Source organism: Triticum urartu, chromosome 6A, assembly GCF_056163025.1.
Source record: "Triticum urartu cultivar PI428250 chromosome 6A, HENAU_Tu73, whole genome shotgun sequence".
Lineage (NCBI taxonomy): Eukaryota > Viridiplantae > Streptophyta > Magnoliopsida > Poales > Poaceae > Triticum > Triticum urartu.
This window is the reverse complement of record NC_141878.1, coordinates 215561692-215632591: the sequence shown is the minus strand read 5'-3', so window position 1 is coordinate 215632591 and position 70900 is coordinate 215561692. Positions and strand designations below refer to the sequence as shown.

Below are 70900 nucleotides of genomic sequence, written 5' to 3'. Positions count from 1 at the left end.
CCCTATGCTTAAGACATAGGCTCTACAGTATGCTATGCTGTGTACCGCACCTGAAGTGTGCCTTGCCATGAGTCAGTCAAGGGGTACCAGAGTGATCCAAGAATGGATCACGGGACAGCGGTCAAAGTTATCCTTAGTAACTAGTGGACTAAGGAATTTTCTCGATTATGGAGGTGGTAAAAGAGTTCGTCGTAAAGAGTTTCGTCGATGCAAGCTTAACACCTATCCGGATAGCTCTGAGTAGAGATACCGGATACATATAATGGAGCAACAATTTAGAATAGCTCCAAGTAGAACAGTTATTTGGATTAGCTCCAAATAGAGCGTGGTAGCTACATCTAGGAGATGACATAGAGATTTGTAAAGCACACACGGATCTGAAAGGTTCAGACCCGTTGACTAAAACCTCTCTCACAAGCAACATGATCAAACCCAGAACTCTTTGGGTGTTAGTCACATGGCGATGTGACCTGTGAGTGTTAATCACATGGCGATGTGAACTAGATTATTGACTCTAGTGCAAGTGGGAGACTGTTGGAAATATGCCCTAGAGGCAATAATAAATTGGTTATTATTATATTTCCTTGTTCATGATAATCGTTTATTATCCATGCTATAATTGTATTGATAGGAAACTCAGATACATGTGTGGATACATAGACAACACCATGTCCCTAGTAAGCCTCTAGTTGACTAGCTCGTTGATCAATAGATGGTTACGGTTTCCTAACCATGGACATTGGATGTCGTTGATAACGGGATCACATCATTAGGAGAATGATGTGATGGACAAGACCCAATCCTAAGCCTAGCATAAAGATCGTGTAGTTCATATGCCATAGCTTTTCTAATGTCAAGTATCATTTCCTTAGACCATGAGATTGTGCAACTCCCGGATACCGTAGGAATGCTTTGGGTGTATCAAACGTCACAACGTAACTGGGTGACTATAAAGGTGCATTACAGGTATCTCTGAAAGTGTCTGTTGGGTTGGCACGAATCGAGACTGGGATTTGTCACTCCGTGTAAGCGGAGAGGTATCTCTGGGCCCACTCGGTAGGACATCATCATAATGTGCACAATGTGATCAAGGAGTTGATCACGGGATGATGTGTTACGGAACGAGTAAAGAGACTTGCCGGTAACGAGATTGAACAAGGTACAGGGATACCGACGATCGAATCTCGGGCAAGTATAATACCGCTCGACAAAGGGAATTGTATACGGGATTGATTAAGTCCTTGACATCGTGGTTCATCCGATGAGATCATCGTGGAACATGTGGGAGCCAACATGGGTATCCAGATCCCGCTGTTGGTTATTGACCGGAGAACGTCTCGGTCATGTCTGCATGTCTCCCGAACCCGTAGGGTCTACACACTTAAGGTTCGATGACGCTAGGGTTATAAAGGAAGCTTGTATGTGGTTACCGAATGTTGTTCGGAGTCCCGGATGAGATCCCGGACGTCACAGGAGTTCCGGAATGGTCCGGAGGTAAAGATTTATATATAGAAAGTCCTGTTTCGGCCATCGGGACAAGTTTCGGGGTCATCGGTATTGTACCGGGACCACCGGAAGGGTCCCGAGGGCCCACCGGGTGGGGCCACCTGCCCCGGGGGCCACATGGGCTGTAGGGGGTGCGCCTTGGCCTACATGGGCCAAGGGCACCAGCCCCAAGAGGCCCATGCGCCTGGGGAAACCCTAAAGGAAGAGTCCCAGCAGGGGAAGGCACCTCCTAGGTGCCTTGGGGGGGGACTCCTCCCCTGGCCGCCGCCCCCTTGGAGATTGGATCTCCTAGGGGCTGGCGCACCCCCCCTTGGGATCCCTATATATAGTGGGGGTAGGAGGGCCTCTAAGACAGACCTTTTGCCTTTGGTGCAGCCCCTCCCTCTCTCCCAAGTTCTTCTCCTCTTCTGCGGTGCTTGGCGAAGCCCTGCAGGATTGCCACGCTCCTCCATCACCACCATGCCGTTGTGCTGCTGCTGGATGGAGTCTTCCTCAACCTCTCCCTCTCTCCTTGCTGGATCAAGGCATGGGAGACGTCACCGGGCTGTACGTGTGTTGAACGCGGAGGTGCCGTGCGTTCGGCACTTGGTCATCGGTGATTTGAATCACGACGAGTACGACTCCATCAACCCCATTCTCTTGAACACTTCCGCTTAGCGATCTACAAGGGTATGTAGATGCACTCTCCTTCCCCTCGTTGCTGGTCTCTCCATGGATAGATCTTGGTGACACGTAGGAAAATTTTGAATTTCTGCTACGTTCCCCAACACCTACGTGGGTACGCGCGGGCGTCCTTGGTGGGTCTGGCTCGCGCGCGCAGGGGAAAGCGGCCTAGTGCATGCTGGTTTTGGCGCTCAGCGCGCGGGAAAGGTTCGCGCGCGCGCCGCTGCCGGCGCTCGGCGCTCGTTATAAAGAAGACGCTCCCTCCACACTCTGTCCGCCGCCCACTCTCGCTGCCTCTGCGCCATCATGTCGATCCGCCGCCTGGGCGCTTTGGATTTTCGCGGAGTCCGCGAGCGCCGCTCCGGCGCCTTCTCCTCCAAGATCTGGTTTCGCGAGAAACGTCTCATCCTCGGCACCTTCGACACTTCAGAGGAGGCGGCCCGCGCGCACGACGCGGCGGCGTGACGCCTCCTGAGGCCTCGTCGGGATATGAATTTTTCCAACGTGTCGAGCCAGCGGGCGCAGGATCTGGTGCCTCTCCCGCGGCTTTTCACCGACGAGGATCGTCGTGTCCACCGAAGGCGGTAGCGTCGCCTCGCCATCGCGGAGAAGGACGTGGAAGCCTTGGTGGTGTGGCGCGGAGGCTTCCCGCAGGACATCATCGACGAGCGCCAGTTCTACAAGCAAATGATGTTGGAGAGGGATGCGAGGAGGAGGGAGCGAACCGCCTATCGAGAGGACAAACGTTCGTGGAAGCAGACAGCTCAATTGAAACTGAAGCTACGAGAAACAGCGGGTTGGGACTTTCAAGACGAGGCGTATGCTGACGCCTACATTCAGACGTCGGAGGGGGACATTACCGAGTCGGAGTCAGAAAACGACGAGTAGTGGTCTTTTCTTTTATCTGTGTACGCTAGAACTATCTATGTATCCATTTTTATCTGAAAAATGGCCGGCGACATCGGCGACGTAGCAGGCGGGCGAGGGTGTGAATCCAATGTGCCATCGACCAGCGGGCCCGGTGAGGAAAGAGGGCGAGCGCGCGCGCGTCCGTATTGTGTTCACGCCGACGCAAATCAGGCTAAAAAATGGGTCGAAAATGAGTCGGCAGGCGGACGAAAACAGACGCGCGTCCGTTTGGATCGACGCGTTGGGCCAGCTTTTTTGCCCGCGCCGACCCTAACGGACGGCCGCGGACGAAATGGGTCGCCCCATTGGAGTTGCTCTTACTTTTCACCAATGCCTTCACTCACCATGCCGCTCCTCCTCTTCGTGTTTGCACGCGTTTGGGTTGGTTGTTTTGTGCGTCGGTTCTGACTGTGCGTCTCCTTTACTCCGCGCACCGCTTTGATGCTTATGGTTGCTTTGCTTCTTTCTCTTGCTTGATCGTCCTTCTTAGGCGGTGTTTAGTTCTCTAGTTCTAGGACTTCTTCTAGTCCCAACTAAAAATTCCCTAGTCCCTAAAAAGTCTCTCCCTGTTTGTTTCCAGAGACTAAAAAGTCCCTAGTCCCTTCCTAGAGGTTATTAAATGACCATGTTGCCCCTAGTATATAGAAAAATAACAATGAAACAACATGGGGTGGTGGACCAATGGATGCATGGAGGGGCATTGTTGAAAAAGTCTCAAAAAGTTCCAAAAAGACTCTCCTTGATAGTCTTCTTCATTTAGTCCCAAATGACTAATTTAGTCCCTAAAAAGTCCCTCCCATTTGGTAAAAAAGTCTCCAAAAAAGACTTTTTCTAGTCCCTACACAAAAAGGTCCCTGGAAACAAACACCCATTTACTCACCGTGCTCCTTTTTTCTCTTGTTTTTCTGCACGTGTTTGTGGTTGTCCTTATTCCTAGGCCTCATGTCTTCTGTTTCGGGTTAGTTTTTCCCTCGCTCGATTGCTTGTGCTCATGTTCTCTTCCATTACAGCCCTTTCTTTTTGTCCTAGAATGACAAGGCATGAGACCCTATAATGGGAATTCGGCTATGAGAGTTGAGAGTTGTTGATGTCGTTTCCTCCATCTATTTATTGATGCGCTTTGTATTCTTGTATTGAAAGCTATTAAGTGTTTCACTGCCTGTCTAGGTTACGATCTTGTGAGGTATGGACATTTCTTCCTTGGAGATGACCTTGTGTGTGGGGAAGACTTTGGTCGCTCCCTTTCCATGGCCAAGGCATGTACGATTGCGCGTGTGCTTCGATGGGGGATATGATGTTGGAGGCGGGTGAGAGCGGCCAAAAATGGTTGACAATTGTATGGGCTCTGTAGTTCTTCTCAACCCACGCTGGGGGCTTCCATGGTTTTCGTGATAGCTCTCTTACGTTGTTATTGATAAAGCTATGTATCTAGGGTGGAGTCATGGACCTGTCCCAACTGCTCTATCCAAAGACATTTCTAGAAAAAATCACTTTTCAATCGACTTGGAAATGTTTCACTCGACAGACTTGAAGACACTCGATCAAGAAGCAATCACTCGACCAAGATCCAACCACTCGATGGCCAGGAGACCTAAAGTCACTCCGCACGCTAACGGTCGGCCATTAAGTAACTTTTATGGTCATCATAGCACTTTATTAGGTGCGTTACCAGTAACGCCCGACCTTAATGTATTTAAAACCCTGCATAACTGAGTACCGGAGGGGTCCGGCGAACTCTATATAAGCCACCCCCTCCTCAGTGTAAAGGGTTCTCACCCCTGTAATTCATACACGCATAATCCAGTCGACCGTCTCCGGGCTCCAAGACGTAGGGCTATTACTTCCTCCGAGAAGGGCCTGAACTCGTAAATCTCTTGTGCTTACAACTACTCCATAGCTAAGATCTTGCCTCTCCATATCTACCCCCCTACATTACTGTCAGACTTAGAACCACGACAGTTGGCGCCCACCGTGGGGCAGGTGTTTTAGCGATTTGTTGGAGGAGTTGCGATTTTTTCCGATCCAAATCATCATGGTTTCTGGCGGAGTTTTGGTGGAGGGCCGCGAGATCCGTCTCGGCACGCTCACGTTCATCGCCGACGACTCCGCTTGGCTTCAGGAGGCTCCGCTCGACGTGGACGCACTCCCTGTCCGCGGGGCAACGCACTTTCGCGCGTGCGTCCGCGGCGTCCTCTTGTGGCAACCGTCGACCCATTATCGGTCGGCTCCTGTGTTGTCCTCCCTCCCTGTTTTCCGCCGGCACAAGCGCTCCGGTCGGTCGAGACTTCAGCGGTGGGTGAGACACGCGGTGGCACGTCAGTCGGCCACCCCTCAAGTCACGACGATCGAGCCCGACGAATCCCTCTACGGCCTGTTCGACTGGCTCCGCACAGATCGCATCCGAGTGCGACAGCAGTGATCCGGCGGCGGAGGTTCTGATGGTCGATGGACCGCTCAGTCCTCCCGGTTTCCCCCGCACCGACGGAGGCGCAGGTGGAGGCGACCCGTCGCGTCCCCATGAGGAATATCTCCCCGAGCCTCTCACGTCGCTGCAGAGAGAAGAACTTCGTCGCCGGAACATGGATGCACTGCACACTCCTATCGTTGGAGAAACCCCCGAGGCTCGTGCCTTGGAGGACGCGCACCCGACAAACTTGGCCGAGTGCACTCGACTGGAGAACCTCCAGCGAGCACTCGACGAGCGTGCGCGACAACGGGTTCCAGAATCCAGTCGACGTCAGCTCTTTCCGCCCCCGCAAGTATATCGAACTCCAATTCAGAATTTAGCAGCTGCAGCCCGTATAGCAGAGTCGATTCAGCCTTCCCAGTCAGAGGCTGGCAGAGGCTTGATGCAGATCAAAGCATTACTCCGGGCAGCAGGAGACCAGAATTCCGCTGTTTCTCAGTCGCGGAACAGGATTCATAGCAGATCCATTGCTGTAGACACAGTCCAGTCGGCTCATAGCCCAAGATCGCCCCTGAGGCGTGAGGGACGTGGGGACCGGCGTGATCAGTACGGGAACCGTGAGCAGTATGATCACCGATTCGATCATGACGATCGACGTTGAGTGCCCACCCCTCCCCCGAGGAGTGGATCGTATGTGCCTCGACAGCAGGATGACAGGCGCCCTCATAGTGTTGGGCGAAGGTTTCCAGTCGACCCCAGGGAAGCAGGCTTTGATGCGAGATCCATTCTCGTTCAAGGTTTGGTCGACATGAACAGAGCTCACCGAGAAGGTCATGACAGAGATGCACCTACCAGCAGCAGAGTACATGTTTCGGGGCCAGAGTGCTTTAGTAGAGCCATCAGGGCCGCTGTGATTCCTCCCAACTTCAGGTTGGCGACTAGAGTCAGTAAGTTCACTGGTGAGTCCAAGCCCGATACTTGGCTTGAAGACTACCGAGTGGCTGTCCGGATTGGCGGTGGCAATGATGAAGTGGCCATGAAGCACCTGCCTCTCATGTTGGAGGGTTCGGCCAGAGCGTGGCTGAATCGGTTAGCACCCAGCAGCATTTACACTTGGGAAGATCTCGCCCGAGTGTTTGTCACCACGTTTGAAGGAACATGCAAGCAATCGGCAGGGCTGACGGAACTGCGGTCTTGCGTGCAGAAACCGAATAAAACTTTGAGGGATTACATCCAGAGATGGATCACGTTACATCACACGGTAGAAAATGTACCTGATTACCAAGCAGTCTGTGCCTTCAAAGAAGGCGTCAAGTACAGAGAACTGAATCTGAAATTCGGTCGAACCAGAGACATGTCTCTGAATCGGATGATGGAGATTGCCACCAAGTACGCTAATGGTGAAGATGAGGATCGACTCCGGAGTGGCAAACACAAGTCAGTCGCCCAAGAAACCGGAGGAGGAAATTCCAATCGGAAACAGAAGCGGAAAGCCGAGCCAGCTGCTCCTGGGGAGGCCTTGGCTGTGACTCAAGGAAAGTTTAAGGGGAAACCCAAAGGGCCTTGGAACCCCAAGAAAGTTAAAGACCAAGACGAAAATAATGTGTTGGATTTTCCATGTCACATCCACACCAAGAAAGATGAAGAGGGTAAGTTCATTTACCCGAAACATACCACTCGACAGTGTCGGCTCCTGATCCAGCAGTTCCAGGGCAAACAGCCCAAAGATAAGGAAAATGGGTCGGACAAAGTTGAGGACAAGAAAGACAGTGATGATGGATACCCCCAAGTCAATTCCACCTTGATGATTTTTGCTGATGTTGAAAGCAAAAGTCGACTGAAAGTTATCAACCGTGAGGTGAATATGGTTGCTCCGGCGACACCCAGTTATCTGAAGTGGTCTCAGACTGCCATCACATTCGACCAGTCCGATCACCCAACGCACATTGCCACCCCTGGGAGGCAAGCTTTGGTGGTCGACCCAGTTGTTGAAGGCACTCGACTGACCAAAGTCTTGATGGACGGTGGCAGTGGTTTGAACATACTATATGCCGAGACGCTGAAAGGGATGGGCATTCCGATGTCCAGACTCAGTACCAGCAACATGAGTTTTCATGGAGTCATTCCTGGGAAGAAGGCTGAGTCGCTCGGCCAAATTGCTCTTGATGTGGTTTTCAGTGATTCCAAGAATTACCGCAAAGAAAAGTTGACGTTCGAGGTTGTGGATTTCCAGAGTGCTTATAACGCTATTTTGGGCAGGCCGGCTTATGCATGCTTCATGGCTCGACCATGTTATGTGTATCTCAAATTGAAGATGCCTGGTCCCAAAGGTGTGATCACTGTTACGGGCAATCGGAAGAAAGTAGAAGAGTGTTTTCAGAAAGGTTCAAAGATCGCTGATGCTCAGATGGCAGTGGTGGAGCTGCAGGAATACCAGAAGACTGCAGACTCGAGTGATTTGTTGCGAGCCAAGAAGCCCGCTACAGAATCAGCTTTTCAGTCGTCTGGCGAAACGAAGCCGGCTCACATTCACCCAACCGATCCCAGTGCTGCTTCGACTCATATCTCAACAACACTCGACTCCAAATAGGAAGAAGCGCTCATCCAGTTCCTCCGTGAGAACTGGGACATTTTCGCATGGAAGCCTTCTGACATGCCGGGTGTTCCTAGGGGGCTGGCTGAGCACCGCCTACGAGTCGACTCAAAAGTAAAACCTGTCAAAGAACATCTCCGATGGTCCGCGGTCCAGAAGATAAAGACTATTGGTGAGGAGGTGGCTCGGCTCTTAGCAGCGGAGTTCATCCGAGAGATCTACCACTCCGAGTGGCTCGCCAACATTGTCATGGTCCCCAAGAAGGACAAGTCACTTCGCATGTGCATTGACTTTAAACATATCAATCGGGCCTGCCCGAAAGATCATTTTCCTCTCCCCCTCATCGACCAGATAGTCGACTCGACTGCGGGATGTGAGCGACTGTCTTTTTTAGACGCCTATTCCAAGTACCATCAGATCCGTCTGTATGGACCTGACGAGATCAAAACAGCTTTCATCACTCCATTCGGGTGCTTCTGTTATGTTACCATGTCGTTCGGCCTCAAGAATACCGGAGCCACATTCATGAGGATGATTCAGAAGTGTTTGCTCACTCAAATCAGTCAGAATGTAGAAGCATACATGGATGATATTGTGGTCAAGTCATGGAAAGGTTCCGACCTGCTGATTGACCTTGCTGAAACCTTCACCAACCTCAGGAGGTATGATATCAAGCTTAATCCATCAAAGTGCACATTCGGAGTTCCTGGCGGAAAGTTACTCGGTTTTCTCGTTTCCGAACGGGGAATCGACGCTAATCCAGAAAAAGTCGGTACTATACTCCGAATGAAAAGTCCTGTGCGAGTGCACGACATCCAGAAGCTTACTGGTCGCTTGGCCGCTTTAAGTCGATTCATCTCTCGTCTCGATGAAAAGGCATTACCTCTTTATCGATTGATGAAGAAGTCAGACAAGTTCGAGTGGACTCCTGAAGCTGATCCAGCGTTTGCAGAGCTCAAAGCTCTGCTCTCCACCCAGCCGGTGCTTGCTGCCCCGATCAGCAAAGAGCCTTTGCTGCTTTACATCACAGCCATGGGATAAGTCGTCAGTACAGTACTTACAGTCGAGCGGAAAGAAGAAGGAAAAGTCTTCAAAGTTCAGCGCCCAGTATATTATATTTCTGAAGTCTTGACCCCGTCGAAGCAAAGATATCCTCATTATCAGAAGCTTGTATATGGGATTTATATGACCACGAAGAAGGTTGCACATTACTTCTCTGACCATTCCATTACAGTCGTCAGCGACGCTCCATTGTCAGACATTCTGCACAACAGAGATGCAACTGGTCGAGTGGCAAAATGGGCGATTGAACTCCTTCCTCTAGATATCAAGTTTGAGGCAAAGAAAGCTATCAAGTCCCAAGCAATAGCAGATTTCGTTGCCGAGTGGATTGAACAACAATTGCCGACTCAGGTTTACTCGGCGCATTGGACCATGTTCTTCGACGGTTCCAAAATGCTGAATGGTTCCGGTGCCAGGGTAGTATTGGTCTCCCCCCGAGGAGATAAGCTCAGATATGTTCTTCAAATCCACTTTGATTCCTCCAATAACGAAGCAGAATATGAAGATCTTTTATATGGGTTGCACATGGCCATTTCACTCGGCGTCCGTCGCCTCATGGTCTATGGTGACTCAGATTTGGTGGTTAATCAAGTGATGAAGGAGTGGGACGTCAGAAGTCCGGCCATGACTGGTTATTGCAATGCAGTGAGAAAGCTGGAGAAGAAATTCGAGGGGTTAGAACTTCATCACATACCCTGACTGAAAAATCAAGCAGCTGATGAATTGGCGAAAATAGGTTCCAAAAGAGAAGCCATACCCAGCAATGTGTTTTTGGAACACATCCACACACCATCAGTTCAGGAGGATCCCTTCACTGAAGAAGCCCCACAGCCAAAAAGTGCCACGGATCCGACTGAAGTTGAAGTTCCAGCTGTGGTCGACCTGATCATGGAAGTTTTGGTCATCACTCCCGACTGGACAATACCGTACATCGCGTACATCCTAAAGAAAGAACTCCCAGAGGACGAAGAAGAGGCTCGACAGATCATCCGTCGATCCAAGGCCTTTACAGTCATAAAGGGATAGTTGTATAGAGAAAGCGCGACTGGAGTCAGTCAGAAGTGTATAGCACCAGAAGAAGGTCAGATAATCCTTGATGATATCCACTCGGGGACCTGTGGTCATCATGCGTCCTCTCGGACCATTGTGGCTAAAGCATATCGAGCGGGATTCTACTGGCCAAGGGCGAATGAAATGGCGAAAGAGATAGTCGACAAATGTGAAGGATGTCAGTTTTACTCCAATATGTCGCACAAGCCCGCGTCAGCCCCGAAAACCATTCCACTCATCTGGCCCTTCGCTGTTTAGGGACTGGACATGGTTGGACCACTGAGAACGGGCAGGAGCGGCTTCACTCATGTGCTAGTAGCAGTCGACAAGTTCTCCAAATGGATTGAAGCTAAGCCTATCAAGAATCTTGATGCTTGCACTGCTATCAGTTTCATCAGAGAGTTGATATTCAGATATGGAGTTCCGCATAGCATCATCACTGACAATGGGTCAAACTTCGATTCTTATAAATTCAGAGCCTTTTGCGCCTCTCAGGGCACACGAGTCGACTACGCTTCGGTCGCTCACCCCCAGTCGAATGGACAAGCGGAAAGAGCAAATGGCTTAATTCTCAAAGGACTGAAACCCCGACTGATGGGAGATCTCAAGCACGCAGCAGGTGCATGGGTCGACGAGCTTCCATCAGTTCTTTGGGGATTGAGAACAACCCCGAACCGATCGACCGAAAGAACCCCATTCTTTCTGGTCTATGGAGCCGAAGCAGTTTTGCCGAGTGACCTGCTTCACAACGCACCCCGAGTCGAGCTCTACTCTGAAGATGAAGCAGAACAAGCCCGACAGGACGCAGTCGACCTCCTGGAAGAAGAAAGAGAAATGGCCATGATCCGATCGACCATCTATCAGCAAGACTTGCGTTGATTCCATGCCAGAAATGTGAAGAGTCGAGCCTTCCAAGAAGGAGACTTGGTCCTTCGAGTGGATCAACAGAAACCACACAAACTCGCTCCTACTTGGGAAGGTCCCTTCATAGTCACCAGAGTCCTCCACAATGGAGCGTACCATCTTTATAATGTCGATCACCAGATTGATGAGCCACGGGCCTGGAATGCGGAGCTGCTCTGCCCCTTTTATACTTGAATTCTCACTCGGATGAGATGTAATAAGAAAAACTTCTGTAGTTTATTTATCAAAGACAAGAGCATTATAATTTTCCCAGTGATTGCTATTGTTTTTGTTTGCGTGAGAAATCCCCCAGCGGGTGGCTTAGCTGCGAATCTGTTTCGCCTAAGTTTGTAAAAATAATTTCCTACCGAGTGTTGAGCCAGCCTCCCACTCGGGGGCTTAGCTGCGAACCCGTTTCACCTAAGTATTTGAAAATCCTACCAAGTGGTGAGCCAGCCTCCCACTCGGGGGCTTAGCTGTAGTCCAGTACTCGCCTAAGTATTTAAAAATCCTATCGAGTGGTGAGCGACCCTCCCACTCGGGGGCTTAGCTGCAGTCCAAGTACTCGCCTAAGTTTGAAAATCCTACCGAGTAGTGAGCCAGCCTCCCACTCGGAGGCTTAGCTGGAGTCCAGTACTCGCCTAAGTATTTGAAAATCCTACCGAGTGGTGAGCCAGCCTCCCACTCGGGGGCTTAGCTGCAGTCCAGTACTCGCCTAAGTATTTGAAAATCCTACCGAGTGGTGAGCGACCCTCTCACTCGGGGGCTTAGCTGCAGTCCAGTACTCGCCTAAGTATTTGAAAATCCTACCGAGTGGTGAGCGACCCTCCCACTCGGGGGCTTAGCTGCAGTCCAAGTACTCGCCTAAGTTTGAAAAATCCTACTGAGTGGTGAGCGACCCTCTCACTCAGGGGCTTAGCTGCAATCCAGTACTCGCCTAAGTATTTGAAAATCCTACCGAGTGGTGAGCGACCCTCCCACTCGGGGGCTTAGCTGCAGTCCAAGTACTCGTCTAAGTTTGAAAAATCCTACCGAGTGGAGAGCGACCCTCCCACTCGGGGGCTTAGCTGCAGCCCAGTACTCGCCTAAGTATTTGAAAATCCTACCGAGTGGTGAGCGACCCTCCCACTCGGGGGCTTAGCTGCAGTCCAGTACTCGCCTAAGTTTGAAAATCCTACCGAGTGGTGAGCGACCCTCCCACTCGGGGGCTTAGCTGCAGTCCAGTATTCGCCTAAGTTTGAAAAATCCTACCGAGTGGAGAGCGATCCTCCCACTCGGGGGCTTAGTTGCAGTCCAGTACTCGCCTAAGTATTTGAAAATCCTACCGAGTGGTGAGCCAGCCTCCCACTCGGGGGCTTAGCTGCGGTCCAGTACTCGCCTAAGTTTGAAAAATCCTACCGAGTGGAGAGCGACCCTCCCACTCGGGGGCTTAGCTGCAATCCAGTACTCCCCTAAGTATGAAACACATCCCAATCCACAAGGACGACGAGGTGCAGGTCGACTGCCACCTTCTCCTTGGGAGTTTCGCCACAAATACAACGTGCGCTCCATCTCAATCCGCAAGGACGACGAGGTGCAGGTCGACTGCCACCTTCTCCTTGGGAGCTTCGCCACAAATACAACGTGCGCTCCATCCCACTCCGCAAGGACGACGAGGTGCAGGTCGACTGCCACCTTCTCCTTCGGAGCTTCGCCACAAATACAACGTGCGCTCCATCTCAATCCGCAAGGATGACGAGGTGCAGGTCGAAGGCCACCTTCTCCTTGGGAGCTTTGCCACAAATACAACATGCGCTCCATCCCACTCCACAAGGACAACAAGGTGCAGGTCGACTGCCACCTTCTCCTTCGGAGCTTCGCCACAAACACAACGTGCGCTCCATCACCGACCCGTAAGGACGACGAGGTGCATGTCGACTGCTACCTTCTCCTTCGGAGATGCGTCACAAATACAAAAGTTGTCTCGAGTGAAGAACGAGTTCCACTCGAAGGAGGATTCATGAAGATATTCAACGATAAACCAAGTTCAGATAAATCCTAAAGGTTCCAGACCACAGATCAAAGTGCTCGGGCATTCAGCCCGAAAGAGTTTAACGGTTACAAAAACCACTCGGCATTCCGAGGCAAATTTAAAGTGGGGCATAAAAGTTTGTTCACTCCGCAGGAGGAGGACTGGCAGGCTCGACGAACTCGTCCAGGTCAACGCCGTCGGCGATCCGAGTGGCTGCAGCAATAAAAGTCTCCATAAAAGATCGGAAGTCATGCCTCTGGGTGTTGGCGACCTTGATTGCTACCAGCTTATCTTGTCTCACCTCCTTGCAGTGGACACGAACCAAAGACAGAGCCACATCAGCACCACACCGGGCAGAAGATTTCTTCCACTCCTGCACTCGGTCAGGGATCTCGTTAAGTCGAGTCATCAGGGACTCAAGATCATTCTGGAGTGTGGCCTCTGGCCAAAGTGCCGTGTCGATCCGTGATGTGGCGACCTTCAGTCAAGCCAAGTAGTCCACAACACCGTCGATGCGGGATTCCAATCGGAGCAGATTCATGGCAGTTTCATCTTTCACGGGAGAATTGATTGGGTCCAAACCTGGCTCAATCTGCCCAGTCTCCTCCTCGAAGTTCTGGCAAAACTCTGCATTCACGATCTAAGGATAAGTCAATTTTCGTATGCTGAGTCGACAAAAAGAACATCGGTCGGAACAAAATGTATACCTTCAAGCTTGATGAACAACTTCTTGGCAAGGCTCCTCAGATAGCTCTCCAGATCGTCCCTCCTGCGAGCGATGCCTTCCATCTTCTCGTACAGGTTGAGATTGTCCTTCTTCAAGCACGTGCACTCCTTGTTGGCTTCGTTCAGAGCAGATTTCATCTTGGTGTTCTCTTCTTCCAATTGGCCGACTGAAGCCAGTTTCTGTTCAGCCAAAGCGGTTCTATTGTCAGCTTCCTTTTGAGCAGCAGCCAAATCCTGATCCTTCTTCGCCAGAGCTTCTCTCAGTTTTTCTGCAAAGAAATGGTGCTTGATTCAGAAAGAGCAGAAGGGTACCCAAGCCTAAGACAAACCAATCGACAAGCTCGTCTTACCATTGGCGTTGTCCTTGGCCTTTTGTAGCTCTGTCTTGGCCAATTCCAAGTCAAGGTTTAGTTGGATCCGCTGTTTCTCCAAGTCAGCAAAGCGAGCTCCAAGATCACAAGATTTCTGCAATCAGGGAGGAGAAGTTATTTTACAGCGAAAAACAACAAACATAATAATTACTAAGACTACGGTCGACTGCCCGCAGTCCACCATAGTCTCGGGGACTACACAAGTGGGTGCACTTTGCGTGCCCCCACCGGTTCTGATCCCACTCGACCGGCCCACCGGAGTCGAATGCGGGGAGTAAAAAAAAGAGAGAAAGAAGAACTCAGACCATAGAACTCAGACCACAGTCGACTGCCAGCAGTCGACCGCGGTCTCGGGAACTACACCGAGTGGGTGCACTTGGCGTGCCCCCACCGGTTTTGATCCCACTCGCCCAGACCAAGTGGAAGAGACAAACTACCGGTTCGGTTTACACTCGACGCGGCCAGACCAGATCGAGTGAAAGAATCAAAATACAAAGACTACAGTCGACTGCCAGCAGTCCACCGTAGTCTCGGGGACTACACCCAGTGGGTGCACTCAGCGTGCCCCCACTAGTTCAAAAATTCAATCGACGCACCCAGTGGGTGTACAGATGCAAAGATTTTCGGAAAGAGAGTCTTCAGATAGCATATCCTAACAGAACAAGCGGTGACCAACTAACCCGAATGTTGCTTTGGAGAGCCGAGCTGGCGTCGTAGGCGGCCTGACTGGCGTCCCGCACCGTCTTCATCTTCTCCATCATAATGCCCGCCTGGCGTATGGCTTTCTTGGCAGCATTCACTTCGTCCTCTGGGACATGATGGGTCGCAAAAACTGAAGGTGGGTCGGCAGGGGCCTGAGCAGTCGACGAAGAAGGCAAGGCACTCGACAATGGTACGGCGAAGGTAACAAAACCCCGATTGGCATCACCAGCATCCTGAACGACTGGTTCCACCCTCGGCGTCGACTGTGGCACCTTGCTTGCAGGAGCTTGCCTATTTTTCCTTGTCAAAGGCCTCTCAGGCTCTTCATCATCATCATCATCGGGGAGGTCAATAATGTTAGGAGCTGTTTAAAGATCAATCGCCAAAATCACATCACCCAATGGTACACATTGTAGTTGAGTCGACCAAATAAAGACAGAATGTCAGAAATCATACCCAGATTGGAAGTGACCGCATCCTCCGTTACCTCATCCTCGTCCCTGTAAGCTAAGGTCCCGGAAGTAGCAGCGCTGCCAGTTTCAAAGTTCGTTTGGTTTAATCAAGAAAAAACAAACAGCACGGGGCGTCGAGTGAATACAAAGGGAGGCACTCACGCAGAAGCGACGGGGATGTCAATCTTAATCTTCGGCAACGCCTTCCGAGGCTTCTGCTCTGCAACTTTGGGATGCTTTGACGCTTTTTCAGTTGGGGTTGGTGAAGAGGTCCGAGGACGCTTTGAAGAGTGACCATCCTGAGCAATCGCCTTTTCACGGGCGCTCGGTCGTTCTTGGTCAAGGTTGGATCGCCTCTCCCTGCGAGGAGGCGACTCGACTTCTTCTTTGTCACTTGGGTCATCGCTTTCTTCGTCCCCTTCACCGTCAGAATACCATAAGCCACTGTCACCGCCGCTCGCCTCTCCTTCCAGGTCTTGCTCTTGCTCTCCGTTGGGCATTGAATATATTTCAATAAGGGCCTGAAAGAAAGCAGGAAGAATAAAGTCAGTAGACGCAGTATAGACAGCTGCGCGAGTGAATTCAGATTACAATCAAAAGCTCAGAATCAGACCTTTTCTGGTTCATGGGACTGGTCGAATGGAGGAACTCTCCTGGCTCCCCTGGGGTTGTCCTTGTTTCCGGTGATGCCCGACAACCACTTCTCCAGTGTGTCATCATCGACCTCCTCTGGGTGAATCCGAGTGGTGTCGTCAAGACCCGAATACATCCACATCGGATGGTCTCGGGGTTGAAGAGGTTGGATGCGCCGCCGAAGGAAAACCTCCAGGAGATCCATACCGGTGACCCCGTCACGGATAAGCTGGACCACTCGTTCGACCAGCACCCTAACCTGCGCCTTCTCCTACGAGAGCACCTTCAAAGAGGAGGGTTTCCTCACTCGGTCCATGGTAAAAGGAGGGAGGCCAGTCGACTGCCCTGGCGTCGGCTGGTCTTTGCAGTAAAACCAGGTCGACTGCCATCCGCGAACCGAGTCGGGAAGAATCATGGCTGGAAAGGAACTTTTCCCTCTCATCTGAACACCAAGACGCCCACACATCTGAATTACTTGTGTTCTCTCGTCACTCGTATTGGCCTTTTTCACCGTCTGAGAACGACAGGTGAAAATGTGCTTGAAAAGACCCCAGTGAGGCCGACAACCCAAGAAATTCTCGCACAAAGACACGAAAGCAGCGAGATACACGATTGTGTTGGGAGTGAAGTGGTGGAGTTGTGCCCCAAAGAAATTCAGAAATCCCCGAAAGAAAGGGTGAGGAGGCAAGGAAAATCCACGGTCGACGTGGGTGGCAAGGAGAACGCGCTCACCCTCCCGAGGTTGCGGCTCGGATTCCTTCCCCGGAAGCCGCGCCGATCCATGGGGGATCAGCCCTCCGTCGGCTAGGTCGTCGAGGTCTTCTTGGCGGATCGCCGAGCGGATCCAGTCGCCCTGGATCCAGCCCTTCGGCAGGCCAGCTCGCGAGGAAGATCCACCCCGACTGGTCGCCTTCCCCTTCGCCTTTACCGTCGCCTTCTTCGCCCGCTCCAGAGCCGCCGTCTTCTCCTTCCCCATCATCGCCGGCGAGACGCGTACGGAGCGGCGGCGCTAGGGCGAGAGCGAGCGCGACGAAGAAGCCTGAAGAGGAGAAGAGGAAATGGGAACGCACTGTTCAAGAAACCCCGGTCCGACGCCTTATATGAGGTCGCTTCCGAGTGGCTGACTGGTAGGCCCGGATGGTCCTGTCAAATCCCGTAACAATCGCGCGCGCGATACGTGGAGAAAAAGGTGGCGCGGAAATCGAGGCGGCTCCGCCCTATCCCATTCGATTACTGCGGCCTCCCCCGTCCGCGCGCTTCCCAAAATTCGAATCCCGCGAAATCTGCGGGCAGCAGAACAACTTGTCAGACGGAAGATCTCCTCCACGCCGTCACTCGGAGCTTTTCAAGTAAAGAAACTCACTCGACAAAAAACTAAGAATGGATCAAGGCGACTGAAAAGGAAGTTGCTGTCATCACTCAGGTTCATTGATCCAAAACAAGATATGCCCATGGCATGAAAAATGAGTCGGAGAAGTTCTCAACTCCTTCCCCACTCAAACCTCGATCCATTCGGGGGCTAATGATGAAGCTATGTACTTAAGGTAGGGTCATGGACCTGTCCCAACTGCCCTACCCAAGGACATCTCTAGAAGAAATCACTTTTCAATCGACTTGGAGGTGTTTCACTCGACAGACTCGAAGACACTCGACCAAGAAGCAATCACTCGACCAAGATCCAACCACTCGACGGGCAGGAGACCTAAAGTCACTCCGCACGCTAACGGTCGGTCATTAAGTAGTTTTTATGGTCATCATAGCACTTTATTAGGGGCGTTACCAGTAACGCCCGATCTTAATGTATTTAAAACCCTGCATAACTGAGGGCCGGAGGGGTTTGGCGAACTCTATATAAGCCACCCCTCCTCAGTGTAAAGGGTTCGCACCCCTGTAATTCATACACGCATAATCCAGTCGACCGCCTACGGGCTTCGAGACGTAGGGCTATTACTTCCTCCGAGAAGGGCCTGAACTCGTAAATCTCTTGTGCTTACAACTACTCCATAGCTAAGATCTTGCCTCTCCATACCTACCCCCCTACATTACTGTCAGACTTAGAACCACGACAGTCATCCTTTTCGGTTTCGCTAGGGAAAGGGTGGGAGGGTTCTATGGGGTGACTGCGGCTGTGAGTTTTGCGAGGGCAGCGATGGGTTATATCATGTTGGGATTGCCACCACCGTTGAAGACCGATGGGGAGATGTGGAGGCTGGAACCATAGCGGTGATGGGTTTTGTAATTTCATCTAATGCTCCCTTTGTCGTTTTAAAATGTTGATGACAAACTTGGTTAAGGGACTAATGTGTTTGTGAGTGTACACAGGAGAACACAAAAGTCCGTGGACATTTGGTTCGACCATCGAAGACGCCCCCTAAATTTTTTTTGAAGACTGTTAGAGTTGTGTCGAATATAGTGTACAAGGTAGGTTACAGTTGGACTAGGAGTTGTATTGTGTTTAGATAGGATATGGAGTTGTGTCCAAGTAGGACACTTGTATCCTAGGCCTCTTTTATATAGCGGGGTTAGACACACGATGTAACCTATGCCAACATAATAGCACATGCGCGCAAGGGGGGGCGGCGGGGTGTGCCGCCGCCCGGGTGGCCGGTGTGCGGTATTGTGACGGTGTCACGGGAAGGAGCGCCCGTAGTCAGGCTCAGGGGATGTAGCCATATCGGTGAACCTCGTTAACAAATCTCGGTCTTGTACTTGTGTGATTGCTTGGTCTTCGGATGATCAACGGTATGCCTCAGATTTATTCTAACAAGTGGTATCGTGAGCAAGGTTGCGATGAGGTCGCTGTGCGTTGATATAGAGGATGAAGAAGCAATCGATGCCTAGGCGGTGGTGAGTTGCAGCAGCAGGCCGTTATCGGCGACTCGGCGAGATGCGGCGGCGCGTCGCACGCGGACAAACAGGCAGCAGGTCAGGACGCTGGCCGCGAAGCGCAAGGCGCGTGGCGTGTGCTGCGTCCCAGGAGAACAAGCCGTACGAGTACGAGTGCAGGCAGGCAAGTCACATGCCAAGCGGCCGCTGGTGAGCGTGTACGCGTGCGTACGGAGGCGCGCAAGACCAGGGCCATATACAGCTAGGTACCGATCGAGATTTGTTTGAAGAAAAAAAGGAGACCGAGTCTCCATGTATGGCGCGAATAGGCAGGCAACCAGTCAGCGGAAAGGAAAAATCATCAAGGGATACTCCATCAGGAGCAGTACTTGCGTACGGATTTGACACAAAGAGCAGCACTAGCGTCAGGAGTTGAGGCAAAGGAGCAGATCACGTGAAGGCCACAATTTTGGTGGATTGCTACTAGTACATGGAGGCGAGACCATGCTAGGTTTTGCTAGTGTACTTTGGCATCGCGGGATAGCTCAGGTATTTTTTCATAAAGTCAGTCATACGAAGAATCATGAAGCCAACGGATACCAGGTTTGAGGTGGAGAAGTTTACGGAACTGAAAACCTTGTGTTATGTCAGACACGGATGAAAGGTTTGTTGGCACAATAGGGATGCTTGAAGAGTTGCAGGAAGTCAAATCAGCTAAGATGGAATTATCTTGTGATGGATATGCGAAATTCGTGAAAAACGATTTGGGAGCCTTGAGCGTGTCGTTGCAGTCGAACGAGTTCGGCTGGGTCGGACTAGACAGTCTGACGAATCGACGCAAGTCGGTTGGTACAGAAGACGGTGCGGGATCGGCGGCGGCGACATAGGAGCGTGATGCTGATGGTGACCGACTTCTGGGACGTGGAAACACGTGGCACAAGCCCGAGGCTTGTGTGACTTCGACAAGACTATGACGCGGGGTTGATTCAAGACGGTGCACACGGAGCTTGAAGTCGACGGGGCGCAAGGGGTGGACTGATCATCTACCATGAAGTCATGTTAAAGGTGGAGCTGGATTGAGGGGCTACGATGAAAGGATCTAGTGAATCAAAGCCTATTCAGCAAAGAGAGAAAAGCGAGTGACATGCAGTTCAGACTGGAGCCCAGTGGTCTGATGGAAGCGTGAAACTTGTCATCGGTCGGTGATAATCGATGGTACTCTGCAGTGGGGGTTGAGTGGTGTGGGTCGCGACCCTTGAGACTCAACCGGGACAGCGGAGGCTCGACGTGGTAATAGTGGCGAGGCATGCGGTACGCACGGGACATGGAGACGGGCCAGGGCTCTGGTGGTCATACATGTGATGAGACAACTGCGAATTTGACTCGGGAGGACTACAAGCAATGGTGAAATTCCTTTAAGTTTCAGACAGGCGATCAAGAAAGAGCGGTGATATTGAGTTCATGTAACTCTTATATGTGACACTCAATATGTGAGTTGTTCACTTTCACGCAGGTCAGTGATCGGTGTGTGATGACGTTGAATGGATACTCTGCAAGTTGGGAGCACAAACTAGAGTAATAAAGAACTTAATTTTGCTCGAGTGTTGACTGTGATCAAGAAAATGAGGGACTACAAGTTGCAGGTGGAGGCATATAGAGTCTTTGGAGTAGCAGTCGTACTCATGGGATAAGCTCAAGTCCAATGTACATGAAAGTTTGACGCATTGACGAATTCAAGGTGGTGGAGAATATTCGTCAAGGTGGAGTTTGTTAGAGTTGTGTCGAATATAGTGTACAAGGTAGGTTACAGTTGGACTAGGAGTTGTATTGTGTTTAGATAGGATATGGAGTTGTGTCCAAGTAGGACACTTGTATCCTAGGCCTCTCTTATATAGCGGGGATAGACACACGATGTAACCTATGCCAACATAATAGCACAGGCGCGCAAGGGGGAGCCGGCGGGGTGTGCCGCCGCCCGGGTGGCCGGTATGCGGTATTGTGACGGTGTCACGGGGAGGAGCGCCCGTAGTCAGGCCCCGAGGATGTAGCCATATCGGTGAACCTCGTTAACAAATCTCGGTGTCATGCTCGTGTGATTACTTGGTCCTAGAATGATCAACGATATGTCTCGAATTTATTCTAACAAAGACATTGAAGACTTTCGTATTCTGCGAGGACTTAGATTGAAGACTCGGAACACTCACACACGTTAACAATCGTAGGGAAGTTGTTGAGGATTAACACTAAGTGTTGTATTAGAAAATTCACAACTCTCAACACACCTGACACACATGAACAAAGATCTCATGGAGTTATCCTTAATATTTAAGTTCATACGCTCCAGGTCCCCTGATGGTTACTTTACTTTGGAAGATGGAAAATATATCAAAAATATCGATAACAATCATCTCAATTCTGAACCACAATACTGTTGGGCCAAAGATGAAAAACTTCATGAACTGTGACACTGATTACAAACAACGTTGATCAGAAATGTAACCAATAGCCACATGACACTGACAAAACTTGCCACTTGAGTGAAGTGTGATACCTGATTATAAATAATTGGTCAGAAATATAATCATGATCTACATTAGACTGCAAATCGTTTTGTTATTAACTCCGACAATATGAAAGTGATTGACACAATGTATAATGGAGGACATTCCGCAGGAGCGACGACGACAGTGTTCGATGATTGTTTTTTTATTGTGTGTGATTTCCCTCTTACTAGTTTTGAACATTGTAATAGGAAAGCAAATAAGGTTGCTCACGAATTTGCTAGGTTAGCGAAATTTTCTGTAACAAAGGATTGGTTTGAGGAGTCTATGTTTGAAATTGTATCTTTTCTTATTGATGATGTAACTATTATTTCCAATTAATTAAGTTGACGTTTTATTTTAAAAAATGATCTACATTAGACTGGGAAGCTTCACACTTTAGCATTCATGTGTGCTCCATAATATTAACAAGGGAATAATTACACATTATCATGATAAAATGAGTCAGTACATTCATGTGATTTTCATTCACCTAGCATTCTAGTGTAATCACTGATTCTCCAAATAAAACTACTCGTTGGTTCCATCCTACTCCAAAAATTAATACATTGCCGTTCGAGTGTTAGAAAAGTGAGTATGATATCCCATTTTTAATGAGACATTCCACCCCCCCCCCCCCTCAAAATGTGGTAAACTTGATCACAATTTTGACGAGGTCTCATTATTCACTTCTCTTATGTCTTAAGAGTGCCATATCACATATCATTATCACAAACAATCCATTCATCGAGGACATAAATTTCTGCACCACATGGTAAGGCTAACATCACATGATCGCATCACAATGAACAAAAGAAAAATATATGAATAAACAAAATGTCTTCTAATGCTTTATTCATTATTGTCCTCATAGTAAAATCCTCAAAGCCCATCAATGATTAAGACATCTTGAGACCAAGTACTCCTTGCATATACCACCACAATACTTTAACATAATGGCTCAACATTATTAGACCATGCAGTGCGGTGCAAAGAACCGAACCGCACAGGCACTAACATTTTCCTTAAGGTAACATCAACCCATTAGTGATGATCACATCATTAAGAAATGTCATAATCATAACATCAACATAAAATTCATGCTCAGATAAAAATCTCTGAACAAAAATATTCCAAAATATAAGAAGTGACACATAGTTATGCTAAAAAAATAATATAATCTCATACACTCATAATTCAACACTAAAATATGATAAAGAGAGATTATTACCAAGGGAATACCGTATAAATGACATCATAATTTCATAGCATTATTTCCCCTTAAATTTCGGGCATTTTCCAATTCAAACAATGCATTATTTGAAATTTTCAAATTCCATAAAATGCAAAAAATAAAAGAAATAACTCATCATACATATGGGCCACATCATTCCTAGATGAGACCAGAACAAAACTCCCGAACAGGGGAAACCCTAGCTTATTTCTTTCCTTCCCCCGATTTCTTCGCTCCCGCAATGAGAGAGGCGACCGCACGACGGCGCCGGCCGTCCTGGTTCCATGACGACCGGTGACTGTGTTCGTCAGAGCAGCGTGCAGCGGACCAAGTCCAGCGCGCTCCTCCGTCGAGCATGGCTGCCGGCGTCGACTTCAAGGTGTTCGGCGCCGAGACCGGGAAGGCGAATACCGGCGCCTGAGCTTTAGGGGTTAACGACGATGTGCGCGGCACGAAGGCCAATCAGCGTTCGCGTCCGTAAGGGCGGCGTCGCCGGCTAGTTCCTTTCCACGCGCCGTCCCGTTAAACGACGCCGCGCGGCGTTAGTGCCGGCGCACGATGGCGCCCGCTGCGGGTCCGATGCGGCGTCAACAGGCGAGCCCCCAAATCCTCCCTTTTCCAAAGATTTCGTGATTGGGGATATCATTTCTAGGGCTTACAATTTGGGGAAATTTTCTAGGGTTACATTGGGTTTCGGAATTGGGGAAAAATGGAGTAATTAGACCACATCATTACCCTATCTAATTAGCTCTAACCCGTAGTAAAATATGCCATAACCGAAAGCAATAATTCGAGAAGTTTAGACCTTGAGATAACCTAAAAGACTAGTCACAGTGGGGAGTAACTTAGAGTAGTAACATGCATATGTTACTAGTCTATGTTACTACCTTCACAGTGGGTAATAACATATGTGCCGTGTCATGCATCACTTCATTTATTACGTTATAGAATCATCTTTCTTTTTTGCAGTTGGAAAGGGGTTTTATTAATCAAACAACAAGCTCAACCTTACAGAGTTCAGGAACAATATCCGGCCCCGACCCGAGCCACACCACCGTGCGGCCTTTAGTTCTACCCAAAACTGCTAAAAATGGCTAACACTATTTTGTTCCCTACATACATGATCTAACTTAAACCTCCTTCCTTCATTCAGAAGCCTTTGAACCTAATCAACCAGCATAGAATAATGAGACCTGTCTTTCTCTGAAGCCTTGACCATGTTTAGCGCGATGAGACAGTCCATCTCCACATCTATCGGTTGTTGCATCCATTGCAGCGCGAGGTTAATTCCCTCCATGCAAGCTAGCAATTCGGCCACCAGGGGTTCTGCACACGCCCGCAATTCTCGACAAGAGGAGAAGATGATCTCGTCGATGCTGTTGCGGAGGATCATACCAGTCCCGGCCGTCCCTGTGTTGGCGCAGAAGGATCCATCCACATTCAGCTTAGTACATCCTTCAGCCGGTGGAGTCCCTCTAGGTGCAGGCACACTAGTAGGTCCTGTCGGCGCATGTGCTATTGGTGTCCGAGACCCCACCACGTCCACCACTTGTTTGCCTTTCACCGGATCAGTGGTCGGGTTGTTCTGGATGCCCACAAGTGAGTCAACATAGCTTAGGAGGAATCTCTTCGAGGCTTCGACCGGGGATGCTGGCTTGTTGTGTGTCACTTCGTTAGGAACGTGCCAGCAACGCCAGCTCCATCCTCTCCGTGTCAGGGAGGTCACAGAGAGTTGGGGCGAGCCACTCCGTGCCCGTCCGATGGAAGTTCACTGCATTAGTAATTTTCCAGTGCTCCGCCATCGCTTGCCATAATGCCACCACCCTTGGGCATATGCAAAAAGCATGAAACGTGTCCTTCGGCTTCATTGCACAGAGCGGACACTGGTCAGAGACCTCCAAACCGCGTCGTTTTTTATTAACCTAGGTGGGCAAGCAATCTGTAATCAAACGCCAAATAAAGATGTGAACCTTGGGAGGAGCAGGGCACCTCCAAATAAAAGCCCAGACGGCTCGTCGCCCGTCCGGTGCCCTGCTCGCCGCGACTGAAGAAGATCGAAGATGATCCTCCAAAGCAAGTCGATAAGCACCCCGCACCAAGAATCTTCCATGCCGCTCCGGAGCCCACGCAAGAAGGTCCTCTCCCATGCGTGGTGATGTCCGTATCTTGGCTATCTCCTCTGCATCCACCGGGGAAAAATTGTCACGCAGAACATCCATCCTCCATGCTCCATGATTATCCAGTAGCTCAGACACTCTGCGTAGACGACACCGTCCTTGCGGAGTGATCGGTCTACCTCCCCCTGGACGCGGAATCCAATGATCTCTCCATATTCTGATCAAGTTGCCATTCCCCACACGCCAAATCAGACCAGATTTTAAGAGTTACAACCCATGTTCCACCGCCTGCCAGGTCGCCGATGCTCCCCTTGAGAATACAGTATCCTCCAAGTTCCCATTCGGGTAGTATCTCGCCTTCAGTACACGAGCACACAAGCTCTCCGGAATTATCAGTAGCCGCCATGCTTGACGAGCTAGCAGTGCCTGATTAAATAAGCGCAACTCCCGGAAACAAAGACCCCCTGTGTCTTTGGTTTTATCAAATGTTTCCATGCACACCAATGCATTTTCCTCTTCCCCTTTTCCACGCCCCAGAAAAAATTCCGAATCATCCTCATAAGATCCTCGCAAGTGGAGGCAGGGAGTTTGAACACGCTCATTACATATGTTGGACTCGCTTGAGCAATCGATTTTATGAGTGTTTCCCTTCCACTTTGAGCCATCTGTGAGCCGTCCCACTCAATCATCCTTTTCATGTATTTTTGTTGCAGATTTTGGAACCTGCCCTTCGATATGAGGCCACTTGGAGTAGGTAGTCCCAAGTACTTCTCCTCAAACCTTGCTGATGTACCTCTAGTACTCGAACCACAGCATCACGATCATCTTTGTGACACTGTTCACCAAAAAAATAGAGCACTTTTGTGGATTGATTAATTGTCCTGTGGCTCGTGCATATTTTGCTAGTGCATCCTTGATGCTCAATGCCTCCTGTTCTGTGGCCCGAAAAAATAGCAGGGTGTCGTCTGCAAACAAAAGATGTGATATTCCCGATGCCCGAGGACATACTCGCACCGGCGTTGCCCTTTGCTCAATAACACCCTGTTTTAGAATAGCAGCTAGACCGTCAGTCACAAAAAGGAATAAGAACGGGGAAAGAGGATCTCCCTGCCGAAGCCCGCGCGACGGTGCAAATGAATCTGAGAGGGCTCCATTCAGATTAACACAGTAACGAATCAAAGTGACACATGTCATGATCCACCTCACCCATCGGTTCGCAAAGCTCATCTTTTGCATCACTTGCTCCAGGAATCTCCAATCAACTCGGTCATACGCCTTGGAAAGGTCTAGCTTGTAAGCACAAAAACTCTTGTCCGGGTCTTTCTCTTGTTTGATATAATGCGTGCACTCGAAGGCGATGAAAGCATTGTCCGTGATGAGCCTTCCTGGGACGAACGCACTTTGCTCCTCTGAAATAATATCCCCCAGGATAGGCCGTAACCGGTTGACCAAACACTTCGCAATGATCTTGTACACCATATTGCAAAGGCTTATGGGACGAAACTCGGTTAACTTCTGTGGATTGTCCAACTTGGGGATCAACACAATAGTAGTATTGTTCACGCCCTCTGGCATAATACCAGAAGAGAAGCAATTTCGGACCGCCTCAATAATATCTTCCTTCACAGTAGCCCAATGGCGTTGGAAGGGAACCCGTCCGGCCCCGGAGCCTTCAAGGGCCCAATCTGAAACAGTGTGTCGCTTATCTCCTTGTTAGTGAAGGACTCGCAGAGTTTCTCATTCATCGCATCCGTGATCACATGGTTAAATAAACTCACCACTGTGTCCGGCACCAAACTAGTATCAGCCTCAAAAAGATTTTGAAAGTATGCCCTGGCCATACCTGACATAGCTGAATGTACTGTTTGGAGAACCCCATTATCATCTAGAAGTCCTTTGATCTTATTTTTACAAGCTCTCCAAACAGCTTTCGGTGAAAAAAATTTGTGTTTCGGTCGCCATATTTCAACCATTCAAGTCTGGACCGCTGCATCCACATCATTTCTTCCTTGTACAGTAATTCATCCATCTGGTCTGATGCTTTGCGCAACTCACTTCGATCGGCATTCATGTTGCGCAACTCTTCTAATCTTGTTCTGGACTTTTCTATTTCTTTGGTAATATTACCTAGTGTCTTGTTACTCCATTGGTGCAAGGCCACCATGGTTGCTTTGAGGGCCTTGCTGACTGCCCCAGATCTCCCTTGGCGCCTGCCTTTGACCACGCCTCCTGAACCACTTCGGCAAGCGCCGGCTCACGCTCCCACATCACCTCATAACGCCGGGATCTGCCCACCTGAACCTGAGTTTCTGGAGTACAACGGACAAGAATCGGGCAGTGATCAGACCTCGGCGACGTGAGGTGCACCACTGCTACTTCTGGAAATAAATCTCGCCAAGCATTGTCCGTAACCGCCCGATCTAAACGCACCTGCACATTAGCACGACCACTCCTTTTATTATCATAAGTATAAGGATAACCAGCGAAGCCCAAATCAACTAGCTGGCATGTTTCTAGGCAATCTCTAAACGCCCACATCTGGGCTTGTGGTCTTGCTGAAATGGACAAGCGTTCAAACTCCCACAGTGCCTTATTGAAGTCGCCAGTAATCAACCACGGTAAATCTGAAGTATTCCGCAGCCTACACAAACTTTCCCACATCAAGTGTCTGTTCTCCACCCTCGGTTCCCCATACACAAACGTGATGCGCCAAATAGTATCAACAGGTGACAGACGAACAAACACATCAATCCATCTCTCATTAATATCTTGGACACCAACGTATATCGAATCATCCCAGTACAATGCTAAACCTCCACTTTTTCCTTGACTACTGATACCATCAAAACCACGGAGCCCTAACCGATTCCAAAGCCTGATCATTTTATTTTTTGTTGCCTAGTCTCACATAAGAACACCATCCTTGTAGAGTCAATTCCCCAAGTCATTTTCTTGTTGCTCCCCTTGTATGCAACTGCTTGCCTTGCGTGCTTGTGGTCATTGTGTCCTGCGCCGGAAACGTCGCAACTAGTTTTTTGGACTGGGCGGTCGCCAGTACGTGCATGACCGGATACGCCTCCCGATGGTCCAGTAATTCCTCGGTTGCCGGCTTCGGGTGGGAAGCTCCCTCAGCGGATGCCCCTTGATCACCCCCACCGGCCATCGAGATCACCACAGGTGTAACCGGCTTCACCGCCATTGAGTTTCCTGTCCATAGCTCGTCCTTGGGGGCCTGCGGCCGGCCGCGGTCCGGCGGCTCCTTCAATCTCAAATCGAACTGTGTTGCCATATGAGCCCTAGGGTCCATACTGTATGACCACGAAGCTCCAGCTTCCACGGTGGTTCCTGAATTCGTGACACCAGTAGACTTTGAGTCCAGATACAACACACCATCATCCTTCCCAGATTGGTTTGACGTAGACTTGGCAGAAACCTTCTCACGAGATCCGCTTCCGTGTTTTTCCGAGACACAGGCGGACGGAGCCGCAATAGGGCCACACTGCGATCCAAGGTCACAGACGGGAACGAGGCCAGCCAGCCCGGCGGCCGGACGGGTGAGCGATAGGGGCACGGCGGAGCGATCGCTTCGGAGTCGCCTAAATCTTTTCTTATTATGTGTGATGTTATAATAACTAACTATGTTATCACATGCCTTTCTTTTTTCATTAATTACATGCCACATCATCTATTTTGCCTAGATAAATGTGATGTTACTACATATATTACTCTAACTGTGAGTAGTCTAAAGCAATTAACCGAGAACGTTAGACGTTGAGATAACTGAGGGCATTAACCAGATCATTCTCGTGCTGTGCGCCAGATGGAGCCACCACAACCAACTCCGAACGTGCCAGTTCCTCAATCATTGGCGGGGGTGGATCTGAGTGTTCATGTCAAAAAACTCAAATTTACATGTTTTAAAAAATTCTAAGAAAAAAATGCGAATGTTCACAAGGCATATGTCCGCTAGACCTGAAAAATTCAGGTTCAAATTCGAAATACACATTGTGAAATATAAAAGACAAATTCAGCATGAGTAGTCCCACAAAAAGACAAGAAAAATTGTCACTATTCATGTGTGGATTTGTCTTTTTTTTTGTTTCAAAATGAATATTTTGATTTTGGATTTGAAAGTTTTACGGATTGTAGGAACTTGTCTTGTGCACATTCATAAATTTTCTGACTTTTTTGCAACTTCAAAATTCGAGTTTTGAAGCATGGCATCACGGTTCGCTCCCTGGGATGGTGGTTTCTGACGCGGGAATGGGATGGGTTATGCACCGTCTGACGTAGACGTAGAGACTGAGAGCAGAACGCCTAAGGAGGCATGCTCGCAAGACTGGAATACCTTTTCACCGAGGAATGCTCTCAAGTAATACCCGGATTAGATAGACCCAACGCGTCGATGATCCTCTTAGCCATCTCTCCGCTTAAACGAGTCGTGGTTAGAGCTAAAGAGGCATGTTGCGGTGTATCACACATTCACACCCCTCATCTCTCCGCTTAAACGAGTCGTAGTTACAGCTAATGAGGCATGCTGCGGTGTATCGCACATTCACACCCTCGCACGAAGGTTAAATTGCAGCCTCCTGGTCCCGGGGCTTCTCGTACTACTCCTTCCTAAGGCAGAGATGTTCTCCGCTATGGCAATGGCAGCGATGGAGCACCACAGCGCTCTCCACTACCCCGCCGCGGTCAGCTTTGCCTCGGCGTTCCCTCCCTGTCTCGATTGCCCTGCAAAGATGTCGGTGTTCGTGCTCGTCTCGGTTCTGCTCTTCGTCCTGGGGTGGATCAGGGGATACGCGCATCATGCGGGCCGCCTGCGTTGTTGGCCCAGGAAGCGAAGGGTAAGAGCATCTCCAGCCGTTGAGCCCGTCAGAAAGCATTTTTTCCGCCCCTTGGGGGGCTGCCGGCGAAACTTTTGGCCTGGGGATGAAAATTTTCTCAGCCGTGTCCACCCCCAAGCGTGATACGTCGTTTGGCGCCGCCGCCGCCAACCGGTCTCCCGAACCCGAAGTTCTGTCCGTACGCGGGAACCACGGCGACCCCGCTGGATGACCGCGAACTTGGTGCGCCACCAGGCGAGGTCGTGGAGCGGCTCGCGCTTCGCTTCCGCGATGGCCTCCCTGACGGCCGCGAGCTTCGACCTGCTCAGCGAGGCCATGCAGAGCGCGACGCAGTTTCCCGCGTAGGCGTCCGGCACCGGGGGCGACATGTAGGCGTGGCAGTCGGCCGTCGAGCGCGGGATCTTGCTTCGGAGCAATCTGTATTGGTTCAGTGCATGGATTGGAAGCTTTGGCGAACAAATTGCATAGGATCACTTTGACATCCAGCGCTCACCCTGGGCAAGTTTGGGTTGATTTGCTGCAAAAACAGCCTGGTGATCTCTTCGTCGCCGTGGAACCGCACCAGCCTCCGGTCATGCAGCGGAGCCGACCTGGCGGGCACCCGGCCGACCTCAACACCGGCCGCTGCAGCCGCCCACATCTCCAAGAACCGCCAAATGCCGAGCCCGTCCGCCGCCGTATGGTGCACGGCCACCCCCAGTCAACCACAAGCCGTCCGAGCGCGCCCTGGTCGTGTTCTGCCGCCTCCTCGATGAGCTACTCGAAATGGAGGTCCGTCTCGGCCTGGACGAACATGCCGCCGCCACAGGGCCGATTCCATCCGCGTCCAGCTTCGCCCGTCCGCCGGGTCGCCGCGAGCCGTCCTCCACATCCGCCGTCCGCACCAACTCGGCCACCGGCTCCGCCGTCTGCCTCTGGCTCCGCCCAGCGTCCGGCCTCCTCACCAGCTGGCCCGGCCGACTCCTTTCTCGCGCGCCCACGGCCCCGCCTCGCCAGCTCCGGCCAGCGCCCGCCCCGGCATCCCCCGCCCCGGCCACGCACGGCGAGCTCCGCCCTCGCCCGTCCCGGCCACGCATGGCGAGCTCCGCCCTCGCCCGCCCGGAGTATGGAGAGGGTCGAAGTCGCCGGGGAGAGAGGAGGCGTGGGCCTGGAGAGGAGAGAGGGAGTCTGCTCTGTGCTCGCACGTGGGTGGGCCTGGAGAAGAGAAAGTAAGTTGGGGACACTGATCAGTGGGCCATTTGCATGCAAAAGGTAGTGCCGGCGTCCCCAGCTGCCTCGCAGGTTGTTGTGTAACACCCTCAATGCGATTATATCTCCCACGTGTCGAGACACGACTTAGATGCATAATCGCATTGAAGGCATATGTCACAAGTTAGGCAATCTTCACAACATCCCATGTAATATAGATAATAAAAGGGGAGATAACATAGTTGGCTTACACTCGCCACGTCAATCAAGTACATAAATAACATTACATCATCCAAACACTCATGACCCGACTACGGCGCCAAAATAAAAGATAACCCAACATGCGACACGGTCCCGATCACCCCCAACTGGGCACCACTACTGATCATCAGGAAAGGAAACATAGTAACGTTGAGAGTCTTCGTCGAACTCCCACTTGAGCTCAAGCGCGTCTCCTAGAGCGGAATCATCAGGCCCTGCATCTGGTGTAATAGTAATCTGTGAGCCACAGGGACTCAGCAATCTCGCACCCTCGCGATCAAGACTATTTAGGCTTATAGGTAATGCAAGGTAAGTATATATGGATCTGCAGCAAGCGACTAGCAAATATGGTGGCTATCCTGTACGCAAAAGAGAGCGAGAAGAGGAGGCAAAGCGCGAGCCAGAAACTAGAGAACAACCTGCGCAAACATTACTCCAACACCGTGTCCACTTCCCGGACTCCGTCGAGAAGAGGCCATCACGGTAACACACTCAGTTGATTCGTTTTAGTTAAGTTAAGGTTCAAGTTATCTACAACCGGACATTAACAAATTCCCATCTGCCCATAACCGCACGGCTTTCGAAAGTTCAAATCCCTGCAGGGGAGTCCCAACTTAGCCCATGACAAGCTCTCACGGTCAACAAAGGAATAGACCTCCTCCCAAGACGTTCCGATCAGACTCGGTATCTCGGTTCTTCAAGACACTTCGACAGGTTAAAACAAGACCAGCAACACCACCCGAATGTGCCGACAAATCCCGATAGGAGCTGCACATATCTCTTTCTCAGGGCACACTCAGATTGTCCTAGGTACGGGTAGGCCAGCCCAGAGTTGCCCCTGGTGGCCACCGGCAGCTGACAGGTGGACCAACACTCAGAGGAGCACTGGCCCGGAGGGGTTTAAAATAAGATGATCCTCGGGCTCCGGAAACCCAAGGGAAAAGAGGCTAGGTGGAAAATGGTAAAACCAAGGTTGGGCATTGCTGGAAAGCTTTAATCAAGGCGAACTATCAAGGGGTTCCCATGATAACCCAATCGCGTAAGGAATGCAAAATCCGGGAACATAACACCGATATGACGGAAACTAGGGCGGCAAGAGTGGAACAAAACACTAGGCGAGAGGCCGAGCCTTTCACCCTTTACCAAGTATATAGATGCATTAAGATAACATGGCAATATAATAATATCCCAACAAGTAAATAAATGTTCCAACAAGGAACGACCTCCAATCTTCACCTGCAACTAGCAACGCTATAAGAGGGGCTGAGCAAAGCGGTAACATAGCCAATCAACGGTTTGCTAGGACATGGAGGGTTAGAGGTTTGACATGACAATTTGGGAGGCTTGAAAGCAAGTGGTAGGCATCGTAGTATTGGCATAGCAAAAGAGCGAGCAAACTTGCATAACAAAGATAATAGTGATTTCGAGGGTATGATCATCTTGCCTGCACAATTGTCAGAGTTGACTGGATCCTCGAAAGCAAACTCAACGGGCTCCTCGTTTGCGAACTCGTCTCCCGGATCTACCCAAACAAGACAAACAAGCAACAAGGACACAATCAACCACGTGCAAGGATCAAACAAGATGATGCAAAGATGATATGCTATGCGGGATGCGATGCGGGATGCATATGCAATATGTGACAGAGAATGCAAGAACATGGCCTCAACTTGGAAATCCAAATGTGCCACTGGAAAGATGAGATGAAATCGCTTGAAAACGATATAAAGAACACCGGAATCAGAGTTACGGTTTGGAAATGGCAAGCGATTCAAATATGACACCGTTCTGCGATTTACAGCAAGTAGCCATCTAAATGCAATGAGATGAACAAGCTACAGCACCCAAACATGGCAACAAAATACATGCCAGGGATGCATACAAGATGCTTGACAACAGTCTAGCACTGAGCTACGGCCAATTCATCCATTAACAGGTTCAAACAAGCATGGCAAAAATGCATATGACAAACAGATTTCAGACTTAGTGAAATTAACACTTGTCTGGAATTGCAGATCAGGTAGCACACTTCGGAGTAACAAAACTACATGCTACAGGACCTGAACATGGAAAAGTAAAGCATGGCATGGAGCTACTCAAAGAGCTTAACGAAAGTCCCTTAGTGAACCTTGAGCCAAAAGGGATAAAAAAATACAATTGCAAGCATGTGAACATGGCAAAAACATAATCAGTTCTCAGACTTAGTGAAAACTGGCACATGCTGAAATATAACTCAAGTAGGCATGTTTACGAGCTCGATGCACTCACTGCGGTGCAAGTCATGGCAATCTAGGCATACATCCACTAAGAACACACAAAATGCAAGCTAGACATGGCAAGAACAATAGCATAGCATGCACGGATCAACTACAACATTATCGGCAAAATTGCAAACAAGTTGACAATCTGCACAGATTCACAAAGTAGCAAAAGTAGAGCTCGATTGACTCAAGCTAGGGTGCTCCATAATTGCAAAAAAAGACATGGATGGATAGAGCACTACAATATTAACAAAACATCCTTACTGATCATCCTCAAAAGAGGCACGAATCACTAGGAAATAACATGAACATATGGCCATATGAGATAAACAGCTCAAGGACTTAGTGGAATTGCTAAGTCCCTGAAATCAGAATTACCAAGTGCCTCACTTGGCAAGCTTGTGCTAGTCACCACACACATCACAAAAATACATGGGTTGCACCTCTGGAAAGATGACAAAACCCTTAACAAAACATATGTAAAACTCATGGGCATATCATGCACACAATAATCATGGCAAAAATGACAAAAAGCTAAATGGAGCAGCAGATCTGACAATTATCTCAAGTAGCCCTCTTCTAACAGCATTTCGGGCATCAAGATGAACTCAAATGAAAATGATGCAATGGAATGAAATGATGTACTCTCTGGGGTGAACATTTTGATATGCTATATGCATGAATCGGAGCTACGGATGCAAAGTTATGGGGCTATGAACATAGGCATATGGATTAGGGTTTGAGAGAAAAAGTCAATCCGAGGAGATATTTTCAGATCTGGATCGGGGGCACGCAATCCGAGGTTCGACGCCGGATCTCGCCGGAGAGGTCCCTGTTCGCCGGAGTGAGACGGGGGAGGCCGAATCCGTCGAGGAAGGAGCTCGGGACGGGGCGGAGGAGGTCGCCGGCGTCGGAGCTCGCGGTGGCTCCGGCGGGCGGCGGGCGGAGCACGTCGGCACCGGACGCGGAGCGGCTAGCGGCGGACGGCGGCCGTGGCGGGGAGGCGGTGGCGGCAGCCGTCGGCGCTCCTAGGCGCGGGCGGCGATCGGGGCGCGGGGCGCTCGGGGCCCAGGGCGCCTCGGGCGGGCCTCCCGCGGGCCGCGGCGGGCTTCGGCGGCGCCGGTGGAGAGAGAGGGAGACAGCGTATGGGAGGCTGCCACGTGGCGGCGGACACGTCCGTCGGTGGAGGGGAAACGTCCGGCGGCGCGAGGGGAAGGTTAGGGTAGGGTTTGATCCGGAATTTTCGGCGAGGAGGCTAGATTTATAGGTAGAGGGAGCTAGGAGAGTCCAAATGAGGTGCGGTTTTCGGCCACGCGATCGTGATCGAACGCTCTAGATGATGGAGAAGGCTTAGGTGGGTTTGGGCCAAATTGAAGGGGCGTTGGGCTGCATCACACATGAGGCCTTTTCGGTTCCTCGGTTAACCGTTGGAGTATCAAACGAAGTCCAAATGATACGAAACTTGACAGGCGGTCTACCGGTAGTAAACCAAGGCCGCTTGGCAAGTCTCGGTCCAATCCGGAAATGTTTAATCCCCACACACGAAAGAAAGGTAGAAATGACCACCGGAGGAGAACGAAATGCCGGAATGCAAAACGGACAACAGGGAAAATGCTCGAATGCATGAGATGAACACGTATGAAAATGCAATGCACAGGATGACATGATATGAGATGCATGACAACGACAACAACACACGGAGACAAAGACCCGAACCCGAGAAAATAAAATAACTTAACGCCGAAACGGCAAGGGTTGGAGTACAAATTGAGAAAGTTACATCCGGGGTGTTACATGTTGGGTTTCGCTTAAGATCGCCGGCACTAATTTTGGGCAAATCCGGCGCAAAACGAGACCTTAGGGGTGTGGCTGGGAGCTTTTTTTGCTGCCGGCGGCCAAAAAGTGGCTTGGGGGGGCGTCCTGGGGGCCCTAGTGGAGATGCCCCAAAGCTCGGCACCATGGCTGCACGTCGCCGGTGCTACGCCTGAATCCTGATAAGGTGTGTTCTTTTCTTTATACGTACTTCATTTGCTGTGCTTTTTTCTTTTAATATTATCTAGGACACCGCAAACTGCCACACGTGTGGCATATACGACATTTGCCCACACACCATGTGTGGTGTGAGTAGTAGGCAGCCCACACGGGCTGTGTGTGGGCGGACATTGGAATTGCCCACACGTGTGGGCGCGGCTACTTCGTGCCACACGCCCAACAAGTACTACTCATCTTTACCCCATGCGTGTGACACGAAGCAAAAATGCCCACACGTCCTGAGGCAGCTACGTTAGGTACCCCGCGGGATGACTATTTAGTTGCCATCCTGGTTGGCAGATGTAGTTATTCGGGATGGCAAGTGTAGTTGTAAAAGCATGGCAACTCTATCTGTTTTGGTTAACTATAGTTGCCATGTCTAATTTATGGTAGTTGCCACGTGTAATCAAACCGTAGTTGCCGTGTGTGATTAACTACTTGCCACATATGGTCAAAACAGTAGTTGCCATGTGTGTTTACCTAGTTGCCACGTGCGGTCCAACCATAGTTGCCATGTATTGTTAATCACAGTTGCCATGTGTGTTTATCTGGTTGCCACGTACGCGCAACTGCAGTTGCCGTGTAGCAAAGAATCACAGTTGCCATGTGTGTGTACCGAGTTGCCACGTTCGCGTAACTGCAGTTGCCGTGTAGCAGAGAATCACAGTTGCCGTGTGTGTGTGTACCGAGTTGCCACGTTCGCGTAACTGCAGTTGCCGTCCACAACATAGGAGTGTCGTGTGGGCGAAAAGCAGTTCGCCCACACGCGCATGACCTAGGTGGTGGTTGTGTGGGCAGAAACTAGTTCGCCCACACAACGCAGCTGGCAAACAGCATGGTGTGGGCGTGTGGGCAAACTTTCCAACGCCCACACACCAGCCCCATCCTACGTGGTACAAAAATCAACCTTTTCATGCCAAGATTCGTGCAAAAGGCACTGGACGACGATCCAGGTGTGTGGGCGAGTTGGGGAACGCCCACACGTGTGGGCGTTAGACTTTTCGATTATCTATGCAGGAGATTTCAGCCTTATTTTTTTCGAAAAGGGGCGCTTTATTACTTAAAAGGTTTAAGCATTACACCCGGCCTCTGCATAACTAAGATGCACACAGCCAACAAAGTCGTCATGACAAGCCAAAATAAAAGTAGAAGGCGAAATACAAAGATGAATATTTGTATGACACCTAAACGGTAGGAGGCCCAATCCTAAGATCATGCTGCCACCCATGTTGGGTAAAAGTATCCCTCGCCGCAACCTTCAATCGTGTACACACCTCCGTAAACAGGTCTCGATTCTCCACTCGCTGTAGAGAGGACCATAAACGAAGCGTCCCGGTACATCTGTAGATAACCTGCATAAGAGAAGTATTTTTATCATTAAAAACCTTATCATTTCTACATAGCCAAAGCGACCAAATCACGGCAAGCGCTCCCACCCTGAGAAGAATTCTAAACTTGTGATCAATCCCATGTAACCAGTTGCCAAATATATTAGCAACACTACACGGAGGATACAAGCCAGAAGCTATCTGGATGACTGACCATATAGAACGGGCCAATTTACAATGAAAGAACAAATGTTTTATTGTCTCATCATGCGGACAAAATACACATTGCGTACTTCCATGCCAATTCCTCTTAATAAGGTTATCTTTAGTAAGAATGACTCCGCAACGAAGATACCACACAAAGATTTTATTCTTAAGAGGTATCTTCATCTTCCAGATCTTCTTATTATTATCAAATGGCACATCTGACTGGATCAGAGCTCTATACATAGACTCCACTGAGAACTGCCCATTCCCATGTAGGTTCCAACGAAAGATATCGGACCCTTGTGACAACTGTACCGTGGTTAACCGTTGGAGCAGTATGTTCCACGATTGGAGTCTAGGTCCAATTAAATCCCTTCTGAACATCACATTTGGCGGAAATGATTCCAAAACCTTGGCAATAGTATCGCCCTTGTGACGCACAATATTGTATAGAGCTGGATATTTTTCCCGGAGAGTACCACTACCTAGCCACTTATCCTCCCAGAATCTAATTTCTGAGCCATCCTTAATTGAGAAGGAACCATAGCGGAAGAAATATTTCTTCGTTGCCATTAGTCCAGCCCAAAAATGAGAGTCCCCAGGCTTCCAGTATACTTGGGATACCGCCTTAGAACCCACATATTTTCTCCTTAGAAGGGTTTGTCATACACCATCTTCCGTCAACAACTTAAACAACCATTTGCCAAGGAGGGCCCTGTTCTTAACCTCAAGGTCATGAATGCCCAACCCGCCTTGGTCCTTGGGACGGCAAACCATACTCCATTTAGCCAGTCGATATTTCTCTCTCTCGCTATCTCCTTTCCAAAAGAATCTCGATCGGAAGTAATCCAATCTATGTAATACTCCTTTCAGCAATTGGAAGAAGGAAATCATATATAGTACCATGTTACTTAGTACTGAATTTATGAGGACCAACCTTCCACCCAGAGATAGCAATTTACCTTTCCATCTACTAAGTCTTTTTTGTAGTCTCTCCTCGACGTGTTTCCATTCAGCATTTGTGAGTCTCCGATAATGTATCGGTATCCCCAAATAAGTGATCGGAAACTGGCCCAATCCGCATCCGAATAGCTCAGCATACAGATTGGCCTCGTCTTGAGCCTCACCAAAGCAAAACAGTTCACTTTTATGGAAATTGATCTTTAGCCCTGAGAGTTGCTTGAATGCTGATAAAATTAATTTCAGATTTCTTGCTTTCTCGAGGTCATGATCCATAAAGAGAATCGTATCGTCGGCATATTGGAGGATAGATAGGCCACCATCCACTAGATGATTCACTACCCCATCAATTTGGCCATCAACCTTGGCACGCTCAATCATGACCGCTAACATATCAGCCACTATATTGAATAGCATGGGCGATATTGAGTCACCTTGTCGCAATCCTTTCTTCGTTTGGAAATAGTTGCCAACGTCATCATTGACTTTAATGGCAACACTACCTCCAGAAACGAAACTATGGATCATAGCGCGCCACTCAGCAAAAAAACCTTTCATTCTGAGAGACTGTTGAAGAAAAGACCACTTGACTTTGTCATAAGCTTTTTCAAAGTCGATTTTAAGAACCACCCCATTCAGCTTTTTCCGATGCAATTCGTGAACTGTTTCATGAAGGACAACAACCCCATCTAGGATGTTTCTACCTTGCATGAAAGCAGTTTGAGAAGGACGAACCACATGTTCAGCAACCGAATTTAGCCTAATCGTTGCTACCTTGGTGAATATTTTAAAACTAACATTAAGGAGGCAAATTGGACGATATTGTTGTATCCTTTCAGCCTCATTAACCTTAGGTAATAAAATAATTTCACCGAAGTTTAAACGGAACAACTCTAGTTGGCCATCGTGAAGGCATCCAAACAAGAGTAGGAAATCTTGTTTGATGACCTCCCAAAAATTCTGGTAGAACTCAGCGGGAAAACCATCAGGACCCGGTGCTTTGTTATGCTCCATTAGGAAAACTGCCTTTCGAACTTCCTCCTCGGAAAATGGAGATGTTAGAAGGCTATTTTCCGCATCAGTAACCTGGGGGATGTCATCTGTTCGAGACTCATCCATCGAGAAGTTTCCTTCCTCAGGGGTTCCGAATAGATTTTTATAATAACTAGTGATATAAGACTTAAGTTGCTCATCCCTTCAATCGTGCCCTCCTCCTGTTGTAGGGAATGAATAAGTTTCTTCCGATGTCTACCATTAGCGACACCATGGAAAAATCTCGTATTCGAATCACCTTTCAGGATAAACTGAGAGTTTGAATGTTGGTACCACTTGAGTTCCTCCTCGCGCAACATGCGAGCTAACTGGGCATTTGATTGACTCTTGATCTCTATTTCGATGTCAGAGAGAGGTCTAATCTCTGCCAGAGCTTCTAAATCATCAATAATAGATGAAAGACGGAGCTTTTCCTTTTTGAGGATACCCGCTGTATGCCTAGCCCATCCACAAAGGAACTTACGTAATGCACGCATTTTGTTGTTCCATATGTGTATTGGGGTAAGCCCGGCAACCGGTTTATTCCACACCTCCTTGACCATTTCATGGAATCCATCCCGATGCAACCAACCCAGTTCAAACTTGAACCTGCGTCGGTGCTGTGGTCGAGGTAATCCAGTGGTTAAGAGAATGGGTGCATGGTCTGAAATAGCCTCTATACGAGGAAGAGCGCGAACAGAAACCATTGGGAATTTGCATTCCCAGTCGGTATCCATTAAAACGCGGTCTAGTTTCTCATATGTCGGCTCCGGAAGACTATTCGCCCAAGTGAACTGTCTTCCAATCATGGAAACCTCTCGCAAATCTAGACTGTCAATGACAGCGTTGAAAAGGAAAGGCCAATGATTATCAAACCTACCTCGGCTTTTCTCATTTGGAAATCGTAGCAAGTTAAAATCCCCACCAATAAGAATGGGGTAGGGATTATCTTTCGCCAGATTAACCAGTTCATGGAGAAAAATGGCCTTGAGCTCATCCTGGGCTGCCCCATACACGGCGACGAGGGTCCATGTGAAGTTGTCAGCTTTGTTTCGGATATGGAGTTTAATATGAAACTCTCCATACGAACTAGCCAGAACATCCATAGTCCCTGTGTTAATGCCAAGTAAAATGCCCCCAGAACGACCTCGAGGTGGTCGTGAAATCCAATTATAGTCTATCCCACCAGACATGCGGTCAAGCAGACTTGCTGAGAAATCACGTCTCCCCGTTTCAGATAAAGCCAGAAAGTCTAAATTGTACTCCCTATTACACTCCGCAATGAATAGATGTTTAGCCAAGTCACCAAGACCTCTGCTATTAAAAAACATGCCATTCATGAGGAAACAATAGGAGATTTAGAAATTTTCACCCTCTTAGAGGGTTTACGGCCTTTTTTCGAACGGTCGGACTTGGATTTACGACCGGAAGCTGTAAGCTCAATCAATGAACTAAGCCCGGGTTCCTCCAATCCCATGTCCGAAACCTCCCCTACTACATGAGCGAGTAGCTGACCATCTGATGTGGCATGCAGCTCCTCCTCATCTAGATGAGAGGTAAAAGATTTGCTAGAAACTCGTGGAGTGACCTTTAATCGGTCATATTCCAAATGTCTCAATGCGTTTGTGGAAATAGAAATATCATTCTCATTATTTCCTAGACTAACACCCACATTATTCAACTTAGCAACGATGGATGTAGTAGAAAAAGACAAAAATGATTTGGGTGATGTCGAAGTACCTTGGTTGTCGAGGTTCTGCACAGCTTTACGCCGCATAGCCTTGGCCAAAGAGTCTTCGTCGGTGTCCGCCGTTCCATCGTCGGCCACCGCATGACGGGCACTGCGATGTGTGGGTGTTACCTCCAATGAAGAAAGACGTGTAGGAACCTCCATCGGAGGAGGGGATGAGGGTGTAGTAGCAACCCCCTCTCCGGCATTCACGACCACCGATAAACTCAACGTCGCCGCTGAAGATGACGTGTCTGGAGGCGGGACCATAGGTGGTGCGTGCATGGGGACGCACATGTTTGGCTTCATCAGAAATTGTTGAGCAGCCACGGACGCGTCCAACTCCGATGAAGATCGAATAACAGTTGAATGTGTAGCGTTGCATGGCTGCATACCCGAGGCCAGCCCTTTGTGTCCCAGCACACTCGAAGCATGCATGCACGGCTCCAACTGAGGTGCATGCTGGGTTGGCCCTACCCGAGCCGCTGGATGCCTGCTAGTTGAAGGCGCTATAGGGCGCCCCGCTGAAACTCCGGCTGCCTGCACCGGCTTGGAGACAGCCGTCTGCCACGGTGCCGTCCGCGTCGACGGCGGCGGCTGCGGCGCCACCTCAGCAGGTGAAGAGTCCGGGTGTCCCGCTGAGCCGCCGGTGACCTGCACCAATTGGAGGGCAGCAGGCGACGACGTTGCAGTCCGAGAAGGCGACGATGGCTGCGACACCATGACAGCCCGTGGCGTAGAAGGCGAGGCAGACTCCTGCGCTAAGAGCACTGAACCACATCCTGTCACATCTCTAGAGACCACACTCGACAATACACGTTGTTGAACTTGAGTGTCAAGGATTTTATTCACCGGAGCAGAACTAGAAGACGGATGATTGGAAGGGTTCTCGGTGTGCTCTGAGGTGTCCATCACATCGTCCTTCTCCTTGGCGCCACTCTCATCATCAGCATCATCACCCTTGCGTCTCCAGATAAACGGGACAAAGTCAAGATCAGGAATGTATCCAGCCGGTTCCTTCCTGAACGTGAATGCGTAGCCCTTGAGCTTAACCAACACATCTGTTGCAACAAAAGGCCCCGCATCATCCTTGTCCTTAGACAAAATCTGAGAGTTGGTCATAGCCACGAGAATCCGAACCACACCACGGCGTCACAGGCTAATGAGATACACATCTAAGGTCTTGCCCATCAAAGTACCAACGGCCCATAGACCCCAAAAATGACGCACTGTATGAGGAACAACCTCGACATGGAGCCAAATCTGTTGAAGCTCAAGCTTATGTGGAACCTCCTGCGACCTCCATGCGGTGACAGTCATCTGGGCATTAACCGACGGCACGTTGATCTGAATTCCGTCAACCCTGTCCAAATCCTCGAAAGAAGGAAAGCTATCGAGGTAAGCATCGGACCCGTGTTGAATAGCCTCCCACTTCCACTGATCATGTACCGGACATCTCCTAGCAAACTGATTCTCGACAATGCTCGCCGGTACCATCAACCCACTCACACGAACATGGGCGATCGGTGTTTGTGTCGGCGCCAAATGATCCTTCACCACACTATCTGGCAGCTGGGCAAAGTAAGTCTCCTCAGCACCAACTCCCGAGACAAAAGCAGTGGGCTTTGGGAGTTTCAGAACTGGGCATTGCAACGTTGGATGAGCGATTTTGTCACAAATATAACAGTAATGCTGCACTGTGCAATCCTTCGCGGCATGCGTATCCACCGCACACTTCCAGCATCGAACCCCTTTCTTAGCCTTGTTCTTAGGCACTGTAGGATTCACCTGCACATCAGACACGGGAACTCCCAGAGAAGGGACATCGACAGTAGTAAGCCCCTGTGGCAACTGTGGCACCTGAGTGTTCTGCTGCTGCACAAATTGCTGATATTGCCCTTGCTGATAAGACTGCACATGTTGTTGTTGTATAGGTTGATGCGGTATATGTTGGTGAACCTGCATGTGCTGAGCCGGTGGGTGATAACCATGTTGCAAAGCTCCCCCAGCAAACTGTTGTTGATGCGGCTTCTTCTTCTTACGTTTTTGTACTGGTTGTGTCACAATCCCTCCGGGTTGGAACTGCGAAGGAACGGACATCCCGGCTGGCGAAGTCCCATACATAGAGACTGGCGCACCGGCGACGGCCGGACCGTATGGCGGGGCGTAGTGCCTAGCCAGGCCATAGCTAGGGGGTTGGTTCCCACCGTAGTTGTAGACCGGCGCCGGTCCTCGCTGAAGAAGAGGCGGACCGAAGAAGCCCGACGTCTGAGCCGGAGGGCGCGAGGGAGTGGAGGTCACCCCCACGACTGGATGAGGATGAGGGTTCGTCCCTCCCGAGACGGAGGCACCACGCACCGAAGGAGGCACGCCCGCCATGGGGCGCTGATGCGCCGACTCGACTGATGCGTAGGAACGGGCAACCCCGGCGCCGGGAGATTGTACTGGAGTCGTGTGCGGTGTCGGCGAGGGTAATGAGATCTTGGCGGCGACGATGGAAGCCCGCGGGACAGCAGAGGAGGACGACGACGCTGCAGTCGAAGGCGTGGAATTGATTGATCGCTGCCGCAAAGGGTTATTCTAGAGAGCCCACATACGTCTTCGAAGAAAAGCCCAAGAAAACTCCAGGCCTGGATCCAACGTTGCATGCATGGGCCCGATCCCAGAGGATTCAATTGGAGTTTGAACGTCCGTAGAGATCGCCCTTGACTGCGTCACGGGCTCAGTTTCAGATCTCGGCGATCCGACCGACGCCGGCGAGTCACTCCGCCCTGCCGAAGATGCATTCCGTGTGGCTGAATCAAGGAACTGCCCCAGCTGAGGAGGAGGCGTCACTCTACGTGGGGGCAGTGGACCTCGCCATGTCTCCATACGCGGCGGACGGGCCACCCACAGACCAGTAGGCGACGCGGAAGGCTTTTGGCAAGGGCGTTCAACGGGCATCGGTTCCGGCGGCGACAGCGATCCAGCCCTCCCTGAACCCTCGTTCAATGTCATTCCCGGCGGCGACGGTGATCTATTCTTCCAGAAACGCGACTCCGGCGTTGGGAAGCCGGCGTCGTTCCAGAAATCTTGAACGATCTCGGCCTCGGTCTTCTTCCTCCGGCGAGCCACGGCTTTCCACTCCCCGCCCTCTACTCCCTCCCCCAGCACCTCAAGAGCTAACTGGACTCCCACCGCCGGTGCTTCCTCTTCGTCAGAGGACCCGACGTCCGATCCCAGGCAGGAATACCTGGATCCAGTGGAGCCCAACGCCGGCGAGGTCGCCGCTGCGGTGGCGATTGGCCGGGGCGGCAGAGTAAGCCGTCGGCCTCGCATGAGTTTGGTCCTCTACCGCACGTCTGGCATGTGGGAGATCTCTTGCTGATGGTGCAGAAGATCAATCCATTGTCACCATCCTCCCTGAAACCCTTTCCTCACTACAGGTGTTGGATTGTAGACAGACTTGAGGATTTTCTTCAATCCATTTTCAGCCTTATTTATTTCTCTTGTTTTATCCACAAGTCCTGGTGCACAAGGAGGGTGCTTACAGATTACTGGTTATTTATTCGCGGCTGCTGCTAGCCTGCTATGCTTACAGATTAACTAGTATTAGTATATTGTATTCGCGGTTGCTACTTGCTAGCCTGCTACGCTTACAACTTACTAGTAGTACTCAATGAATGAATATATTGTGTTTACAGATAAACGGTTGTTGTTGCCGCCGGCCTCCTCCCTGATCGCCGGAGCTCGACCTCCCTGCCTCACTTAGTTCTCGAGGAAGAAGAAGAAGACTAGAGAAAAGAGATGGACACAAAGACACAGATAGTTTTACCGGGCGCTCGAACATCCGCCGGCCGCACAAACGGCCACTTACTTTCTTTCTCTGAGCACGAACTCAGCCACTACCCGGCAATACACAGAGGACCCAGCGAGTTCTTATACACGCGCTCGTACGCACGCAACGCCCACGGCGCTACCACTCACCCACGCCCCGCACCACGCAGCCTACTTGGCTCGCGCTCCCGTCGCGCCCGTACGCGGACGACGCGGCCACTAACTGCCCGGGGGACGCGGTCACACCTCCGGCTCCATCGCCAGCAGACCCATGCACGCGCTCATACACATGCTGACACACACACGCAGCTACTAGCCTGACGTGGACCGGACCATGCACGCCATGTATGGCACACGCACCCACGCGTGCCCGACGTGCCTTGGCCGAAACCGGCAAGCTGCGGCTTATTCGTCTAACATTCACCCCTCTAAGCCGTGGCTCAGAGGAGTCTGCCGTCTTCAACGCCGACGTCCGCCATCAGCGCGCGCTCCGCCGCCGGCTCCATCCGCAGTTGGGGGCAGTCGCGCTTGAAGTTTCCGCGCTCGCCGCACTTGTAGCAGCGGCCGCGTCGGTTACAGCCGCTGCTCGACGCCACGCTCTTGCCGTCGTCGTCGTCACGAGATCCGCCTTGATGCCGCTCCCGCGCCCGCCACTGCGCCGCAGTGTAAAGGAGCTGTCCGTCCGCCCGCTCGCCGCCGTCTTGTCCACGGCGCCGAACCCGCTCGTCGAACGCGCGCAGTCGCCCAAGCGCCTCGTCGAATGCCATCGTCGTCACGACGTGGAACTGCTCGATGCCGGCGACAACAGGGAAGAGGCGATCCGGCACCGTGTCCAGCAACTTCTTGACAAGTGCTGCGTCGCCCAGCGTCTCCCCGAGGTTGGCGTACCTAGCCGCCATCGCCGCGAGCCTCCCGCCGTACACGTCGAGCTCCTCGCCGTCCGCCATCTTCATCCGGTCGAATTCCCCGCGCAGCGTCCCCAGCCTCGCCGCGTGGACCCGATCGGCGCCGACGAACCTCACCTTCAGGGAGTCCCATACCTCCTTGGAGGTGAGCTTAGTCGACACCTGCAGCAACACATCCTCCGGCAACGCCCCGAGGAGCAACGCGCGCACCATCTTGTCCTTATTGGCGTTCACCGCCGTGTCGCCTGGCACCACCACCTCCCATACGGTGTGGACGTCGAGGATCGCCTGTGCCTTGATGGCCCAGACCGTGTAGTTGTCCGCGGTCAGTATCGGCATCGGCATCGTCGCCGACCCGCCCGCGCCGCCGCCGTGTGGGACGAGCGCCATGGTCGTCGGTGATCGCCCGAACCGAAGCTCTGTATACCAAATGTTGTTGCCGCCGGCCTCCTCCCCTGCTCGCCGGAGCTCGACCTCCCTGCCTCACTTAGCTCTCGAGGAAGAAGAAGAAGAAGACTAGAGGAAGGAGATGGACACAAAGACACAGGTAGTTTTACCGGGCGCTCGAACACCCGCCGACCGCACGAACGGCCACTTACTTTCTTTCTCTGAGCACGAACTCAGCCACTACCCGGCAATACACAGAGGACCCAACGAGTTCTTATACGCGCGCTCGTACGCACGCAACGCCCACGGCGCTCCCACTCACCCACGCCTCGCACCCCGCAGCCTACTTGGCTCGCGCTCCCGTCGCGCCCGTACGCGGACGATGCGGCCACTAACTGCCCGGGGGACGCGGTCACACCTCCGGCTCCATCGCCAACAGACCCATGCACGCGCTCATACACATGCTGACACACACACGCAGCTACTAGCCTGACGCGGACCGGACCATGCACGCCATGTCTGGCACACGCACGCACGCGTGCCCGACGTGCCCTGGCCGAAACCGGCAAGCCGCGGCTTATTCGTCTAACATTCACCCCTCTATGCCGTGGCTCAGAGGAGCCTGCCGTCTTCAACGCCGACGTCCGCCATCAGCGCGCGCTCCGCCGCCGGCTCCCTCCGCAGTTGGGGGCAGTCGCGCTTGAAGTGTCCGCGCTCGCCGCACTTGTAGTAGCGGCCGCGCCGGTTCCAGCCGCTGCTCGACGCCACGCTCTTGCTGTCGTCGTCGTCCCGAGCTCCGCCTTGACGCCGCTCCCGCGCCCGCCACTGCGCCGCAGTGTGCAGGAGCTGTCCGTCCGCCCGCTCGCCGCCGTCTTGTCCACGGCGCCGAACCCGCTCGTCGAACGCGCGCAGTCGCCCGAGCGCCTCGTCGAATGCCATCGTCGTCACGTCATGAAACTGCTCGATGCCGCCGACGATGGGGAAGAGGCGATCCGGCACCGTGTCCAGCAACTTTTTGACAAATGCTGCGTCGCCCAGCGTCTCCCCGAGGTTGGCGTACCTCGCCGCCATCGCCGCGAGCCTCCCGCCGTACACGTCGAGCTCCTCGCCGTCCGCCATCTTCATCCGGTCGAATTCGCCGCGTAGCATCCCCAGCCTCGCCGCGCGGACCCGATCGGCACCGACGAACCTCACCTTCAGGGAGTCCCATACCTCCCTGGCGGTGAGCTTAGTCGACACCTGCATCAACACATCCTCCGGCAACGCCCCGAGGAGCAACACGCACGCCATCTTGTCCTTCTTGGCGTTCACCGCCGCGTTGCCCGGCACCACCGCGTCGCCCGGCACCACCGCGTCCCATACGGTGTGGACGTCGAGGATCGCCTGTGCCTTGATGGCCCAGACCGTGTAGTTGTCCGCGGTCAGCATCGGCATCGCCATCGTCGCCGATCCGCCCGCGCCGCCGCCGTGTGGGATGAGCGCCATGGTCGCCGGTGATCGCCCGAATCGAAGCTCTGTATACCAAATGTTGTTGCCGCCGGCCTCCTCCTCTGCTCGCCGGAGCTCGACCTCCCTGCCTCACTTAGCTCTCGAGGAAGAAGAAGAAGACTAGAGGAAGGAGATGGACACAAAGACACAGGTAGTTTTACGGGGCGCTCAAACACCCGCCGGCCGCACGAACGACCACTTACTTTCTTTCTCTGAGCACGAACTCAGCCACTACCCGGCAAATACACAGAGGACCCAGCGAGTTCTTATACGCGCGCTCGTACGCACGCAACGCCCACGGCGCTCCCACTCACCCACGCCCCGCACCCCGCAGCCTACTTGGCTCGCGCTCCCGTCGCGCCCGTACACGGACGACGCGGCCACTAACTGCCCGGGGGACACGGTCACACCTCAGGCTCCATCGCCAGCAGACCCATGCACACGCTCATACACATACTGACACACACACACACGCAGCTACTAGCCTAACGCGGACCGGACCATGCACGCCATGTCTGGCACACGCACGCACGCGTGCCCAACGTGCCCTGGCCGAAACCGGCAAGCCGCGGCTTATTCGTCTAACACTCATGAGTAGTAGTACTCAATGAATGAGTATATTATGCTTACACCCACTAGCATATCATTGTACTAGCCGATCATTGTTGTAAATAATATATGAATTGAAGTAATATTATATTTTATCTCTACTATTAAAGCATAATCGAATGTGGGGACCTCCTCCTTACACGATCCAACCTCCCCCTCCCACCATCCACATACCAGGGAAATAGAAAACCAGGCACGGGTAACATCGGTGCACTCTTTCCTGGTAAAACCGGCGCCCGGAACTACTGTGCATATGATTTTACTCTGTCCGATTCTATACGATGTCTAATATAATGGTGTGCTACTGTTTGAATCAGAAGTTGAACGGGCTTGATCTGCTATGTCGTATGAAATCGGACAAGCAAAAGTTGTACCCATATCAAGACTCGACCGCGCCCCTTCCCCATCAGGATCTATCTCTGGTCAACAAGAGAACCACCATCTCCCGGTCCCATTCCATCGTAGCAACTGAATTACCTTTCGTCCTTTTCACCGGTCAGAGCAGTCCCATCGAGATATTCTCTTCTACTCGATCTCATCTGCGCTACATTGGATCATGTCCCGGCCTTCCCTTTGTTGACGAGCTCGGCGGCGCAATAGAAGGAGTGCTCGGAAGCAGCGTCCTCAGCTGCGCTATGCCGCGGGTTGGACGGAGAGCTTGGTGCGCTTGCATAGCAGGACTCGCGCAGAGGGAGATCCCGGCCTTCGTCAGCAACGCGGCCGACTGATCTACGTCGGCGTGGTCGTTGGGCTGGAAAGAAGCACGACAGGCTGCTTTGGGCATAGGGAGGGAGGGAGAGGCTCGTGCTTGGCATCCAGTCCGACCATAGCTCATTCCATATGCCCACGTAATTAAGCTTTTTATTGCACTTGGTATTTTCCTTTAAGAGCCTGAAAACGATTTTGCCTTGATTGGTGTTCTTGAATTGACAATATGACATGATGTTTGTTGTGGTTGCATCTTGCTTGGGAGAGTTAATTGCACATAAGTACCACAATTCGGGCATCACATGCAGATTGGTACCATGATTGCTAATTTTTGTGTGTCAGTACCAACATTGGTGTAAGTTTTTGCAAATTAGGCTAAAACGCGTATTTATATGTATTGACGCCCGATCCGACAGCTCGGGCCCACCCGTCAGGTGCCACGCTGGCCAATCGGCGCGTGCCCGCGTGCTGACTAGGACGAGCCGGTGCGCTGCTGCTCTCCAACCTGGTCCGGTCGCACCAGCTCCAGCCCGGCCGCACCATTCCCCTCCCCTCCTCCTCCTCCTCGCTCGTTTCCTCCGTCGCCGCCGCCCGCGTCCCGACTGCCGGCCGCCGCACCGCCCCGCCGACGCCATGGTTTTGGAGGATGAAAGCAGCGACGACCATTCTAGCCTCCCGTACATGCAGTCTTCCTCCACAGACTGTCTCAACGAGGTCAGTACAGGGTTAGGGTTTCAGATCTGGGATTTCTTGATTTGGTTAATATCGCTAGGTTTTGATTTGGCCATTGTCTTTGTGCGAGTTTCTGCAGGTCCCTTTCAGCATTGAAGATCCATATTACAAAGGGCTTGAGCTGGATGTGATGTCTCCATGTGAGAAGCACGGCATGGCATCTGAGAGGCTTGTTGCCTTTGAAGGAACAGACATAGGCATGAGGTTTTTAGCATGTGCACAGCCGGTATGGATTGTAGGATTGTAGGCATACTGATTTTTTTTCTTACTTGGTCAGTGCCATATTGAACTCTGTTTGCTGGAGTACTCTGCTTGCTGTCAACATTTTGGTTCATAGTGGTTAGAGTAGCTTATTTAGGTCAAGCATGAGTATATTTTGCTGGAGTACAATGGCATAGTAATTTATGTTAATAGTGGTAGTAGAGTAGCTTAAAAATGTTTGAACACTCCTTGATATGAACAGTACAGTAACTAAACTAGTCAGTCAGCTACTCAAGTGGCTGCTCCTCTTGTTAAATGTAGTGGTCTGGTGCTAACATAGTAATTTATGTTAATAGTGGTAGTAGAGTAGCTTACAAATATTTGAACACTCCTTGATATGAACAGTACAGTAAGTAAACTAGTCAGTCAGCTACTCAAGTGGCTGCTCCTCTTGTTAAATGTAGTGGTCTGATGCTAAATTTAGACATTCTTTTTGGCAACTGCAGTGATTTTGTGTAATTACTTGATGTATGAACTGTTTTGTTGTTGTTGTTGTTTTTGCAGGAAGGTAGCAATTGTGGCTTTGTTGAATGGGTTGATCACCAGTGGCCCCCAACAATGCAGAATGCATTGTTGAAGCTATGGGCAATGGTTGAAGATGCCAAAAGTGCTAGGGTGAACGACAATCTTGAAAGTTCTTTCACTATCCACCATCTGACAGAAGAGAAGAACAACCTGGAGGCCAACTATGACAAGCTAGTCCAAGATGTGCATCAGCTTATGAGTTTCCAGGAGGATAGGGTGGTGGATTTCAGACATCTGCAGTCTGCCATTACATATCAGCATGAATGCAGAAGTGAACTGGTGGCTGATATGAATGCAAAGATGGCAAAGAAAGATGCTGAGTTTGAGAAGTTTAAGCAGAATTATGATGTGCTACTGAACCTGACAAGAGCTCAAGCTACAGTCATCCAGAACCTGAAGTTGAAGTATATTACTGATAAGCAATTGCTTACTGAAGCTAAGATGAACTTGGAGTTGAAGAATGCAGAGCTCACAAAGTCTGAGGAGAAGCTGAAGGAGAAGATCAAGGGGATCCAGGCCATCTTAGAGAAGTGAAGAAAATGAATATGAGAGTAGTGGGCAATGCTGACCTTTTGGGCATGATGGTTGTGTAGTGTATGGCTCTACTAAATGTGAACTTCTCTAAGATGAACTATGGCTGTGTATGTATGTAGTAGATATGCTTTTCATCCTTTTGTGAGAAAAGGATGAACTATGCATCTAAACTCCACTATGTATTGTGAACAATGGTTGTGTACTTTATAATATGTTGAACTGTAGTAAGTATTGTGTGTTATGTGTGTTATGTTTGCTGGATCAGATATTCCGTGTTATGTTTGCTAGACTTCAGATTATGATTTCTCATGCACTAGGTTTTGATGATTATGTTAGCATTGGAAGACTATTTGATGGTTATGTTAGCACTGGATTATTAGATGGTTATGTTATATCATGCATTGGAAGCCTATGTTTAGGTGGCTCTGTCGACCCTGAGTCACCGTAAACCCTAATGGTTAGGTTTAGGTGGCTCCGTCGACCCCGAGTCACCATAAACCCTAATGGTTAGGTTTAGGTGGCTCCGTCGACCCCGAGTCACCATAAACCCTAATGGTTAGGTTTAGGTGGCTCCATCGACCCCGAGTCACCGTAAACCCTAATGGTTAGGTTTAGGTGGCTCCGTCGACCCTGAGTCACCGTAAACCCTAATGGTTAGGTTTAGGTGGCTTCCTCGACCCCGAGTCACCGTAAACCCTAATGGTTAGTCTTAGGTGGCTCCGTCGACCCCGAGTCACCGTAAACCCTAATGGTTAGGCTTAGGTGGCTTCATCGACCCCGAGTCACCGTAAACCCTAATGGTTAGGCTTAGGTGGCTCCGTCGACCCCGAGTCACCGTAAACCCTAATGGTTAGGCTTAGGTGGCTCCGTCGACCCTGAGTCACCGTAAACCCTAATGGTTAGGCTTAGGTGGCTCCGTCGACCCCGAGTCACCGTAAACCCTAATGGTTAGGCTTAGGTGGCTTCCTCGACCCTGAGTCACCGTAAACCCTAATGGTTAGGCTTAGGTGGCTTCGTCGACCTCGAGTCATCGTAAACCCTAATGGTTAGGCTTAGGTGGATTCCTCGACCCCGAGTCACCGTAAACCCTAATGGTTAGGCTTAGGTGGCTTCCTCGACCCCGAGTCACCGTAAACCCTAATGGTTAGGCTTAGGTGGCTCCGTCGACCCCGAGTCACCGTAAACCCTAATGGTTAGGCTTAGGTGGCTCCGTCGACCCCGAGTCACCGTAAACCCTAATGGTTAGGCTTAGGTGGCTCCGTCGACCCCGAGTCACCGTAAACCCTAATGGTTAGGCTTAGGTGGCTTCCTCGACCCCGAGTCACCGTAAACCCTAATGGTTAGGCTTAGGTGAAATTTGGCCCTAATCCCTGCAATTTCTGCATTCTTCTCTCTGAGTTGAGTTTGCAGAGACAGAAACATGGCCTCCCTTGTGCCATCATCTTCACTTGGAGTCAGGATTGGAAATTGATCTTCAGATCTAGCAACAGTTGCACCTTTAAGCCTCCATACTTCATCACGCAGATCCCCAATGAGCTCACTCCAGAATGTGTTCAATGGATCATCATGCCATTGAACAAATCCACAGCCACCGTCTGTGCAATTAACTCTCAACATTCAGAAAACCACCTAAAGGTGAACATTCAGATAACCACCTAAAGTTCAACATTCAGATAATCACCTAAAGTTCAACCACATATCCAGTAGCAAGTTCTACATATCCAGTACTCCACCTCAAGTTCAACATTACAAGCATCAAGTTCAACATTACTAGAGTACTCCACCAGTACTCCACCTCAAGCATCAAGTTCAACCAAAATAACACCACAGTATTTCACATTACATGGATCCTCCTCCTCCCATGCTAGCATTGAAGTAGGACATCCATCTAGTGTGTGTGCCATCAGTAGGAATGTCAGCATATTGCCTGGGAGCACCTCTTCCAGCTCTTCCTCTGCCTCTGCCAGCTCCTCTTCCAGATGGTGGTGGTGTAGTAGAAGTAGCACCAGCTCCTCTGCCAGCTCCCCTTCCTCTTCCAGATGGTGGTGTTGTAGTAGAAGTAGCACCAGCTCCTCTGCCAGCTCCTCTTCTTCCAGATGATGGTGGTGTAGGAGCAGAAGCAGCAGGTCTTGGCTGTCTTGCTGTTGGTGCAGTAGAAGGACCAGCAGCTCTTGGCTGTGAGGTACTTGGAGTAGCCTTGCAAAGAAAAGGAAACAATTAATAATGCTAGAAAGACATGTACAAGAAAGAAAACATTAGTATATTTCAAGGTGAAAAATTATTACCACATGCTTATTCTTCCTCAAAGCTAGCTCAGGCTTCAACTGTTTAAGACAGTTTGTGTACCTATGCCCTTGGAGACCACAATTGGCACATGTTATGGTCCCCATTCTTGAAGTTTCTTTTGGCTTTGGTACTTCAAATTTGCCCTTGATCCTCTTTTCTTTCCTTCTTCCTCTCTTGATTTTGAATGCAGGTGGTTCTATGTCTGGACCAGGGGTCCTTGTCCAATCATGCTCACCGGGCACAGGAAAGATCATTGGTTCATAAGCTGCAGCATAAAAATCTTTCTTGAAGAATTTGCTGACATAATCCTCTGGTTTCCTTTTAGCCTTGTTTATTGCAGAGATGGCATGGTTGCAAGGTATGCCACTAAGGTCCCACTTCCTGCATCCACATGTCTGAAGTTCCAGGTTGACAGCATGTGTTTGCTGCCCACTTGTAACTTGCCATAAGTTGACCCCTGCCTGTATTGGCTTGCAGTATCTGGCCCTCTCCTTCTCAGCCTCTAGCTTCTCACTGTAATGAGGTGTTATCTCCCATCTTGCTTCCTTAACACTCTCTCTCTTCATGTGCCACCTCACCATCTGCTTATCTTTTATCCCATCACACATTGTCCTTATAGGTTTTCTCCTAACATCTAGAATGTACTTGTTGAACACCTCAGACAAGTTGTTCACTACCAAGTCAGTCTTGCAGTTTGTGTCAAATGCATGCCTTGCCCATGTCTTTTTTGGTATTGCAGTAAGCCACTCCCAAGCTTCCTCACTTTCAGCTCTAAGATCATTCATTGCAATATTAAATTTGTGTTCATTGTAGGCATAGCTAGCATTATCCATGCACTTCTTAAGATCTTCACCCCTAAACCCAGCATTTTGGAAATTTGCATATGTATGTCTAAGGCAGAACCTTTGGTTGCAATTTGGAAACACAGCATTCACTGCATACAGTAACCCCTGACACAAACAATATAACAAGTCTAAGCTACATCCTAAAGAAATATGCACCAATGAATTAAATATGCATTCTAATCTACTATAAACACTTGTGCAAAACATAATGAAACTCTAAGCTAATGTAAACACTTCTGCAAAACACATACCTTTTGTCTATCTGACATTATAGTATAAGGTCCAAACTTGCCCACTTCTCCCCCTAGGCAAATTTTCAGTTGGTGTAGAAACCAACACCAACTAGCTTTGTCCTCTTGTCCAACTATGCCAAATGCCAGTGGATATATGTTGTTGTTGCCATCTCTACCAGTGGAAGCAAGGAGTTGAGCACCTGTAGTGAGCTTAATGAAGCACCCATCAACACCTGCATAATCAACATTTCCAAACATTAAATACATTCAAGTGAGAAACAAAATGTAGTACTCTACAATATGTAAATGGTGCACAAGGTTTAGGAACTAACCAATGAATGGCCTACACCCATTGAGAAACCCCTCCCTTGCTCCATTCATGCAAAAGAACATGGCATGGAATCTTGGGCCTAGGTGGGGTATTCTTGCAGTTGGTGTTGGAGTAACAGTAGTGACTATTACTCTGCTCCCAGGGTTTGTGTCCATGACAGTCTGAGCATAGTCTTTAAGCCTAGGATATTGCTTCTTGTGATCTCCTAACACAGCTTCAATAGCTATGTTCTTTGCCCTATATGCCATGCACTTGGGCACATCTACACCATATTTTTCATTGCATGCATCAATTATAGTCTGAATACCAGTAGTTATATCAGATCTAAAGAGATGCTCATATTTCTGTGCTAGCAACTTAGCACTAACCCTGGTGGTCTCTGTGGTACTAGGGCAAGTGTGTTCTAGTCTCATCTTCTTAATTACAAAGGTTTTCTCCCCTTTTATAACTGCTGCCACCATTAAGAAGTGGCATTGTTTATCTGTACACTCAACAATTATCCTCTGATCTGAATTCCTGTGATACCTGAAATTCCTGGCCTGGGTGATGTGCAAATTCAACAAAGCATCTCTGAATTGATGCTAATCCCTAAAACACAACTTCATACACAGTTGCTCATGTGGTTGCTCCAATTTCTCATTATACCACTTCCTAGTAGGCCTTTTCTTTGCCCTACTCTTCCTTTTATTTGGTAGGACAAAAGAGAGTGGCTCAAAACCATCATCATCACTCTCCCTCAACAACCCCTTCTCTTCTTCATCTGATGATGGTCTGAAATCAGGTTCAACCTCTGGTAGCTCACTACAATGTGACCTAGTGGTTGGGCCTCTTCTAACTAGCAGCTTCTGCTTCTTCTTTACAGGTTCAACTATAGTTTCTTCTTCTTGTTCAAAAGTCCTATCTTGTTCTACCTCAAATGGGTCCTCAACTTCAGTGTCACCCTCATAATGCAGCATTTCTTCCTCTTCTGATTGATCATCATCTGATTCTTCCTCTTATGCTCCTAGCTCTCTCTGTCTCTTTCCCTCTTCCACCTCTACATCTTCATCATCAACCATGTAATTAGGGTCACTTCCAATTTGACCATCCTCATCAGAGGCATCGCTGTCCTCATAAGCCTCAAATCCTTGATATCCCTCTTCTTCTTCTTCCAAAACTGCTTTCAACTTGTCTATTGCATTTTTGCTTTCTTGTGTGCAAACACCAGCAGGACCAGCAGGGTGATGTGTGATACATTGACTGTCAAAGACTACTCCTTCCTTATCAACAGCTAAGATAGGAGGCTCACTCAGATCATAAACAAGAGGCTCTTGGTACACCACAGTGGACAAGTCTAGCTTTTCAAAATGCTGCCTCTCAAAATCAGTATCAGGGGGTGGACAAGCTCTGACTAACAAATTAAGCACCAATTTGTCCTGGATCTTCCTCTTTATCATCTGTAATTCTGCATGACTGTCTACCAAATCCAGCCCTTTCTCTCCTAAAGATGGATTTTCAATGTGAAACAAACAATCATATGCATTAAATCCTTGGGTTTCCATCACTGCAACCAAATTCAGATAAGTAATATCTGAACCACACAGCTTCATCTCCAATGGCTCTCTTGCATCAAAATGGATCCTTACTTCCCAAATGTCTTCATCCAAACTACAGAAAAAATTAAATTTCATGTATTCATTATAATTACTCTTAATTTGCAGAGCAACAGTACAGTACAGTGCAATTTAAAGTAACCTGTAAGTCTATTATTTACTAATTGAGCACAATAGCAAAATTTGGAGAGCAACAGTACAGTACAAAACAATTTAAAGTAACAGTACCAGACAGTACAGAACAATTTGGAGAGCCACAATAATCCCAAATTTTTACTGTCATTGAACTAATTTGAGAGTGCAATACACTATGTTACTAGGTTAGTTTAATTGTCCTATACTAGTCACTTCAATTGGATAAAACCTAATCCCCAACTGGATAAAGCAGAAGATGAACAAACCCTAAAAATGCCCAATTGGATAAATCAGAGGAGGAAGAGGACAAGGGTACTTACAGCACGCCGCCAAGTCCATGCGTCAACTCATGGCTGCTGCTAGGGTTCGCCACCCACTGATGCGCCAACCGCAACCGCTGCTCCATGGTGAGTAACATCGACTCCTCGTCGTCTGTCGAGTACGCGGAGCTGGAGTCGTCGCCGCCATCCCAGTCGACGCCAGCCGTTCCGCTAGGAGGCCAGAACGGCATGTCACCACTGCCGTGGACGCCCTCGCCGCCGCCTGGCGGAATCGCCGACGCCATGGACTAGGGTTCGAGCGAGGAGGAGGAGGGGAGGGGAATGGTGCGACCGGGCTGGAGCTGGTGCGACCGGACCAGGTTGGAGAGCAGCAGCGCACCGGCTCGTCCTAGTCAGCACGCGGGCACGCGCGGGCACACGCCGATTGGCCAGCGTGGCACCTGACGGGTGGGCCCGAGCTGTCGGATCGGGCGTCAATACGTATAAATACACGTTTTAGCCTAATTTGCAAAAACTTACACCAATGTTGGTACTGACACGCAAAAATTAGCAATCATGGTACCAATCTGCATGTGATGCCTGAATTGTGGTACTTCTGTGCAATTAACTCTGCTTGGGAATAGTGCTTTGAAAGCTGGTGCCCACCTGATTTATATAGCTATGGTGGTAATGTGTAAAGGTAAGATTTTGTCCGACCTACACTTTCACTGTTTTACAACCGTTCAAAAGATTTGATGCTACTGAAAAGTAAATAATGGCAGATGTTGGGTACCTTCTTTATTCATAATACATGTACCATAAAGTATAAACTTTTTTTTAGAAAAAGAGGAAGACCCCCGTCCTCTGCATTTGGACGATGCATACAGTCACTTTATTAAATCTTCACATAAGACCTTACAAAGTAATACAACAGTAAGACTAAAGCCACCGTCTAGGCAACATCTGTCGCTACTTCTATCCAAATGATGAAGGGATGCTGATAGTCTGGGCCTAATACCAAACAGACCTCGCAGCCAAACCTAACATCTAAGACCTGAGGTCCCATCCAGGACGTCTGCCGGGTACGGGTCACCCACCAGTCCGACGCAGTCCTCAACCAGGACGCCTGCCGGGTATGAGGCCACCACAGCCACCTGCCACCAATCTATCTTCAGAGTTGTACTGCTGCATGTACCTTGCCCGGTCTAGCTGCCGCCGACGCCACCACAACGCCAGACCACGTCACCCTCCTACGCGAGTCCATCTCCGCGCATCGGACGCCAAGTCACCACGACGCCATGCCGCCTAGATCCGCCACCATCAATGAGTGAGATGACGCACCGCTCCACCAACAAATCCTTCATCTGGTCCCTCAATTACGTGTGTACCTTCAAGAATGACGCCCCCAAGGGGGGAACGACACCAGAGCGCTGCTGTCTTCCGATCATCCGATTTAGGGTTTCCCCCAGAGGTAGCAGAGAGTGGCCTGGAACTTTTCCATGGCGATGCCTTCAAGAAGGGAACGATGTAGATAGCGCCGCCACCGTCGGCCTTGGCAGTAGCCGAAAGCAAGTTTTCACCCAGATCTGTTCGAAGGAATCCAACTTCTGTGCACGACCGCCGCCATCAGGCTGAGCACACGCCGCCGCGAGCACCTCCACGATGCCCAGAGGCCACGAGACTCGCCGCCAGCACGCCTGACAGGCAGGACTCGCCGCCCCCTGGCCGACTGCCGCCACCGCCACACAAGCGCGTTGTATGAAGCAACCGCCACCATCACACCGCCAGCCACATCACCGTCACTCCATAGGCCCGCCCAAGCCCATCTGTAACACCCACGATGCGGCTATATCTCCCACGTGTCGGAGCACGACTTAGAGGCATAACCGCATAGTAGGCATGTCGCAAGAGGGGTAATCTTTACACATCCCATGTACTGAATAAGAAAGGGATAAAGAGCTGGCTTACAATCGCCACTTCACATAATACATAAATATAGCATTACATCATCCAGAATACAATCAAGGTCCGACTACGGAACCAAATAAAGAAAGACAACCCCAAATGCTAGATCCCCGATCGCCCCAACTAGGCTCCACTACTGATCAAAAGGAAACGAAACAAAACAACGAACAAGATCTTCATCGAGCTCCCACTTGAGCTGGATTGCGTCACCTGCACTGGTATAATCGGCACCTGCAACTGTTTGGAAGTATCTGTGAGTCACGAGGACTCAACAATCACACACCCGCGATATCAAGACTATTTAAGCATATGGGTAGGAAAGGGGTAGTGAGGTGGAGCTGCAGCAAGCACTAGCATATATGGTGGCTATCAGTGTCAAAACCGACGGGTCTCGGGTAGGGGGTCCCGAACTGTGCGTCTAAGGCGGATGGTAATAGGAGGCAGGGGACACAATGTTTTACCCTGGTTCGGGCCCTCTTGATGGAGGTAAAACCCTACGTCCTGCTTGACTATTCTTGATAATATGAGTAGTACAAGAGTTGATCTACCACGAGATAAGAGAGGCTAAACCCTAGAAGCTAGCCTATGGTATGATTGTATGTTGTCCTACGGACTAAAACCCTCCGGTTTATATAGACACCGGAGGGGGCTAGGGTTACATAGAGTCGGTTACAAGGAAGGAGATCTACATATCCGTATTGCCAAGCTTGCCTTCCATGCCAAGGAGAGTCCCATCCGGACACGGGAAGAAGTCTTCAATCTTGTATCTTCATAGTCCAACAGTCCAGCCAAAGGATATAATCCGGCTGTCCAGATACCCCCCTAATCCAGGACTCCCTCAGTAGCCCCTGAACCAGGCTTCAATGACGATGAGTCCGGCGTGTAGATTTTCTTCGGCATTGCAAGGCGGGTTCCTCCTCTGAATACTTCATAGAAGATCTTGAACACGAGGATCGTGTCCGACTCTGCAAAACAAGTTCCACATACCACCGTAGAGAGAATAATATTTCCACAAATCTGATCTGCTGACGTACCCCGTAGCGTGGCATCACACCACAACCAGGTCTTTATTCGAATCGTTTTTCATAACCTATCTCAGCGTGTTTCGTGAGGCGGTTTCCTTGGCACGTCTTGTCGAAGCAGAGATCGTGTCCCCTTATTACGGGATTCCCATCAATATGGACATGGGTAACCCAACCGCGCCTTCAATTACGACGCTTGGGGGATAATCGAGTTTTACCAGGCTGGTGGGGGCGCATAGTTTCGTCCGCCCTTATAAAGGGACAAGGTTTCACCTTTTTTCTACCCACGCCTTCTTCCTCCTTGCTCATCCATTTCCGCGCACTCGAGCTCCAGCGCCCAAGTACACATCCTTCTCCTCAACTCTCTCCAAAAATGTCCGGAGCGGGAGGCAAGTGGATGGCCTCCTCCGTCACGGAGGGACACATCAAAAAACTACGTGGAGCCGGATACTTAGCCGGGGATAGCGCGCACCGGCTGCCAGCCGCGGGGCAGATCGTCCCTACCCCGGAACCTCACAAAAGGGTGGTTTTCCTCCCCCACTTCGTTCGTGGACCGGGGTTTCCCCTCCGTCCATTCGTCCACGGCCTCATGTTCTACTATGGGCTGGACTTTCATGATCTACCCTGAATTTCATCCTCAACATCTTGGCGTTCATCGTCGTGTGCGAGGCTTTCCTCTGCATCCGGCCCCACTTCGTCCTGTGGCTGAAGACCTTCAATATCAAGCCGAGGGTGGTTGGCGGCCAACAAGCGGAATGCGGCGGAGCCATGGTGGGAAAAATGCCCAACGTTACATGGCTCGAGGGCTCCTTCGTAGAGACCATAAAGGGGTGGCAATCGGGGTGGTTCTACATCACCGAGCCGCGCGACACCAACTGGGTGGCGGCCCCCGAGTTTCGATCCGGAATCCCCATGCGGCTCACTTCTTGGAAGGAGAAGGGCCTGTCCTGGGGCTCATTGGTGGAGCTGGACGCACTCCAGAAGTGTATCCGGAACATGATAAGCAAGAAACTTAAGCTTGTCAACATAGTCTAGGTCATACTCTTCCGCCGGATCCTCCCGTGTCAACAACAGGCTTTCAATTTATGGGAGTTCGACCCGGCCCAGCACCAGACTCTACACGAGCTCTTCGACACGACGCATAAGGACGTCTAGAAGGTGCTGTTCAAGGGCGCCGAGGTCCCCCCTTCTCTTACCGAGGACCGCGGGCTAAGAGCGGAGCGCCCTGCGAATCTGGTAAGTTCTATACATCTGGTAGGGTATTTATTTCCCATAGCTTAACCATGTGCGGGGTCTGAGCTCCCATGCCTTTGACAGGACTGGGTGGAGACATCGGAGCAGATTAACTGTCCGACCCCTCTGCCCGAAGACCCTTCAGACGCTCTCCTGACGGAGATACGGACTCCGACTCCTTATGAGGTGCCGGAGAAGACCAAGAAGAAGGCCACGGGAACCCGAAAGAGTTCCCGGCGCCAGGTGGTATTGGACACATCGTCCGATAACTCCGAGACGCACTCCTCCCGTGAAAATGAGGAGAAGGAAGATGAAGATTCTCCCCCTCCAGTCGGGGGAGACAAGAAAAGGAAGGCCGCCCCAACCGGGGAGGCCGAAGGGTCTAAGAAGGGAAGGACTCTCCTTCCTGACTGCTCCACCACCGCCGCCGACGGCGAAGACGAGTGGATGCTCAGGGCCAATCCCCTGGCGAAGTCGTGAGTATTCGGATACCAGAGTAACTCATAGCATACTTTTGTTGCACTGCTTCTCCTAACGTCGAATATGATTATGCAGTCCGCCCCGAGCCCGTATCGACGTATCCCTGTCGGACAGTTCCTTGGACTCGTCGGATATGGATAGTGATACACTTCCAACCGCCTCCTCTCCTTGCCCTATGGACAATGTCGAGGTATTGTCTCAAGGGGCACCGAGCCGGGGGAAGGTAGTCCCGGAGGCGCCTCAAGGCGACCTTCCAGACTCCAGGAGCAAAGGGAGCAAGACTCTCAAGGGCTCCAAGCTCGGCCCTCGGCCGAACACCGTGCCGGAACCTCCAGTGGTTCCGGACTCCGGCAGGCGGCCCCCTTCCAAGAGGGGCAAGCCGCCCGTGCCGGTGACCTCTGTCTATCCAGAGGCACCGGGCAACTTGTTGGGAGCGCTTCGCGGCGCTTCCATCGACGAAGAGCACCGCACTATTATGAGTGCGGTGATCGAGAAGGTTCAGTCCGCCAAGAGCGGACTGACTGAAGCCTGTGCCAGCCTTCTAACAGGCTTTGAGGTAAGTGTTTAAAATATAGGAAAATATTAGCGCATAGACAGTAGCCCCTGATGCTCTGTTTGGTGTTCACAAAGAAAAGCCGAATAGAGGATCAAATAATATCTGTAGGAGTCTAATACATGTATGTCTATATGCGTATGCAGGCTTCGCTGCTGACCTCTGCCGCACTGACTGCGGAGGTCGCCGCACTGAAGCAGAACCTCGAGCGGTCCGAGAAAGAGCTCGGCCGTGCCAAGAGGCAGCTCGAGGAGAACAAAGGTAAGTAATACCTTGTCTATATATATATAAAAGATGTGGTTGAAAAATGACAGGATCATCATGGATGTGCCAGGGGCCATGATCGAAGTGGCGACCCTGAAGCAAGCGCTGTCCGAGGCCGAAAACAAAGCGGCCAGGGAGCACACCGAGCGGGAGAAACAAGAGGCATAGGTGGGCGAGGTGCAGCAAGATCTCCAGGCTCTCGTGAAGAAGCATCAGACTTTGGAGCTTGACTCGAAGACCCGAGAGTCCGAGCTTGCCGCGGCCCTCGAGAGAACAAAGCATGCCAAGGCTGAAGCCCAAAAGGCCCTCCAGGAAATTGAGGCGATGAGGAAGATAGCGGCGGGTAAGGCATTCATTATGCAAAGCAAGCATGTGAAAGTAAATTACTTATTACTTACCCGAGTCCAGAGCTCTCCAGGAGCATTCGCAGATTTGCCCCGCAGGGTGTCGGATGCCGCAAAGTACTATCGGGCCGAGGAGGGAAGCTCGACGAAGAAGTTGTTTTGGTCTCAGTATACTGGGACCGAACATCCGATGCCTGTGAGCGACCAGCTGAAGCAACTGGTCGAGCTGCACAAGGCGGCCGAACAGGCCATGAGGGGCCTTATAGTCCGGGTGTGGCCTGGCGACTCCCTTCCCAACAGCTAATTCAGCCTGGTTAGGCGGTTCGTGGATGCCTGCCCACGGCTGGAAGTCATAAAGCGGTCCGTCTGCATGGAAGGTGCACGCCGGGCTTTTGCCTGTGCGAAGGTGCACTGGGCCAAGATGGACGCCGACAAGCTGGTGAAGGAGGGGCCGCCTCAGGGCAAGGAGCATCGCCACCCTGAGATGTATTATGATGGTGTCCTGAAGGGTGCCCGTCTTGTGGCGGACGAGTGTGCGAAGGATGTAATTTTTGAATGAGCTTGCTCGTGATATCCTGTATTATGAAAACTTGTTCATGTGCGCTATGCAACGCTTGTTTGAATTTAAAATATTACCTTCTGTGCGTCTATTTATTAAATCTGAGAGATGGCCAGTCGTCGGCTTCTGCCCCCATGCCACGAGTGCTGGGGTGTTCGGGATAAATCTGAGCACTCTTTTTCCCATTGTCGTGTCCTTCGAGGGAGGTGCTCAGCACAACGAACAAGGCAATCAGACTATAATTTTTTTTACTCTCACTTAGCCATAGAAGTCTACAATTTTAAATTTTGGTGAAGCCCCTAGTATTCGGAAGGCCGAATTCGGGGCGCTATACACGCCTTTAAGCCGGACAAAGTCGACTCCTCGCTCTAAGCGGCATAAGTCTTTAGGGACTCAAGACCTCTCGAACAGTGACCAGCTCTCGCCTTATCATGACAGTCAGTTTTAGATTTCTCTATTGAGGTGCTTGCCTAGATGAACCGGGGCACAATCACAGTAGTTCTCCCAGTGCTACCTTAGCCGATATAGCGGAACGTAAGGTACCAAAACATGGGAGCCGGGCAAACCCAACTATTGACCCAAGACATGATTCGGAGTTGATGCATATAATGCTATAAGTTCGGGGTGCCGCACTGTTGAAAGTGTTCGGACTTCTCACACCATATTATGGGGTATGCTTAAGCCCCTGGCATATTGGTCGTACCAAAGTGTACGGGTGCTGAATGTTGTGAATGCACACACACACCCCTGGCATATATAAACACTATTCTGATCACGGGATCAGAATAATATTCTGATCACAACCTGAACTACCTGAGTAACGCGCTTGAACTTCCCTCTGTACAAACCCGAACTTCGGGCTATCTTCGCAACCGTGGCTTCCCCCGCGAATTATTCCGGTCGGTAGTGTTGTGTGGGATGTGACTGTAATCCAGATACTCATACCTGCATCTAAATGCTCATTTTGATTCGGAATTTTGCATTTTGGCGGATTCACTCTCGGGGCGGATGAACTCGTGTTTGTTTATAAGTCTAATGCATTCAGTGGATGTTCTGGAACCTCTAACATGATGGTAATTTGGTTTAAGTACGAGTTTTGTGGGCAATTTGTCGTTAATTTCAACGGATTTGATTTGAGGCTCTGTGTTCTTTGTCCGCGGGAGTGGTTCCGCCGCTTTTGTAGATTTGTTATTTTTATTTGAGTATAGAGGGCGGATTTGATTGCAGTAGTGAGATTGGACTGTTCATGCGTTGTTAATTCCATCGGGAAGGCGAATACATCGCTGAAATCGGGCGATTTGATCTCGTGTCCACCCGTGCTGGTTTTCGGTTCTTCAATGAGACAGCTTGGTTGATTTATCGTTTTGATGTCAGGGCGCAATAGGATATCGTTCGAGGTCGCGGCCTGAGAAGGTGTAGTCACCCAAGTGATTAAATCTGAAAAGCAAATTCGATAATGTGTTTTTTTCCAGTGATTCTACTATCTGTGTTACAGAGTTGGACTTCTGCACCTTTTTGCTTGAACTTCCCTCGTTTTTAATGCATGTTTTTTGGTTGATGCTGCAATACGATCTGTTCGGTTGGTGTTTGTTATAAAAATTTTGTGTACATTTTTTTTGTTTTTCAGAGTACTCATATACGTAAATGTGGAGGTGGTCCATAGATACACAAATCATCCTTTTTATATTTATTCTGTCTTCGGGGCTAGTTTTTTTGGATCATCCACATTCTGTGGTAGTAATTGGACTTCTATGCTACCAGTGATTGAACTTCCTGATTTCCACATTGCAAGGTGGTGCAACATCGCGCTCTATTTTTTGTTTTTTTTAATTTTCAATTTTCTAATTTGGGTTTTTAGTTTGTTTTGTGGCAACTATGGGATTATTCCCAAATACGCATGCATACCTTACTTATTTTTTTGTAACACGTTTGCATACTTCAAACAGTGGTAGAACTTCAGTTTGTGTTTAACGTGAACTTACAAGATTTTTGCTTCTGTGTAATTTGTCTTTTCTACATGTTCATTTGATGTTTTTTCCAAACACCGAAATTCTGTGTTTTTACAACTTGAACTTACCTTTATTTAGAACATTTTATTCGTTAACTTACGCCTTGTGCATTTTGTTTCTTCGACACTATACATTATTATTCATCTGGTTCTTCTTTCTTGGTTTTTTATGTCACAGCAAAATTTTTCTTGAATGCAGGTTCATCTTTTTGACATTGATATTCCAGGACAGATTACATTCCAGAAATCAAAAACCCTTAGTAGATTTCTTCTGCAATTTGTTGTAACTAGTGTGTAAGTGTGCAGTTGGATCACAAGCACTATCTTCAGTAGGATCTGGACTTCTTTTTTATTAATGGTTGAACTTCTGGTTTTGGAGATTTGCACTCCACATTGGAAGGCGAAGGTGCATGATGCTCTATATTTTGTTTGTTTGTTTTTCTTTGTAATTTTTAATTCTCTAGATGTTCTTTTTAGACTTTTGTCTCGGGAGAAATCATGGGATTAGCCCAAGTATGGGCCGAGACAGGAACGAGCCGGAGCAGGCGACGACGCGGCGTGCCGCGTCGTCGCATGCGGAGGCGAGTCCGTCACATCCGTGACCCCACTACCTATCTTAGGGTTTTTAGGGTTTAGGGTGCGTGCGGTGGGGGTGGAAACAGAATAACCGCATTGTGTCCTGTCAAATCCTAGCACGCAGCAATGCGGTAGCGCGAGGCAGAGCAGGGGGAGGGGGGCCGGGACCCCCCCTTCCCTCCCCCTGCGAGGCCGAGACAGGAACAAGCCGGAGCAGGCGACGACGCGGCGTGCCGCGTCATCGCATGCGGAGGCAAGTCCGTCACATCCGTGACCCCACTATCTATCTTAGGGTTTTTAGGGTTTAGGGTGCGTTCGGTGGGGGTGGAAACAGAATAACCGCATTGCGTCCTGTCAAATCCTAGCGCGCAGCAATGCGGTAGCGCGAGGCCGAGCAGGAGGGAGAGGGGGCCCCGCCCCCCCTGCGAGGTCGAGACAGGAACGAGCCAGAGCAGGCGACGACGCGTCGCATGCGGAGGCGAGTCCGTCACATCCGTGACCCTAGTATCTATCTTAGGGTTTTTAGGGTTTAGGGTGCGTGTGGTGGGGGTGGAAACAGAATAACCGCATTGCGTCCTGTCAAATCCTAGTGCGCAGTAATGCGGTAGCGCGAGGCCGAGCAGGGGGGGAGGGGGGAGGGACCCTCCCTCCCCTCCCCCTACGAGGCCGAGACAGGAACGAGCCAGAGCAGGCGACAAGGCGGCGTGCCGCGTCGTCGCATGCGGAGGCGAGTCCGTCACATCCGTGACCCCACTATCTATCTTAGGGTTTTTAGGGTTTAGGGTGAACTTCATCTATTTTTGTAGTTGAACTTCTTCTTTTTGTTTCTTTATTGTTTCTTTATTCTTATTCCTTTACTTCTTTTATTAGGGTACTTGAACTTCTGTTCTTTATTTTTTGAACTTCTTTTCTCTTGTTTTTTAGGGGCATATTTATGTATGTATGTTTCTTCCTTTAGTACTGTATTTGCCATCTATTTTTGGTTTTGAGGATATCAGCTGTGCTGTTTTGTGATCTTATCTCATTATAATAGATGCATTCAAATGATGCATTTATTTATCTACACATGTATTTACTATTTTAGCTGTTGGGGGGTAAAAGTGTAAATTCAATGGCGCTGCAAGTCCCACGACAGAGAGGCATTAAGTGACCATCTCCCTCGCGACCACCTGTCAGAAAACTCCTCTCCCCTTGTCGCTCGCTCTCTCCCCCTGTCCGTCGCTCCACTGCCTTCCTCTTCTCCAACTCCCCCCGATTTCTCCTCCCCTGTCCCCTGCCCTCGTGCTGGAGTAACCGGCGCACGCCCCAGCTCCTATTTCTCCCCCACACCCCGCTCTCTCTCGCCCAGCCCTCTCTCTTCTGCTCTGAAGCGAGGGCGGCAACTGCCTGCGCAGTTGCAAGGTGCGCGTGGCATCGTGGGGAGTGGAAGAACCGACGCGGATTCGTGCGTGCGGGAGTCGTCTGGAGAGGTAAAAGTGCTGCCCCCTCCTAATGCTTGCTTCTAGTTTCACCAGATCTGTCGAGGCCTGCCTGTTTCTTCTGTGTGCTCTCGCGTCCGCCTCCCTCCCCCTTCTTCTGATGGTTTGGTGGTAGATTAGGTAGGGTTCTTGTGCGTGTGGTGGTTGGATTTCAATTCCCCGTGGTCAGATTTGTTTGTGAGATGCTTGTGTGTGCTATTTGTCCCTTCATACTTGTGTGGATTTCATTTCCCCTTTGTTGATTTTAGCAGTCAGATGAATGTAAGAGAGGGTGTGGTGTGATGGATGGTTGATGCTGGATCTGATGTATTTAATTGCATTAGTGATGTGGATTTCGAAGTCTAGATTATGTCTGTGACATTGTATTTAGTTTATGGATACATTTTTTGTTGTGCTTGCCTAGATGTGCTACTGTTCATCCTTTTTGGTATGTTGTAGTTGTTTCATCCTAGGGTTTGATTCAGTTTCTTTTTGTATTTTGTTGTGTGATTTTGTACTTGCTAACTATATGCAATCAATCCCTTGTTTTTAGCAGGTTGTTCTAGTGTTTGGAGTTGCATTCATCAAGGCGGTTGTGTTGTCATGGCTTCAAAACCTTCTCCAGGTATCTTAATGTAGTTGTATCTTGTATTTTAAATAGCATTATTCTCATATATGTCTGCCCATATCTTCACTTAGTATTCATGTTGGACTGCCATTCTTAATAGTGTGAACTTCTAGTAATGGTTATGTGTATGCTTTTTACCATTAGTTGAGTTAGTAGAGTGTTTTGTTACTTTGTAGTTGATGATTTTGCAGATGAAACTTTGTCACCAAGTGTTGTTGGACTTCCCAGATGTTTCATTTTTGTAGTCTATATCTTTGTTTTTTTGTTATCATGTTGATGGCATTGATATTTAGTTTGCCTGTGAAATACTGTTTGTGGTGATGCTACATCTTTTTTATGTGCTACTTGCTTGGGTCACATAGTTGAACTTGTGGTTTTAATTATTGTTTGATTGTAATGAAATTTGGTTGAACTTCTGTTATGCACATTTTGTTTTAGTGCTTTGTTATGTATCGTTGAACTTCTGGACATTCATGATATATGTAGTAGCCCCTCTGGTGTAGATTGTTTTTATATTTAGTTCGTAGATTTTTAGTTTGTTTTTTGTGTTTACTGCTTTGTTAGGTATTGTTGAACTTCTGAGTATTGGACATTGTTGTAAAAGTAGAAGTCCCTTTGGTGTAGGATTGCGGATTAGAACTCAGCTGCCTTTTTACTTGCATTTTTTGTAGTTGGTGATGAGTTGAATAGTTCTGACAAAATGCCTGCGATCAAGATGGAGCTTCAGAGGTTAATACTGATGCTCCAATATCTGATGCGGCTAAATCACCCATTATCCCTTTGACTGTGATTGCCGAGGTTGCTTCAAGCCTTGAGAATTTTTCAAGCCTTGAGGATCTTGCTTCTACAGCTCTTGCTTCACCTAGTATGTGAAACCCTTTTTTTCATTTTAAAGTTTTGAGCCATGTTTTTTTAGCTTGTTCTTGTCGTTTGTTTTTGTTTTTGTTCCTGACTTTTTTTATTTTTTGCTTCGATTTTTTGTGTTCTTTGCAGATGTGTCCATAGAGGAGGAAGCTGTGAACACCATCAACGATGTTTTATCTGAGTTGGGTTTATCAGAAACCCCTGCTGCCGCTGAGGAGGTGGCTCCGTCAGTCAAAGGTTGTGATTCCATTTTGGATCCTTTATGCTCTCTTCAGATGTCAGAGACGCAGTCGCAGTCTGTTGATGGCACTGAACCTGTCACGCAACCCGAGGATGTGCCTCTCCAGCTTCTCCTGGAGGACCAACGTAAGAGGAAGAAGCAAGAAGATTTTGATAAGAAGAGGGCGGCCCGCCTTGAGAAAGGTTCTGATGTTCCTGGATCTGTTCATGCGGCTGAGCTCACTGTTGAGGAAGACGTGTCGTGTGGTAGTGATGGCAAGGTTGTCCCTGTTAAGAAGAAAATCAAGAAGACTGCTGCGAGGAAGCTAGTAGTTTGTGAAGTTACTCCTCGGAGGAGCCCATGTGTTTCAAGGCCTGCAGAAGTTGTTGAACATGAAGGGTTAGGCCTTGGTGGTACGCCACGCCGTAGTCCTCATGTGCTTGCCACTGCCGCGCCTACACCTTCTCCGCTTGGTGCTGGTGCATCTAGTAAGGGTAAGAAATGCGGTGTGAAGCGCAAGGTTCCACCTGCAAAGGTCAACAAGGGTGTGAAGAAGCGTTCTCGTGTTAATCCAGAGGACAAGGATGATGCTGATTTCAATGCTGATGATGAGGACGACGTCGATGATGATGCTGCCGCTAATCTGGTATGAATGTCTCATGTTTACTGTTTTAGAGCATTTGTCGCTGTTGCTGTAGTTTTATTGTTTTTAGCACTGCCTTGGCGTACATAGCTGACCTTCTGCTCCATCTCAATATAGACGAATAAATTAGCCGACGTGCTTTGCTTTTATGGTATTACTGCCTTTGTGTACATAGTTGGACTTCTGGGTATATACATGAAGAAATTAGCTAAACTTGTTTGTATACATGTTTGATTACTACCTTAGTGTATATGGTTGAACTTCTGCTTTTTAAATTTCCAACATTTTTGAAAGCATGTTAACTAGTGTTCATACATGGTTGTACTGCCTATGTAGACATAGTTGGACTTCTGAGATACATGTTTGATTACTGCCTTGGTATACATGGTTGAACTTCTGCTTTTGTAAATTTCCAACATTTTTGAAAGCATGTTAACTTCTGGTCATACATGGTTGTACTGCCTATGTAGACATAGTTGGACTTCTGAGATGTGGTGCGTATGTAGGCATTAGTGGAATTTTGGTGAAGCTTGTGTGTCTCATTGTTCTGCCTTTTTTCCTTGTCAATGTATTTTTTTTCAGTATCAGCTTGTGCTGCGGCCTGAGAGGAGGAAGAGAGGAGGCAAATCGCCCGAAGAAGGTGGCCAAGGAGGAGGTGAGGCGAAACGTTTTAACAAGACGGTTCGCTGCTCACTGAAAGAGGTCAAGACGTGTGCGGAAATGCTACAACTTAGGCACAAGACGAGGGTTATCAATGCTGGTTTTGGTTGTGTGTTTGACTTGAAGGTTGATTCCAACATTTCTCGTCCTTTGATGGGCAACATCTACACGATGATTGACCCTTCAACCATGATTTTGGACATGGGTGAGGCGAACAAGGTTATACGTATTACAAGTGGTGCTATTCACCATCTCTTTGGGTTCCCTCAAGGTAACTGTCGTGGTTTTGTCACGGCAGATGTCCTAGAGAAAGGACTTAGTCGTGGAGCCATCGCGATGGGTTAGCTTGAAGGGGTGAAAGCGGACACAGGAACGCAAGAGAGTTTATACTAGTTCCGCCCCTTCGATGAAGGTAAAAGCCTACGTCTAGTTGTGATGGGATTGATGGGGTTTCGACGACTAGGGAGCAAACGAGCTTCGCCTATATCTCGAGTTGTTGTCTCTTCTCTGAACCGCCGCCGGTTCGTCCCCTTATATACATGGGTGACGCCCGTCGGTTCACATATTCCCAATACAGGCTCATAGATGTGTCCGGTTTGGTCTCTACTTATTCCTAACTTACAATACAAGTTACATACCAACGCCGGTTTACGGCTACAGGCCTTGAACCGACTATGGGCCTTGAGCCATCATCTGCCTTCTTGGGTTTCAACATAGTTAACTACTGAAGAAGTTAACCCGGCCCAGATAGGCCGGTTTACGCCCAGTAGTGATATCCTCAACAGTAATCATACCCCCCTAGGCCCTCGAATGATGGTTTCGATGATGCTATTAGGAGGTTGAAGGGCAAGCTTGGGTATGCTAGGAGTGACGACATCAAGACAAAGGATTTGCGGAATATCCTCGCTGAACTTGTGAAGGATGAGACGAAGGATGATCTTGCTCTGTAGGTGTTTTACCTTATTGTTTACATGAAGGTGGTTATCCCTGGAACGTCTACACGAGTGTCCAGGGAGGCAGCAATGACCGAGAACCTTGTGTTTGAGGACATGGCAGACATGGACTACTGCCAGTTGGTTGTTGACGATATTCGGAGTGCTGTTGTTAGGTATCAGCAAGGTACTAGCAGAGGAAAAGCTGTCACAGGCTGTGCCATCGCGCCGCTGCTTATGTATCTGGACTGCCTTATCATTGGCAAGACGCCTAATATTGACTTGAGGACCCCTCG

General features: G+C 49.8%; 5 protein-coding genes across 5 annotated transcripts; 1 reads left to right on the top strand and 4 right to left on the bottom strand.

The window, feature by feature from the left end:
* Positions 1-31452: 31452 nt before the first annotated feature.
* LOC147964814 (uncharacterized) lies at positions 31453-41709 on the bottom strand. The gene has a single exon (XM_087527602.1). It carries the CDS (start codon positions 41669-41671, stop codon positions 40157-40159), a length of 1515 nt encoding a protein of 504 aa, XP_087383728.1. The 5' UTR covers positions 41672-41709; the 3' UTR covers positions 31453-40156.
* Positions 41710-44805: 3096 nt separating this feature from the next.
* LOC147964813 (uncharacterized) lies at positions 44806-45660 on the bottom strand. The gene has a single exon (XM_087527604.1). It carries the CDS (start codon positions 45658-45660, stop codon positions 44806-44808), a length of 855 nt encoding a protein of 284 aa, XP_087383730.1.
* A 609-nt stretch (positions 45661-46269) lies between these two features.
* Positions 46270-47218, bottom strand: LOC125512449 (uncharacterized). Its single transcript, XM_087527603.1, has one exon. It carries the CDS (start codon positions 47140-47142, stop codon positions 46270-46272), a length of 873 nt encoding a protein of 290 aa, XP_087383729.1. The 5' UTR covers positions 47143-47218.
* On the top strand, positions 47070-50733 carry LOC125512448 (uncharacterized). The gene is made up of 3 exons (XM_048677543.2): positions 47070-49176; positions 49274-49420; positions 49960-50733. Exons 1-3 carry the CDS (start codon positions 49096-49098, stop codon positions 50512-50514), a joined length of 783 nt encoding a protein of 260 aa, XP_048533500.2. The 5' UTR covers positions 47070-49095; the 3' UTR covers positions 50515-50733.
* A 1384-nt stretch (positions 50734-52117) lies between these two features.
* Positions 52118-53914, bottom strand: LOC147964812 (uncharacterized). Its single transcript, XM_087530169.1, has 4 exons — positions 53897-53914; positions 52800-53750; positions 52358-52710; positions 52118-52169 (listed from the first exon to the last, which is right to left on the bottom strand). Exons 1-4 carry the CDS (start codon positions 53912-53914, stop codon positions 52118-52120), a joined length of 1374 nt encoding a protein of 457 aa, XP_087386295.1.
* Positions 53915-70900: the final 16986 nt, after the last annotated feature.

What these genes read in the sequence shown, in the direction of transcription:
- LOC147964814 (XM_087527602.1), bottom strand. Translation starts at nt 41,671, where the DNA reads ATGACCAACTCTCAGATTTTGTCTAAGGACAAGGATGATGCGGGGCCT.
- LOC147964813 (XM_087527604.1), bottom strand. Translation starts at nt 45,660, where the DNA reads ATGGCGCTCGTCCCACACGGCGGCGGCGCGGGCGGGTCGGCGACGATG.
- LOC125512449 (XM_087527603.1), bottom strand. Translation starts at nt 47,142, where the DNA reads ATGGCGCTCATCCCACACGGCGGCGGCGCGGGCGGATCGGCGACGATG.
- LOC125512448 (XM_048677543.2), top strand. Translation starts at nt 49,096, where the DNA reads ATGGTTTTGGAGGATGAAAGCAGCGACGACCATTCTAGCCTCCCGTAC. An exon ending in CCACAGACTGTCTCAACGAG is followed by an intron (nt 49,177 to 49,273) that starts GTCAGTACAGGG and finishes GAGTTTCTGCAG; the next exon opens with GTCCCTTTCAGCATTGAAGA. An exon ending in TTTTAGCATGTGCACAGCCG is followed by an intron (nt 49,421 to 49,959) that starts GTATGGATTGTA and finishes TTGTTTTTGCAG; the next exon opens with GAAGGTAGCAATTGTGGCTT.
- LOC147964812 (XM_087530169.1), bottom strand. An exon ending in TGAGGAAGAATAAGCATGTG is followed by an intron (nt 52,711 to 52,799) that starts GTAATAATTTTT and finishes TTTCTTTGCAAG; the next exon opens with GCTACTCCAAGTACCTCACA. An exon ending in ATGGGAGGAGGAGGATCCAT is followed by an intron (nt 52,170 to 52,357) that starts GTAATGTGAAAT and finishes GTTGAACTTTAG; the next exon opens with GTGGTTATCTGAATGTTCAC.